The sequence below is a fragment of the Panthera leo genome, chromosome B1, assembly GCF_018350215.1.
Source record: "Panthera leo isolate Ple1 chromosome B1, P.leo_Ple1_pat1.1, whole genome shotgun sequence".
Classification (NCBI taxonomy): domain Eukaryota; kingdom Metazoa; phylum Chordata; class Mammalia; order Carnivora; family Felidae; genus Panthera; species Panthera leo.
Genome location: NC_056682.1, coordinates 82,565,653 through 82,637,741, shown reverse-complemented (window position 1 = coordinate 82,637,741; position 72,089 = coordinate 82,565,653). Strand labels below are relative to the sequence as shown.

The 72,089-nt window shown below is 37.9% G+C and overlaps 1 protein-coding gene across 3 annotated transcripts; it reads right to left on the bottom strand.

Annotated features, from left to right (window-relative positions):
• Window positions 1-12,906: 12,906 nt before the first annotated feature.
• On the bottom strand, window positions 12,907-49,350 carry GYPA (glycophorin A (MNS blood group)). Of its 3 annotated transcripts, XM_042933915.1 has the most exons (7): window positions 49,160-49,350; window positions 45,780-45,863; window positions 25,629-25,667; window positions 22,588-22,623; window positions 20,896-20,981; window positions 18,486-18,561; window positions 12,907-14,276 (listed from the first exon to the last, which is right to left on the bottom strand). In XM_042933915.1, the coding sequence occupies exons 1-7, from the start codon at window positions 49,200-49,202 to the stop codon at window positions 14,269-14,271; spliced, it is 372 nt and encodes a 123-aa protein (XP_042789849.1). In that variant the 5' UTR covers window positions 49,203-49,350; the 3' UTR covers window positions 12,907-14,268. The 3 variants fall into 3 exon arrangements, 1 of the variants encoding a protein (XP_042789849.1); XR_006201224.1 differs by lacking the exons at window positions 25,629-25,667; window positions 45,780-45,863; window positions 49,160-49,350 and adding an exon at window positions 23,451-23,505 and having other exon boundaries at window positions 12,910-14,276; XR_006201225.1 differs by lacking the exons at window positions 22,588-22,623; window positions 25,629-25,667; window positions 45,780-45,863; window positions 49,160-49,350 and adding an exon at window positions 24,119-24,250.
• Between the last annotated feature and the right edge of the window lie 22,739 nt (window positions 49,351-72,089).

Genomic DNA, 72,089 nt, shown 5'->3' with positions numbered 1-72,089 from the left:
AAAAGTTCGTTTTGAAAAGCAACACTGAATGTGTTAAATATTTTTAGGGGATGTGATCTGCTAATTGCTCTAACAAATTTTATACATCCTAGGGAAAGGTTTGAAACTTTCCCGTCAGTCATTCCACCACCTATTTATTGAGTGACGTCTTTCTTCTACTCACTAGTCTAGGTATATAGGGACCCCTACAGTCGTTGCTCTCAAGCAACTTAAATCCTGGTGCCTGTGGGGCTGTAAGTGGCTTATGACAAACAAGGAAGCCAATGTTATAAGATGTTGTGAGATATTCCCATTCTCTCATAATAGGTATCCATGACGAGAAAGACTGAGTACCACCTGATTCTAAAGAGAACCACTGAACTGCTGCTCACTTCTGGGGCCCAGCCACCTCACAGGAGTTTCTTAGACTTTACAGAATGACTTTCTACTGGCCAGGTTCATAGAAAGTGAGCAATGTGGAGGGAAGAAACTCATCAGGGATTCCTGGTCAGTGATCTGGTAGGGAACATATGGAGGAGGAAAGAAGGGTGCTTTCTATTCCCAGAATCTAAGTGGGGAAGGGAAAGGGACTCTGAAAGAAAAGCTTATAAAGTTTGAGGACGTCTGCAAGAAAATAGGAGAGACTGACATTTTGCTTACTGTTGGAAGGCTATGTGGGCAGCATTTTGCCAATATGGCCCTATTTCTATATGAGTAGGGGAGAGACACCTGAATGGAAAAACAGGGCTTAGAGAAGGGCAGCGCTTGAGCAGCTGAACTCCATCCATTTGGTGTGTACAGATGCCAGAATATCCAACAGATCTAGTGGAAAGTGGCCAAAGAATTATGTCACTGGCATCTGGCATAAAAGGACTGCCCCCTAAGCAAAGTGACATTAACAGTAAGAGCCTTGGGACAAGAAGTTGGGGATGGGAGTTGAGCCAGAATGGAAGAGGTAGAGCTGGTATAATCCTCATGTGATGTCAAAATCCTCTGAGATTCCCCATGCCTTTGAGAGATCCAGCTTTGTACTTTGACTCCCAGAGTCCACTGGTGGCCAGTTTGTGCAAGCCAGATTAGCAGCTACAACCATCAGGCAGAGAACCACAACCTGGAACAGTTAAGTACAATGAATTTTGTACTTCACATTTTGAAATTGAAATAGCTTTAATAACAAAAGAGACCAGAAAGTTTATTAAGTTTCCAAGACGTCTGGAAGTAATAGGAAATGTATATTCCATATAGCGTAAGTGAATAAAAGATTGAATATTTTGGGGCACCTGGGTGGCTCAGTCAGTTAAGCGTCTGACTTCAGCTCAGACCACGATCTCTGTCCATGAGCTTGAGCCCCATGTTGGGTTCTGTGCTGACAGCTCAGAGCCTGGAGCCTGCTTTGGATTCTGGGTCTCCCTCTCTCTTTGCACCTACCCCATTCTCTCTTTCACTCTCTATCTCTCAAAAATAAACATTAAAAAATTAAAAAAAAAAGATTGAATGTTTTTTTACCCAGGTGAATCGAGACTTACCAATAACCAGTTATACAAATAAAGAAGATAGTCCTAGGAACTGAGTGCTATGAAGAAAATAAAGGAAAAAAGTGAGATAGAATATAATGGAGGAAGGAGAGAGGCAGCTGCTTTACTTTGGGTAGGCAGGAGAGACCTATTTCATTCAACAAAATGTCATTGTTTTTCTGCCCACTCACTATTCCCAGCTTTGGGGATATAGTGGTAAACAAAGCAGACAAAAAGTAAAACCATCAATAACCTTTGAATGTGTGAGACAGGAATGATATGCAGGAGGCAACCAAGCAAAGATATGAGACAAAAAGGAGAAAAAGGTAGAACAAGAAAGGAAGAAGCATAGCGTGTTGGAGTTTCAGGAGAAATGGTCAGTGGCTGGGGCCTATGAATGAGGAAAGGGTTGAAGAGGGTAGGGGAGGGAGAGATAAGATCTGGCCTAAGGACGGTGAGATCCTTGAAGAGCATGCTGAAGAGTAAGGGTTTTGCTCTGGTACAATGGGAAGCCTAATGGAGATTTTTAAATAAGGGAAATAGTTTATGGGTTTAAAAAAAATTTTTTTAAATGTTTATTTATTTATTTTTGAGAGAGAGAGAGAGAGAGAGAGAGAAAGAGAGAGACAGAGCATGAGCAGGGGAAGAGCAGAGAGAGAGAGAGGGAGACACAGAATCTGAAACAGGCTCCAGGCTCTGAGCTGTCAGCACAGAACCCAACGCAGGGCTCGAACTCACGAACCATGAGACCATGACCTTAGCCAAAGCTGGACGCTCAACCGACTGAGCCACCCAGGTGTCCTGGGAAGTAGTTTATATTTTAATTTTTTAAGTTTTAGAAAAATTACTCGGATTGCTTTGTGGTAGAGGGATTTGTAGGAAACAAGAATAGAGTTAGGGAGATAAAATGTGGGCTGTCACTGTGTTCCAGACAATCTCATCTATTCTTTGTAGTAAGAATAAATGATGTTGGTCACTTTTCAATGCTCCCTTTTCTAAATTTCAAAATACTTAGGGATGGAGTTACTTTGATCTGAGAAAATTACAATATTCAGCACTTTTGTGCTTTAGTAGGCCTAGAAAGAATTGCATTGATTTAGGGCAAGTAAGACTTACATTAAACGGATTGCTTTTGATTTAAAGATATTATGTTTCATCGGAGAATGGAAATTATTTTCACATGGTTGGCAATATTTGAAATAATTACTCAACTTCGGTTGATAAATGGTCTAAAAATTATTTTATTAGCTTTCCTCAGAGCACATCTCATTACAAATAACACTACCCTCAGGAGAGAAGAGTCCATGAGAAGGGTCAAGGACATCCTGTGAGTAACATAAGTAGAGGCTGAAATAACATGTTTTAATATATGATGCACTGATAGCATTTGGCAAAAACATCTGGAAGAGACCCAAAATAAGACAACAATCCCAGTTAATAAGCTCCACTGAGTGATGTTCATCAACTGATAATGTGAACTCAGGCTGAACTCTAGTCATAAAACTTGGAAAGAGGGAGGTTTGAGAAATTGTATGTTCTTTATTGCGAAATGACTGGCCTGAGCATAAGATCAAATCTAGGAATGACTCTTAGGGTCATATAAGTTCAAGGCCAAGCTCAAATAAATAGAAAACACTCAGCACGTGCTGATCATCTCAAATTCCATTCCCAAACCCATCTATACTGAAGAACATTTTGGATACCCCCTGAAGGACTGAAATTCTTGTCTCTAATTTGAACTGAAGTCACAATTCTCTGTAAACCACAATTAAGCAGTCACTAGAACGTATTAGACAGGCAAGCAACACAGTCTAGGAACTCATAGATCTAGAGGACTGTTTTTATTATTTGTAAGTAAAACCCCATGTAGACTAATATAGTTTATCCATTAGAGAAGTGTGAGTTAGCAACTGTGTGGTCATGATTTTTTTTTTTAACTTCGAAAAAGTTAGTGATTTCTATTGCAGTTTTTCTTTAAAGACGTAATACAGCTTATTATAGAAAATTTGAAAGCTAGGCAAATGTAAAAAAAAACACCCTAAAATTAGCTATAATACCATTTCTAACCACACACATGCATGTGCTCGTGTGTGCACCTGTATACACACACACACACACACACACACACACACACACACACACAATGAGCTCTTACTATTGGACCCCTTTGTAATCTTTTTTTTTAATTTTTAAACATTTTTAAAGTTTATTTATTTTGAAAGAGAGCAAGCAGGAGAGGGGCAGAGAGAGAGAGGAGAGAGAGAGAAACCCAAGCAGGCTCCTCACTGTCAATGCAGAGCCTGACATGAGGCTTGAACCCACAAACTATGAGGTCATAACCTGAGCCAAAGTCAAGGGGCGGGTGTTTAACCAACTGAGACACCCAGGCACCCCCAGGTTGGTAATCTTTTAAACATGTAACAAACCACATTCCTTGTCATTAAATCTAACAGACCCAGTATAGTGTGACTGTTAAGTAATGTTCTGAGATTTCCAAAATACACTAGAACTTATACATTCTAAATTGTCACTTTGGGAGTTCATGGTATGCATTTAGGCAAACGATGCTGCTGAGCAACACAGATGTGCGACAGTCTTCTTATAGTCTATCAAGGGAAGGCATGTGACGTGTGGCCAGGGCCCTGCCATACCCTGTCTCTTAGGACAGGAGACATGAAACCTCAGACATCCCTTACCTTCACTCCTAGGGCAAGGCTGTCATGGTGCATCTGGTGTGAGTGATGGCGGGGGGAGGACTACATGTTGTGACATTAGACCCTTTGGTTTAAACTTTGGTTTAAACTTTGGTTTAAACTTTATGTCATACGCCTGAGGGGCTCATGCAGTCTGTCAGACATTTCTGCCCCAGGATCTGCCCTGTTCTTGAGATGACAGGTACTCTCCAGAGATCATCTGGATGTCTGGCCTTCTTCTGCATGTTTCTACCCTATGCTTGTCACTCTCTTTACTGTTAAACTCCAGGCAGGTGAACTATAATTGAGATCACTTCATACCAATGGAAGCCTAACAAAAACCGTGCCTTGGAGGCGAAGACTTGAATTAAACTCATTCCCTGCCCTCAAGCTGCTCACAGAATAATAAACTTGGCCTTTTGCTTCTTTTATTTATTAAAAAAATTTTTTTAATGTTTATTTATTTTTGACAGAGAGAGAGAGAAAGACAGAGCATGAGTGGGGGAGGGCCAGAAAGAGAGAGGGAGACAGAATCCGAAGCAAGCTCCAGGCTCTGAGCTGTCTGCACAGAGCCCAACACAGGGCTCGAACTCACAGTGTGTGAGATCATAACCTGAACTGAAGTCAGCTGCTCAACCGACTGAGCCACCCAGGCACCCCTGCTTGTTTTTAATCACAGTGCAGCTTTATCAGCAGGCACCTGGGGTACTTGAAAGTCTCAGTTTTTCTATTGCATTCCTTTCCCATCCCTTACATGTTATTTCATTTGTGCCCGGACAGCCACACAGTGAGAATACAGGCTGATGTCTTCCTCATGCTTCTGCACATTCTCTGCTCTTGGCTTTGTTCATACCTTCATATTTATCCTCCTGGGATGGGCTTAAAATTTTGAAAATAATAAATCATCAAGGTAATACATGTACATTTTTAAAAGTCAAATGTCTTTTCATGGGATTATAATAAAAATCATAACAGTTGATATTAATTGATCACTATTCTAAATGTTATATATATATATATATATATATATATATATATATATATATAAACTCATTCACTCCTCACTACAGCCCATTGAGAAGGTACTTCTGTTATTATCACCCTATTTTGCAAATAAGAGTAATGGGGCACAGAGAGGTTAAATAGCATTTTCAAGACCTCACAACTAGTACTGGTAGAACTTGGATTCAAACCCATGTGTCATGGCCATAAGAACTGTGTTTTTAACCACTATGCTATTCTGTAACAATTCTTTGTTCCAGCCTCTCCCCACTGCTCATTTTAGGCCCTAGAAACCAACACTCACACAGGTGGTCTTGTTATTCCCCAGGTAGCTTACTGTTTTTTGGAAAAAATTCTAATACACAAATCATGTTTCCTCTTCCTTTCTAATTTATCAGTTAACCCTTTAATTTCTTTTCCATTTTCCAGATCTTTACTGAAATATTCATCTGTTGTTATTATTATTTCTTCTGTTCTTTCCATTTTGCTTCTTATACCTTACTATTATTGTTAGATGATGTCTTAGAAAAGAGAAAATATATAGTCACATGTCCATTGTACCATCTTGAATGAAAAGTCTGCGTTTACATGACCTAGAGAAGTGGTATTTGTATTAGGATTCATAGGGTATAACTTGTGATCCACCCCCAGCCTGCTCTCCCAAACTTGACTTTGGGCTTACATATGCTTCTTATATATGCTTCATATTTCTCTGAGTCTGGTGTCTAACCCTTTCAGTCTTTCTTGAAACCTACAGCTGAACATGATCTTTCTCTCTCATCTCAATTCCTGGAACACTTGTGTTGTTTCTCTGGAGGCAAGATGTGCCTCATGATTTCTCTTTTATTACCATCATTCCTATGCATAATTTTATTTCCATGTTGCACAGAAGCTTCTTAGGAGTGGCTGCCAAACCCTTTTGTAGTGGAAAAACCTGGGCTTGAAATCAGGTGCAGTTCTATTCAAGCAATAATTACAAGAGTAAGAAATATTTAAATTTACAAATTCTCAATAGCTGAAGAAAAAAAGCATTTGATAGGATTCAATAACTGTTGCTGATGAAAAAAATATCCCCTAGCAATTAGGACGGAGCTTTCTTAAACTATAACGGTTGTAGACAAAAAACTTATATTATTCTTCATGGAGAAACTTCAGTTCAGACATATTCCCTTTAAGAAAAAGAGTGAGAAGGATGCCAACTATCACTGCTACTGTTTAACATATTACTGAAGATAGTGGCTAAAACAACAGGTCTTAGCTTCCATGACCTTTAGTTGTGGTTATGCAACTAAGTCTGGCCAATGGCATGTGAGTGAAGGTTACCACTTATACCACTTGCCAGTCTGGCCCAGAAAACCTCAAATGAGTGTCCTTCCCTTCTTTTTCCCTGCCACTAGGTGATTGGGAAGATGACTTTGCAGACCAAGAGGAACTATGAGCCTAGATCCCTGAATGACTTTATGGAACAGAAATCTCTTCCCTTCCCTTCCCAGATTCACACTGGACAGTTATGTGACCAAAATGACAAAATTTAATTGTGCTGAACCCTAAAATTTTCGCCTTGTTATAGCACTTAGCCTATCTAATACAGAAATAGAGATTCTACCACAACAAAAGCCTGAAATATATGTCATCGGCTTAGTATTTGGGTGTCAGGAGACAAAGATTTAGATATTACTTCCCCAAAGCAGACTATTCATGCTATGCTGAAGTAAGTAATCTGGTAAGCATTGTTTACAATAATTTGGAAGGGATACTGTGTGCCTTCTGCATCTATAGTTTAGGAGAGTGGTTAGAGCCCAAGTTTTAGGTTTGTTAATTGTTATTGCTTTTAACAATATTATAACAAAAAATGAGTTTAGTTAGGAAAGAATTGCCTGATTTTCAAGAAGAAATTAAGAATCTCAGAGTGTTGGGAAAAGCAAACGCTTCTGAGCTTAAAACACTAGGACAGATAAGACTGTCAAAGACTTAGAGGGAAAAGACATCAATGCTTCTCATTAACCAAAAGAACTCGGCCCTAGGGCTGAGATCACATCAAGAATATTGCTTTTCATCATAGCCCATTATTTAAGATGCCTCAAAGGAGCTGTCATTAAGTTAGAGTCAAGGATTAATTCCAGTCCACAAAGAAAGGAAAAGATGTAGAATTTTGTCTCAGAAATAACTTTGGGTGTAGTTACAGGCAAATGGAGCTGACTGAAAGCAAACTGACTAGAAGTCACTTAATTTTCTAGGGAATTTGTGTTGCCAGAGTTAAGTGTCAGCCTGGCTTGAAAAAGCTTTTGCCTGTTTCTCTAGCCAAACAACCCTAGCATCATTAGAAAACGTGTTACAAAATTTGTATACTCACAAGCTATACACAGGGCACACTGTTCAACACTCAGTTCAAATATGGCCATGGAATTTAATGACCAGGAAGAACTTACCAGGTACAAAACCAAATGTAAGTGCATTGCCATAGAGAATAACGGATCTTTCCATATCCTGGGCAGGAGTCTTCACAGTGTTGCCCATCAGATTCTCTCATTGCTATGGACAACTGACTGATAATGTGTTGCCAATTCATCTCTCTTTTTTGCAGATATCTTGGTTCCACCATTGTGTATTAGGTATAGCAGTAGGCAGAAAACTTGTCTTCTTAGTTTATTGACTGTCTGGCCATGAGAAAGTACATTGCAACCTGATGAGAAGACTGTACATCCTAAGACATCCTGGGCTTTGCTGTACATACAATAACAGAGGGAAAAAGAGAAGAGTGTGATACATGTGTGGGAATGAGGGTATACATGAGTATGTCATGACCAGAGGCCTGGGTTGTGGAAGGGACAGCCAGATGTCCAATAAAATCCATTCTACCTTTATTCCTGGACCCAGGGCTTGACTTTTCCCAGATCCCCTTGCAGTTAAGTGTGGCAATGTGACTGAATACTAGTTAATGGAATGTGAGTTGAGAAATGGTCATTCCCCATCCCTGTCCTTTTGGTTCTTGATTCATGGGAAGGACGGATGAAACCTCCCACATATGCTTCTACATACTATTTCCCTCTTCTGGAATAATGATGTCCAGGGAAACTTTGGAAACCATGTGTTGACAATGGCAAAGATGCCATCAGCTTAGATTCATGAACGACTATGCGAAGGATAATCTCTATTCCCCACTGACTTGGAATATTTCTGTATCTTTACCCGAACAAAAAACAAACTTTTTTATGTGTTAGCATCATTATATTTTGGGGCTTAAACTGCTCTAATTAAAGCCACAGGCAATCTGGTGGGTGAGATAATGTAGCAGTAATTTCAGACAGTGACAATACTCAAACTCAAATGGATGGCAACCTGAGTAGGCTTGGAATCACCATCACATCAGGCCCTGAGGATACAGAGAAGAGGGCTATCTGGTCAGCAGCCAGATGAAAGAGGTAGGATTCAAGTCCGTTTTTCAATTTGTGGAGGAATTGTGGGAAAAGCCCTTCTTAAGAATCCAAAATCAGTATCAGTCACTTGAAGAAACTACCAGGAAACACAGTACTGTTCTCATTTCCAAGTATGTCTTCAGAATACTTGAGGACAAAAAAAATACATGAACTCTTGGTCTGTCCCAGTTTTGATTTCAAGAAGTTACCAGACGCCTATGTAATAATGTATCATTGTGGTGGGCTCTATTCTGAGCACGGTGAAGGAGTTAGATGTGAAGATCCTCTGTATTGCCCTGGAAACTCTGCTGGTACACACTGGAGGTAAGAGAAGAGTAAAACACATGATACTGGAGGCAATACTATACAGCTGTATTAAGTAAGAATAAGGGAAGAAAGCTGGGAACGTGGAGCTCCCATATATTGGAAGCTTTGTGATAACCCTGAGGTAAGGAGATCAAAGCAAATAATTAAAGGTTGTTGTTGTTGTTTTTAATACTACACAGTTATCATTTCTTAGAGGGTTGAGTTTTGCTTTAGAAGTGAAAAGGAACTGTTATATGTCAGGGGAAACGGACAACATAACTCCTATGCGTTTTGTTCAAACGGTCCAGTAAGAGACGTGATGGCTTCTTTTGCTTTCTTTTTGGGTTTTCTTTATAAGGCCCCTGTGGGAACCATGGTCCCTGTTCCACTGCTGCATGGGGTGGCTAGCAGATAATCTGGAAATAAACACTATTCACTAGCAGACTTATTGGGAGGGGTGGGAAACAGATGCACGATTTTCTGTCCTCTGTTGTTGGGATGATACTCTGCTATGGCTTCCTTGGGTTTCTAAGAGGGAGAAGTAGCCTGATTCTTTCAAACAAGGATTTAAATGATGTAAAATTTGTTGAGCTCATGAATTATCATATACATACGTACTCCTAACATTGCGCCAAACTGATAGATGTCTGAATAGGAAAAAAAAAAAGTTTTTAAGACTATAGCATGTTACAAAAATGGGATCACGTTCCTTTTAAAGTGTACAGGCCAAGTTATTTTATTGATGAATTTTTCTGTTTTTCACTTTCTTTGAAACAGTTATCCTTCAAGTTTCAAGGACGAGTTTTGCAGAGTCACAGCACGTTTTGAGCACACCCAAAAATATGTTTCATGAGATATGAACCATGGTGCAATACCAAGGTATCGCTGGTGTCCAGGTTTAAAATAGAACTCTGGCTTAGAGATATTCAGCAGGATCCTGCAATGTTGGTTTCACTAGCGCTGCTTAACAACAAGGAAAAAGAAACTATTAAGTATCGCTGAACATTTTTTCCGAACTTATTAGTTTATGTACCTGTTTTTTTTTTTTTTTTTTTTTTAGGGGAAAACATACTGTCATCTACCTTTTCAAGAATAAACTAATACCTGTCTTAGGTCTTAGGTTTTGTGGTTTTGTGAAGATCACATTAAGCATTTCAAGCAGTTTGACATATGGCAAATGCTCAATAAATGTTATGTTAAGGTATCATTATCCATGAAGTTTGTGCTTCAAATAAATTTTATTTATTTATTTATTTATTTAACGTTTATTAATTTTTGAAAGACAGAATGTGAGTGGGGGAGGGACAGAGAAAGAGAGAGTCACACAATCCGAAGCAGGCTCCAGGCTCTGAGCTGTCAGCACAGAGCCTGATATGGGGCTCGAACCCACAAACTATGAGATCATGACCTGAGCTGAAGTTGGACACTTAACCCACTGAGCCACCCAGGTGTCCTGAAAATAAACTCAAATGGTAAAATATTTATTGAATGCATAATTGTACTACGGTGTTGTGGTAAGAAAAAAGAAAAAAAAATCAATCTTGTTTCTGCTAAGACATTACAGTCTAAGATATATAATGCCAATGTTCACATTTATGCAGGCAGGAAAGTGAAACAAATCATTGTTATAATCACAACCATGTCATTTAAGGAGAAGAGACAGTTTAGGAAGGTTTATGGATCTAGAAAGCACCTGGAATTAGAAAAGAGAATTCTCTTTTCAAAGAGAATATGTCAAAATGATCAAAACTTTCTGGGTTTAAAAGTCAATAGAATGAGTAATTCTGAAAAGAATGGCTATGCTTCTGTCAGTTTAATAGTCATTTAATATCTAAAAAATAGTGACTTCTTACTTTGAGGAAATTTTTTTCCTGGTAAATTGTATGCACTGTAACTGGCACTTAAGAGTTATGCAACACTTAACTTGTAGGGTGGTTCCATTATTAGCAATTAAGTACAAATGGTAAGAATATTTTTCATAATACCCTGAATCTCCATATGCTTTCCATCTAATTCTCTAAGAAAGGAAAGAAAGCAAGTCAGAATTATAAGAGGGGAAGGCTTTTTTTCCAATTACAAAACCTACGGTGAGTGAGTGTGACGGATATCTAAAACATGAGGAAAATTAGTTGATCACTACTTCCTTTTATCATTGAGATCCAGTTTTTCTAACTCTATTGTCTTCAAAACAAACCTACTTTTTCAATTTAATCCCAAGTAACACTTCAAAGCTATTTAGGAGAACTGAAATCGTAAAAGGCAACTGATTTCGTTTTATACATCTAATCAGTGAAAACACATATTGTAACATTCCAGTGACAAAAGATAAGAAATACTACCTTTCCTGTTTTTCACAACAAAAAAACTGAGATGGCAAAAAGAAACATAGGAACAGACTTTAAAAGGTACATATTTCCACAGGGCATTTAAAGCGGATTGTCTCTAGAACTCTATGATGCTTTGTGGGTAGCAAGTAAGGAAGACTTTGTCACAGGTGATGTTAATCAGAGCTGCCTTTTTATTGAGCACCTCCTTGGTGCTGAACACACCCTACATATCTCATTTCACACAAATGTCAAGGCATTTTTGCAAGGTAGTTATTCTTTTCTTTTTTTTTTTATGTTTATTTTTGAGAGAGAGTGCAAGCAGGGAGGGGCAGAGAGCGAGGGAGTCACAGAATCCGAAGCAGGATCCAGGCTCTGAGCTGTCAGCACAGAGCCCAATGCAGGACTCGAACCCATGAACCATGAGATTGTGACCTGAGCCAAAGTCAGACGCCCAACTGACCGAGCCACCCAGGTGCCCCTCAAGGCGGTTATTCTCATCCTCCCATTACAGGTAAGGAAACTGAAGTTATGTGAATAAACAAGCAAGGGTTCAAACTCTGGATCCAAAATTGATTCTCTTTCCATACCATGCCAGACTAAGCCTTTCTATCGCTATGAATAATGTCATTTTAAATATTAAGAAAAGCATCATGGAATAAGAGCACATTTTTTCAGGCCTCACAGGAGTTACAAAAATGAATTAAAGTCCCTGCTCCCGAGGGATCTCAGTTAAGTAGGGGATAGAATTTAGATCATAGTAAATGCAATGCAAGATGCACAGGTGCTGTGAGAATTCAGACCACATGTTTCACTCTAGAGACTGAAAGTGGGTTACCAGTTAGTTGCCAGTGCACATATTCTAGCTGAACAGAGCTGAGGGCATAAGCTTAGATAGATACCTGTTGACACAAGAACAGGTTCATGCATGATTTTGGGTAGAATTTTGTATTGATTTTTGCTTGGATGACATGTGGCTGTTAGGAGTTTCTTATGAGAAATGTGCTACATTTGATAAGACAAATTCTTAGAATAAACCAGAAGGCTCTTGCTCCACTACTGTATATGAATATCACTAAAATAGCCCTTACACCACAGCATTCCTCGGCTCCCCATGTTCTTCGCAAGTGTCTCACTTTTCTCCATTCTTTTCCCTTCGCATGGCCCCTCTGCTCACACCTACGTGGGCAAACACCCAGGCCTGGAGGATAGAATTTTCTAATCAGCATCACTCCCACCCCTGATTCTAGTCTCAATTTTAAGAAATTCAATATAAACCATTCATGTTGGCTTCCAAGGTAAGATTTCTTCACTATCATTATAGGATGGTTTAATTATAACAACATGAAGAGAGTAAAGGTAATTTCTTCCTACAAACATTAAATTGAAATGTGAAAAGTCCACAGATCAAAGTACAGAGAAATTAACTGGAAAAGTTCCAGGAGTTTAAAGCAATTCATACTTTCATTATTCTCCGAATTCTCTTGCTCTTGCTGAGATGGTACAGTCACTCTAGTCTCTTGTCTTTGATTCGTAAATTGCGTTAGCAACAAACCGAGTCTGTTCTCTCTTGGTTCAACATTTTATTTTTATTGAAAAAAGTACATTTAAAATTGCCTTCGTGCAAAAAAATGAATAAAAAAAATTGCCTTGGTGCTTGAGTCATTCATTTGATTAAATTAACCCAATAATACTGTTAAAACTACCTTAAAAAAATACACACTAACAGAAATATCCTATTCTTCTTTTCAGCTAAATGATCAATTTAACAAAGTAACACTCAGAAAAAATGTATATGTTAAGATTTAGATTTTGTAATTTATTTTAAAAAATGTAAGCTGCCAAGCCCAAATGTGTACATAATATTATTTACTTAACTATCACAATGAAAAGCCGTATGGATTTGTAGTAATTTGGAAATAGAATATCACAGGAGGGCACTTCTTTGTTTTTATATTGCTTTTTAAATTTTACTATAAATGAGTGAGAGCTGTGTAGTTACAAAGCCTTAGTCTCATGTCTAGAAATTTCCTTTGGATTATTTAAGCTAATTTCCAAAGCTTTATTAAGAAGAGAATGTAGGACTGGATGGATTAAAGAATTCAGTTGAGAACACAGTACAAATTATTAAAATATTCACCTGCTTGTCAAATTGGCACATCTTACTGAATTTATAGGGTTATTAACTCTGCAAGGTAAAGTCATTAATTCCTTTCTTTGCCAGGACACTGTGACCTCTTACATAAATAACTCTTCCAGTGGAACACAAAGCATCTGTCAGTGCCCTGAAAGAGTTAATGCTCGACTGTCAGACAAACTCTTTTAAATAGGTCATTTACACACATGCAGCTTCTTTTTAATATGGGAGAAACTTTTTGTGTTGTTTTATTATGAGAGAAGGAATGTGAATGTCATTTTATACATCTATATCTATGTTACATATAACTCATGTTTTTATGCATGTGTGTATGGAAGGCATCTCCAAACACAAGGTTTACTCATGTGACTAAAATATCATCATCATCATCATCAGTGTAATCCCCTATCTTGCAATGAGGGAAATATTAGGATTTCAGGTCCCTTAATATATGTAAAACAATGACAAGATGCAGAAGTTTGGAATGAGAACTTAGATTTCGTCTAGATGTGACAAGCCTTTCATTCGACAGCACGATCATTAAAGTATAATAAAATAGAATAAATCACTTGTAAATAACTGCGGATGAAGCCAACCAAAGTTTGGGGATCAGAATTCCAAATCAATTAATTATAAAAATAATGCTAACACACAAAAGCAAGCATGAAAGAAAATATTTGTTCTACATTTTGAAATAGACAACTAATGAATACAGACATTTTCCATCACTGAGTCACTGGACTCATTACAATGAAATTTTCATCCTGAAGTACGTACAGCTTAGGAAGGTATACACTATATTGTAGTGTGTAGTTCACACATTCATTTTTCACTTGACTGAAGTCTCGTGTCTTTGACTTCTTCCAAAATCTGGCTTGATGAGCAGATTCTCATGAATTACTCTTCTGTAGAAGGATTATAGAGGGGAAAAAAAGCAGTAGTATGGGACATAGTTATATTTAAGCACAATCGGAAATGAATACATAAAATATATTTTAGAATTCTACATTCTCACAGAGCTGTTCTTGAACATAATAATTAGGGAATGAAAGGAATTTTCTTTCAGATTAGCACTATTAGAATAATATGTAGAGAAAGACAGAATTTTTTAGAAAATCTATTCCAAAAGCCTTAGATAAGGCACAAACTTAATTACTCTGCTCCTAATTTCTACAGAGATGAGAAACTAACACAGAACTTGTGTAGGAGCCGAGTACAGTGGGAAGGCAGCAAATGATAAGTGAATTGAATTAACATATATGTCTTTGAATCTAAAGCAACCTCCCTAGTCTATAATCTCTCTTGAGAATAACTTTTTTCTTTGGACATAAACAAGAAGAAGTCTGTACAACAACTCATTGCTAGATTTCTCTCTGATACTACCACATGGGAAAAGGATTGGTCTCCTTCATCAAATCTGACCCTCCACCTTTCTTGGCTAGAAAGTTGGATTTATGTTACTGCTGGAGAGTGTGTTAAATGGATGAGAAGAGTTTTGCTCTTATTAAAACAGAGTGTTTTCCACAGTTTTCTTCTATTTGGGTATAATGGGAACTGTGTATCCCAAACATTTTCCCGTGAGAAATGAGCTGATGCAGTCACATGCGCCCACCACCATGGACAGCGAACTCCGACTCACTTATTCTCCTTCCCCATCAGGCATAAACAATGTGCAAATTCAAGGGGGGTAAAGCAGTTCATACTTTACACTCTAACATTTCTAGCTCTTGTTAAGAAGGCATTGTCACTCTACTGTCTCTTACTGCCTTTGACTTGTACATTTCTTTGTAGCAGGATTCTATGAAAACAGGACTAAAACATTTTTTAATAATTGTGTGTGTTTCCCAATGTTTCCTGTGAGATGGATCAGATTTTATAACCCATTTCACTGACTTACTAAGACACATTTAATAACCTCATTTGCACAAATAGGGGGAAATAAAAGAAGCCTGAAATTTGGCTCATCTGACTTGCCACTGGTTCTTTTCACTGTCTTTCCATATATTTGAGACATGAATTGAGAACCAAAGCATTAATCTTGCTAATATAGAAATGCACATAATTCCTTGAGTACAGCATATTCTGTCTTCTTCCATGCCTTTTGTCATATTGTCCTTCAGCCTGGAACTGCCTTATCTTGCCCTGGGTAATGTTCATCTCTCTTTTTTTTTTTTTTTTCTATTTTTTTATTTAAAAAAAATTTTTTTTAATGTTCATTTATTTTTGAGACAGAGAGAGACAGAGCATGAATGGGGGAGGGTCAGAGAGAGAGGGAGACACAGAATCCGAAGCAGGCTCCAGGCTCTGAGCCATCAGCCCAGAGCCTGACGCGGGGCTCAAACTCACGAACCGTGAGATCGTGACCTGAGCTGAAGTCGGATGCTCAACCGACTGAGCCACCCAGGCACCCCAAGTTCATCTCTCTTTTAAGATGGGCCCCAGGTGATTCTGTCTCCAGAAGCCTCTGCTACCTGCTCCAGTCTCTTTAGATGGTATTGCCCCTAATACCTTAACATTTGTTCACTGCAATGACCACCTTTCACTAGATTCTCAGCTTCTAAAGGGTAGAGACATTCACTGGTAAATCTAATTAAGTGTGGTGCCTAGCCCACAGTAAGCATTTGGTAAATATTTGTTACACTTAAACTAACAATGGTATTTTAATGTGCTTTGGTGGATTAAATTGTCCCAAACTTTTGCAGACTATTGTACAGAGAGACTCAATATTGTATAGGAAGAAATGGCAGAGGAAATGCTAAACACTAAATTGGTCACCAAAATACATCAGTAGTTAAAAGCATATAGCAATAGAGTAACAAACAAAATTAGGCTTTGGGTGGTAATTGCTCCATTTTAGAAATAGCATCGAAACATTTTTTTGAAACCATGCACAATGTAGATTAAAAAATACACATGTTAGTTCCACCTGCAAGTCTTATAACAAGGTAGCCTAAGTAAATTAAGTAAATCTGGCACATGACTGAAAACTTTAAGTATAGGCAGATTGGGTTTTATTAATCCTTTTAGCTGAGAACTTTGTATATGCCATTTTAAATTTTTTTTAATGTTTATTTATTTACTTTTGAAGGAGAGAGAGACAGAGCACAAATGGGGGAGACAGAGAGAGAGAGAGAAGGAGACACAGAATCCGAAGCAGGCTCCAGGCTCTGAACTGACAGCACAGAGCCTGATGCAGGACTTGAACTCATGAACCATGTGTGAGATCATGACCTGAGCTGAAGTTGGATGCTTAACCGACTGAGCCACCTAGGTGCCTCCTGTATATGCCATTTACTCTACATAGCATGACCTTCCTGGGACTAAGTAATTACGTGACAACCATGGTTAAGCTTTAAGAGCAATCCACAAGATAACCTGACAAGGCAAGTCCTGCTTATAGGTTATGTAGCTGGAGCGAATCTTTAAAACTTCCTTTCCTCACTCCAAAGTCTAGGAAACCTAGCAAGGCCTTTGAAGATAGGTGCTTGGTCCCAGGTTAAAACTAGAATCCAAAAATTTACAGGTCTTCAGTTCTGTCATAATTTTTTATAATTATGGAAAAACCCCAGTCAGTTTTGCAGAAGGCAGAGTCAGGTCCTCTTTGCTTGAGTCTTAAAGCCCATTTCACAGAGATTTGTTCTTGGTGGACATCTCCCAAAATAGACATCACTTGGGTTTATGCTTCAGGCAACATTTAATAGGAACTATGCACTTAATTCTAGAGGTTGTACAAGAGGCCATAATGAATAAAATAAATGAAATTGGCTTGGTATTTAAACCAATAGCTCAGGCTGCAAGCACTCCTCAACTCTTATGAATTAATTGCTCTCATGCTGGTATAGACACTCCAGCATTGTTACAGTTTATATTTTTTTCTGTAAGGGAGCATTAATATTTGGATGTTTTAAAATGTACAAATCTCCCACTTTTTAAAGTTGGCAATGAATGCTCTTTTAAAAAACCACTGTGTGAGTTAATACTGTTCTATGTAGGGGTACCTGGGTGGCTCAGTCAATTTAGCATTTGACTCTTGATTTCGGCTCAGGTCGTGATCTCAGGGTCTTGGGGTCAAGCCCTGCATGGGGCTCTGGGCTGAACATGGAACCTGCTAAAGATTCTCTCTCCCTCTGCCCCTCTCTCCGGCTCAGGTGATATCTCTCTCTTAAAAAAAAAAAATTACTGTTCTTTGTGAAAAAAATTGACCTGCAGTTTTCCACATGTTGTGTATCTACATAGCACCTGCAAGTGGAAAAACAGGGGGCCACGTGACTAGCCAGTTGTGTAGAGGAGGTCATTTGGCCATGAGGCCTACATTACTTATTAGAGCTAACAGGCATGAGCATTTACTATGGCCAAGAACTGTTCTCAATGCTTTACTTGTTATAGCTCATTTAATCCTCATAAAATTCCATGAGGTCGACATTATCATTATGTCATTATTAAATTATCTCCACATTAACTACCATTATCTCCATATTAGTAGCTTCTTCATGGTTACGTAGTTAGTAAGTGTTGGGAGTATGGATTCAAACCCACGTCTGGCTGCAGATCAGGGGTTATTAAATTGTATCCTCTATAGGGCCTCCTAGATATAACTTTGCAGTTTGTAAAATGAAAAGTATACAAAAGATCTTAAATTTTGCTTTTAGTTACAGTATTTGTTTTATCTTGTTTTTAAAAATGTTATTTATTTATTTTGAGAAAGAGAGAGAGAGCACAAGTGGAAGTGGGGGAGGGTCAAAGAGAGAGGGAGAGAGAGAGAATCCCAAGCAGGCTTCCCACCAGCAGTGCAGAGCCCAACTCGGGCCTCCACCTGAGCAACCGTGAGATTACGACCTGAGCTGAAATCAAAAGTCAGACGCTTAGCCAACTGAGCCACCCAGGTGCCCCTGTTTTACCTTTTTTTTTTTTTAAAGATACTTTGTGCCTAAGGGATAATTTCATTATGCTGAAGACAAATGTTCACATAAAAAAATCTTACAGAAGTAGCATCGATAAAATAGAATACAAATGAATCTTACTTGGGCATACCTTTCCCAAATCAGAAGTAACTAATTTTTTTTTTTTTTTTCCCTCACCAAAACGCAAAAGGCATTAAGAATATTAGCACCAACCTGGATTTCTTGTTTCTATAGAACTTTCAGGATCTGCCTCCTCTGGTTGTGCAGTTTGCAGGGGAGATGGAGTTTTCTATGAATAAAAACCAGATAAATATTAATGTCACAATTTTCTAAAGTTAAGACCTTATAAAGAAAATGCCTCAAGTTAAAAATATTTTGGGGGGTGGGGCTCCTGGGTAGCTCAATCGGTTAAGCTCCTGACTTTGGCTCAGGTCATGAACTCGATGTCCATGAGTTCGAGCCTCATGTAGGGCTCTGCGTCGGGCTCTGTGCTGACAGCTCAGAGCCTGGAGCCTGCTTTGGATTCTGTGTCTCCCTCTCTCTCTGCCCCTCCTCTGCTTGCGCTTCTCTTTCTCTCTCAAAAATAAATAAACGTTAAAAAAATTTTTTTAAATATTTTTTGGGGCTGAAGTTTGTTTCCTTTTGATTAATATGTGCTTTGTAGAGGTTATTTTTGGAAGAATTTATGGTTTCATAGATATCTACAAACTTCGATTTCAATTTGTATTTGTCTGTCTAAATAGTATTTGATGTTTCCATAGGTGAATTATTACCCCAAACATTGACTCTCATATTTCCATGCTGTAATGAAAAGCTAAAATGGACATTTTTTTAAAAAAAGAGGTAAGGGAGCCCCTGGGTGGCTTAGTTGTTGAGGGTCAGACTCTTAATTTTGTCCCAGGTCATGATCCCAGGGTCGTGGGATCCAGCCCTGCATCGGGCTCTGCACAGAGTGTGGAGCTTGCTTGAGATTCTCATTCTCTCTCTCTCAGATTAAAAACAAAAAAGAAGTAAGGTCTCTTAGCATATTGGACATGATCCAATTTTTCTATATACAAATAGAATATTTTCTCTGAATTTTGCCAACTAAGTATTTTATTGATTGTTTTTAGGTTTTAGATCGCCAGCCAAGAGAGAAGACAACTCATTTTGCCATATATGCCCAAATACAAGGAGATGATTTTCTCCCAATATTTATCCTGCAGACAAGAGGAGTCATCTTGCATTCAAGTCTCTACAAAATTTCTCACATTACAACAGGCACTCTCAATTACTTTTATTAAGACAAGATACATTTACATGGAGTGTTTATAATCCATCATAGGTTTGGATCATTACAGAAGTCACCTAATAGAAGTCGTTAAAAAAGAAAAAGGCAGGGGTGCCTGGGTGGCCCAGTCAGTTAAGTGTCCAACTTGGCTCAGGTCATGAGCTTGCCGTTTGTGGGTTTGAGCCCTGCGTCTGGCTCTATGCTGACAGCTCAGAGCCTGGAGCTTCAGATTCTGTGTCTCCTGCTCTTCTCTCTGCCCTTCTCCTGCTCACACTTTGGCTCTCTCACTCTCACAGAGAAAATAAATAAATAAATAAACATTAGAAAAAAAAGAAAAAAAGAAAAACGCAAAGGAACTTAATGTGAATTTACTATCAGTCTTGTTACACCCCTGTCATAGCAATGTTGTAACCCTTCTAAATAAGCCTTTTTAAAAAATATATATAGTGGTTATGGTGTGGAGATCACAAAGAGAGATCAAGAGCAGAGGATGAATGAGAACTCAACCGTACCATTCTTTTGTGACTAGGTCTTTAATGATCTAGGATCACAGTTCTAATTATAGCAGCATAGACACACACAAATGTATCTTAAACATCTTAAATAGAAGGGGCCCCTGGGTGGCTCAGTCCTTTGGGCAGCTGACTTCTGCTCAGGTCATGATCTCATGGCTCGTGAATTCAAGCCCCGAGTCGGGCTCTGTGCTGACAGCTCAGAGCCTGGAGCCTGCTTCAGATTTTGTGTCTCCCTCTCTCTCTACCACTTCCCTGCTCACACTCTGTCTTTCTCTGTCTCAAAGGTAAATAAACATTAAAAAAATTTTTTTTAACATCTTAAATAGAAAGTTATAGTAAAGGTTATGTGCTTTGGAATGCTGTATCATATGGACATAAAGTTAGCTTTTGTGATGAAGAAAAGAAAGTCACTCATGCTGGAAAACACATAGATGGAGTTTGAAAAATTTGTATAAAGAAATATGACAATGCCTCTCACCTCAAAAAAAAAAAAAAAGAAATATGACAATGAAAACCAGCAAAAGTGTTAAACATATGTAAATATATCATGTTATTTTAAATATTTTGCACACACAAGTTAAAGTATATACTACAATTAGAAATTTGACTCTTTCATCTCTACGCATCAAAGTATATTAAATCAAGTGAGACAAAACTTTATAAAATTTTTCATTGGGAAATGGAGGATAGTTTTATATTTCAGCTTCCTCTATAGGGCAAATGCAAAAGAAAAAAAAAGTGTCCAGTTGAAAAAGATGGAATGAAATTTTGTGTCTCTTTGACTTGAATTGCACTCAGAGGAAGCGCACTTATAGCAAAATTAAAAACTGAATCTCACCTTTGTTAGTTGTTTAATACAGAAGGCAATTGAGAGGATAGTTCCGATGATACCAACCATTACTGCATACACAATCCCTGTTATCTCTATGGGAGAAAAAGAGAGCAGAAAATTGCAGAAATATGCAATAAGCTACCACAAAGCAACTGAAAAATAAAGCAGGTAAAATCATGGTAGTATTACTTTGTGTTTTTACAGAAAATTTATTAATATACTTTTAAGTATATTTTACATTTTAGAAAATTAGGTTTCCACAGTAACCATGTGGGAGACTGGAACTTTGAGTGCTAAAGTCTTTGTCCAAGGTCACACATCTAATGACAACCAAGACTCAAGAGTTCCAACTCACCTCCATTTTTCTACAGGACCTCACAGGCATAATTATGGATAAGAGCTATGTGGACATTCTACCTTGATATGGAAAAAACCCACAAACTCTTTCACAGTTTCAAAGTTATGAGAGAAAACAATGTCTAAACTATACTATATGCTAATATAATATATCATGTGCACACTGATTAGTATATTTCTAATGTAATAGACAAACTATATGACATTGTAAATATACTAAAAATATTTTTCAAATCTTTTACTTGTTGAGAATGAAACACAATTGAAGTTACAGTTTCTTGCGTATTCATTCATATTTAAACTGCTTTCAAATGAGGTAAATAGAACTGAAGGCAAGACATAGAAGTAAAATGGCATATCTATTTGGCTAATTTATACTTAAAAGACTTATTATTGATTGAAAAAAAGGTAAAAGTGTTTTTTCCTGTCCCTGGTGTTGTCCAGCTTCCTGTCTATTTAGCTTTAATTCATGAATAGGGATTCGGTTCTACTATCCATTTTTCTTGTGCAAAGTATGGATACAGGCCAAGTGTGAAGGGAGGCTGAGAAATGCAGAATAGTAAAGGAGCACATGAATCAACTAAAGCCAGGTCCACAGCAGCACCTAAGAAGTGGGGGTGACGGTCCTCCAGTCATAGAGGGTTGGGAAGATAACCCCAAAGTGGTAGCGTAGGCCCCAAAATAAATCAGGATTGAGATATAAATGGTCTATGTTTATTCTTGATGTGGTGCCAATTAATCAGATGATTTTAAGCTCCTTGCTTGCTTTACAAGTAGGAAACAAGGAAGTTCAATTGTTTTATAAGCTCTTATGAGACTTTGCTCAAGTACCCATGGTTGGTTAGAAGGCTAAAATATCTAAATTAAAAGAAAAATTAATATCAGATTATGTATTGCTAGTTCCAAAATGTTTAGGAAAATAAGAAATGCATATTTTAATTTTAAAAAGAGCATATGCTGTTTGCCTTTATAGTTTTGTATGATGAGAGTTAACAACATATGCTCTTCTGATTTAAAAATTGATGCTTTTTGGGGCACCTGGGTGGCTCAGTTGGTTGAGTGTCTGACTTCAGCTTAGGTCATGATAGCATGGTTCATGAATTTGAGCCCTGCATTGGGCTTGCTGCTTTCAGCATGGAGCCTGCTTTGGATCCTCTGTCCTCCTCTCTCTCTGCCCCTCCCCTCCTCATGTTCTTTTTCTCAAAAACGAATAAACATTTATTTTAAAAAATTGATGCTTTTTATTTTCTTAGGCAATCGCAACTAGTAATGTGTCTAGTTGATCTTAAATCAATAGTTTAAGATGAAATTATTATTATTCTACACCAACTGTTAACATACCTCCCGCAGAAAAAATGTGTTCAAGTAGTCCGTCTCCTAAAAAAAGAAAATTTCAAAATAAAGTCAGAATACATAGAGTGTGTCTTTACAATTCCATATTGGAATTAGATTGTTGAGTGGGTTTCTTTTTATTAACTGTGTTTTGCAGCCACTGTTAAATTTTTTAAAATTGTTTTTAATGTTTACTATTTTTGAGAGAGAGAGAGTGTGAGCAGAGGAGGGGCAGAGATAGAGGGAGACACAGAATCTGAAGCAGACTCCAGGCTCTGAGCTGTCAGCACAGAGCCTGATCCAGGGCTCGAATTCACGAACTGCCAGATTGTGACCTGAGCTGAAGTCCAACGCTTAACCGACTGAGCCACCCAGGGGCCCTGCTACTATTCAATCTGAAGCAGTTAGCTAGTAAAATTTATGAAGTAATGTGTCAATATTAACAGTAGTAATTTCAGTATCTACTTTCAAGCACTTATCGACTTATATCAAAAGCAGTGCATTTTCAAAAATATGTATGTAAAAATGGTGAGGAAAAAGGAGACACAGTGAGCCATTGCCCCACACGAACTGTAGCTCATCCCCAAGAGAGGTCATGTTGCTATGAGTTTTCCAGATTTATACCACGGTCACCATCTGGATCCAAATCCTTACTGTGTCTCATTTGAGCTTTTATCAACGGTTGCACCGGATTCCCTATCTGCAGAAGTTTCTAGTGATGTTGCCTTAATGCACCACCAGAGTTAACCTGATCAGTCCACATCTTACATTTCTTTCTCTGCTGTCTCCAATGCCACTTTAAATCATGAAGCCATATGACTACTACAGCCTTACAATTTTCTTGAATTTAGTTGTTACAAATAACATTATACCTTATTGTGTCACATACTCAGGGACTTGGTTATATTTGATCATTCCTTAGAAGGTATGTTTAAAGGTTATTTGGGGCTTGTCTTCTCTTTCTTCATGATAGTTGGTAGTTGTGGTTGGTGTATGAGCTCTGGAGCAAAACAAATGGGGTTTCAGTCATAAGAATCTCTTTTACTAGTTGTGTGACCTTGGACAAGTTACTTAATTTCTTTGTGCTTTAATAATTTCTTGGGCAAAGGAAGATCATAACACCTGTCTCTCTGGATTCTGCAAAGATGAAATTCTGGATGTCTGCAAAGATAAAATTAGATAATGCATGGGAACACTTACAATCCCCCACCATGCTAGCCATTATTTTTAGGATTCAGGGCATATAGCACTGGGTGTCTATATTTGACCTTTAAATGCTTTCCGGTTTGACACCATTATGTTGGCTTCACATTGAAGTCACTTTGAAAATTAGATTGTCTCACTGAATGCAGAAGCCTAATAATTAGTTCCAAGCACTTAGCCTAATTTTCCTCTCCTGGTCTCTGTTCTTAAAATCTGCTGCTTGCATTTATCTCAGTGTTATTTTCTCAATGTTTCGATTAGCTAATGATCCTGCGGCCACTCTTAAGTTTTTTCTGAGCCTTAAAAAAAAATCTAGAGTATCTTGCCTAAATCCCACCTGCAAAAGACACTTTCCCTTTCTGCATTCAGCCAGCTCTTGTGAAGTCATCTTCTTTTTCCTAGAAAAATAACTGGAGGGGTGTCTGGGTGGCTCAGTCAGTTAAACATCCAACTCTTGATCGTAAGATCGAGCCCTGGGTCAGGTTCCGTGCTGAGAGTGGAGCCTGCAAAAAAGAGAACAGAATGGAAGGGAAGGGAAGGGAAGGGAAGGGAAGGGAAGGGAAGGGAAGGGGAGGGGAGAGGAGAGGAGAGGAGAGGAGAGAAGGAAAGAAAGGGAAAGAAAAAAGAAAATAGAAAAGAAAAGAAAAGAAAAGAAAAGAAAAAAATAACCAGACATAGTGAATGCCACCTGACTACCCTTTTCTCAGCACTCAGCCTGGCATAAGAGTTCTCATTTACTAGGCAATTATGCTATGTCAGGCTTGGGATGAAGTAATTTTGCCTACATTTTCTTATTTGATCTTTAGAGAAATACTGTAAGATGAATGTTATGGGCCTATTTTAAAATTCAGGGGACAGAAACCCCTTAGGGAAATTCACTCAGGGTCAACAGCTGGGACAGCTGAACACTGCTTGGTTTGACCACAGACCATCCTCACCACTGCACCGTGAGATCCCTTTTACCTGTGTGCACCATTTTGTGGTCGCATTCAGCATTTATTCACTCTGATAGATTGTTTTAATTTTTTTTATCCCACAGTAGTATTTCTGGGAGGTATTCCAGAAGTGAGAACTCCTCTGGAATAGGGATTGCATCTACTTAGCTTCTGTTTCTCAGTGTTTGTCACAGTTTTGCCACAGTGACAAGTCTAATTAGATAGAGTTGCGTCAGAACAATGACTCCAAAGTAACTATTTTAAAATATGAACAAAGCCTGTTTTTTCGTTGTCTCTTCTTTGTTTTTGTTTGTTTCTTAAATTCCACCTATGAGTAAAATTATATGGTACTTGTTTTTCTCTGGCTGACTTATTTCACTTAGCCTTATACCTTCTAAATCCACTCATGTTGTTGTAAATGTCAAGATTTCACTCTTTTTTACGGCTGAGTAATATTTCATTGTGTATGTATACTACAACTTCTTTATCCATTCACCTATGGATGGACACTGGTTGCTTCCATTTCTTGGATGTTGTAATTAATGCTGCAATAAACATAGGGGTGCACATATATTTTCAAATTAGTGTTTTGATTTTCTTTGGGTAAATATTCAGTAGTGGAATTGCTGGATCATATGGTATTTTGATTTCTATTTTTTTGAGGAAGCTCTATGCCGTTTTTCACAGTGGCAACACCAGCTTGCATTTCCACAAACAGTGAAATAGGTGAAAGGATAAGAGTACACTTCTTGTGATCAGTAATCACTTCTTGTGATTAGTTTCAGACCTGAAACTAATATCCTACTATATGTTAATTACACCTGAATTAAAAAAAATTAATGAACAAACTTTGTTCCCCATCTGAGAGATACTGGTGTATAGTAACTAAAAATTCTTGTCTTATTTTCTTACCATGAATGCTGAACGGTAAGGCCTCTGTGGTAACCACATCTGTATAAAACAGAACTTAAGAAAAAGATCAGAAATAAGGTAACTGAGTGGACTCCAGAACATATCATAAAATAAAAATTTATTCCATGTCTCTCCCAGTGGCAGCTCTGGAATTTCTACATCAGGGCTTTACAGCTGAGGAAAATGTATCTTTATTTCCTCATGTGTGAAATGATAAAACCTGCCTCAAAATATTATAAGGACTAAATTAGTTTAGTGTGTGTGTGTGTGTGTGTGTGTGTGTGTGTGTACACGCATTAACAGAGTACTTGGCACATAATGAGCTTTAAATACATGTTGGTTATTATTGTTATTATTCTTATAAAGGGGGGAAAGACTGGAAGCTGTTTTTGCACAGTATTTTCCATAACTTTGAAAAATTGTTGAAAGGGGGAGAATCGTGATGATTACATAGGATGAAAGTTCTGCCTCATGCCTCCCTGTCTCCACCTCCTTGGTCCAATTCTACTTTCCTGGTAAAAATTAAAACAAAGGCATGACCGAATTCAGTTTTCTTCTTGTTGATAGAGGGTGAGTCAATTCTTTTTTCTCTTTCAAAAGTAGCATTTCAGAGTTGTAATAGAATTGTAGGAAATGCTGGCTCCAGTCTGAGGTGACTGGCTGAGGATGTGGATAACCAAGTGATGTAATAAATTCTAGGCCATGGTTATTCTTTAGAATAAACATAAGCACGCAAATATATTCTCATATATCCTTTTAAAATCTCATGAAATGCATTATAAATTGTTTTTTAACATTAAACAATTATACTTTTAAACTTTATAAATGTAAAATTATGAATTGTTTTATCAAGTTTGATAAATTAAATAGGATTTTTTATTGCAAAAATAATCTAGGTTCAATGAAGAAAAGTTGGGAAATGTGAGGAAAGCAAGAACAATATAAAAATCATCCATTATCAAACCACCTAGAGATGGGCACTTTAAACATTTTGGTATATAGCCATTTGAACTTTTAGCTACTGCATCTAAATATAGGATCGTTGTGTTTTAAGTATGTATAAATATGTACATAGTGTTTAAAATATTATACCACAGACATGCACCATATGCCACAGATTATTCTTCTATGACAAGATTTTTAATGGCTGTATAGAATTCCATTGTATGAATGTACCATTGTTCAGTCATCAATCACTGACTTTGAGCATTTCTGTTATTTATGCTTATGAGACTTATAAATCATTCTTAGATAAATATCAGTGAACTAAACTCTGTGGATGTATCTCTGCTTATACCTTTGAAACATTCTAGTGAGAGAAATGGGGCCCAACCACAATGAAGAGTGAGTGGAAAAGTGCCTCCAGACGTTCCCCAGAGAGAGTGTCACTTTGGCGCTTCAGCTAAATGCTCAAGGTTTCCTCGGGAATCTACAAAGAATTGAAAATGTCTGACATTTCTGGTCAGTCTACTCAAGGTCAGAGTACCAAGACCTCCCTCTTCCTACCAGCTGCCAGCTAATCCTTACCCCCAAATTGTGCAGGCAGGAAACATTATCCCCAAACTGTTTTCTGCAATGTTTTCCCCTCTTTTATAAATCCTATTTTCACCATGTTCTTCAACTTGGTCCAACCACCTGATTCATCACATGTATTTAAAAAAACTGCTGTACAGATTCACTACATATGATAAATGAAATACACCTCTAAGTTAATCTTCAACACTCAGGTGTGATGACTTAAAAGATAATATAAGAAAAAACATTTTTAAACAATAACCTGGTGATGGTATTTGAAGTTCCAGCAAATATTAAGATCAAAATTATGGAAAGAAATATTTTTATTGAGGATCAATGAAAGTGTGTAAAAATTATAAAAAAGGATAACTAATGAACGAACTTATCTATAGCTCTTAGTTAATGTTACATCTCCTTTATACCCTTCAGTTCAGTATAATTATTTACATGTAGGGCATTAATTTATAATTGCTTTAGGATACCAAATAGATTCTTTTGAGATGTAAAACTTGTTTCCAGGGCTGCTAGTTCCCAGGGCTAGCTCATTTTGAATTCCCTCAGCATTAGAAGAGTGCTTTGTACATAATAGGTATTCAGTGAAATACTAATAGTTATACAGTTTTTGGCCAATTTCTTATAGAGAAACAACTAGGTGAGTTTCCAGATTGCATCTAAAATGAACATAACAAGGAAGTAAATAAGCCCTACTCAAAGTGGCAGGTACAGAATGAGTGCAAGAATATTTGAAAAACACACATTCACAGAAGACCAACAAAATACTTTAAACATTTCAATAACATTCACATATTTTAAGCCCAAGAAAAAAAATCTAAAAGTGAGAAAGAAAACAAACCACACCCAAATTTTTAAGGGTTAAAAGTGTTAAAATGCTAAAAACTTTAACTGAAGCCAGTGGGGAGTTTTCACTGTGAGCACAAATATGCCCCTCCTCCAGGCTTCCTAAGTCTTCCACAGGACATCAGGGACTGCAGGAGTCTGGGGCCAGTGAGGGAGGTGTGCTCAGTCTAAGGGCCGCGGACCCCCTCCTCTTTATGCACACCTATAAGGCCTTGTGTGATCCAGCCACCCCCCCCCCCCTTTTCTCCACACCTCATTGCTTGCCCCCAACCTTCTCTCTTCAGGTGCAAGCCACACTAAGACGCCTCTTGGTTCCTGAAATGTCCTGTACTCTTTCGATGCCCACACCTTTGTGCTTCCTCTTCCCTTTGCCAGAAATATCCCTTCCCAGCCTCATCTTGCCTAGCTATCTGCTTTTCAGGTCTCAGTTTAATACCATTTCCTTTTGGAGGTCCTTTCTTATTTTCCCTACCTAGACCACAAACTCTACCAACTCTCCAGGGTTTGGCATGGTGTGGTAGAGTCCCAGTGAAACGTTATGATTGACTATTTGTAATCCAAATCTGTCTTACCAGGGCCTTCATGGTTACAGGGAACCTTGGGTATTCATTCATTTATACATTAATTTACAAAAGTGTTTTAGCATGTTTACAAAGAACACAACAAACAAACCAACAAACGAATAATTCACGGTCTTCACAGCAAGGAAATTCCAGTTTAGTAAAGAAACCCAAAGATTTAACCCATGTATAATAAGGTGTCTTAAGGTGGCGGGGAAGTGGGGGCACAAAGGAGACTATGGTCAATTCTCTGGGAAGGAGCAGAAGGTGGAAAGGAACACCTCCATGAGGTGTTCTCCTCTTGAGAGAACTCTAGGATTTCGACTGTGTGGCTATTTAGGTATAGAGTCAGTAGTGTCAGCAGTGTGTTGGAATTTGATACTATTAAGGGAACTGCAAGTATCTATGCAACTGCAGCACAAGATGTGAAGAGACCAATGCAGCAAACAAGGGAAACAGCTGAAGAGGTAGTGAAGTGCGATGTGGTGTGGGCTGTGGTAGGGAATTTGGACTATATCCTTAAAGCAGTGGAAAGACCATAAAGGGTTTGAACCAAATTTTCATTTGGGGAAGACCACTGTCAATAGCAGGCTGGATGATGTGGGAAAAAAGCATGCCCAGAACTCATCTTAAGAGTATCCCACCTTGTGTTCAGTAGTGGCCAAGATAAGCAGTCCCCTGGGAACCCAGCCACACCTCCTCACAGAGCTTCCTTATCACTACTTTGCATTGCTTTTGGTGGAGAAGGCCTGTAGTCTAAAGGCTTAAAGGAGGAGAAAATTACAGCAACTTGTAAAAAAATATGGCAAAGACCCAACAATAGTATCTAACATTTCTTAAAACTGGTACATTAGTGCTCTGAATTTTAAACAAAGTCAGAGGAGGAGAAAAAAGTATTTTAAATGTATAAACAAAGTACATGTAACTTTTAAAAAATTTTTGATATTGAAATGAGAAGATGCTTAGGGAAAGAGACCTCATCAAAATAAGTCTTGAACTTTATCAAAACCATTTTAATTCTCTAGCAAATAGACTTTTTTTCTTTTCCAACAGCTATTTCTCAGAGGAAAGGAGAGTTTAGTGGAAATTTTGTTCCGAAGAAGTAGAAGCTGAAGCCCAAAGCTCCAAGTTGTAGTCAGAGCTCAGGAATATCTAACATCAAAGGCAATACATTGTTTAGAGGAACAAAGTCCTTGAGGCAATTTCCAAAAATTGCATATACTTTATTCAAGTCCCAATTGTGAATGTTGTGTTTTACTTGCACCCTTACAAAACCTGAATGGTGGCCAAATTGATATGAGGCTAAAATTTTCCAGTTATGTTCTTAGAAATACCTGCTTTAATTCTCCAGATTTAGTTGTTTTGATGCAATTTCTTACCACAGTCACCTAAAGTCACCAACACAGTAAGTAAATACTTACAGTAAATAAATAAACAAATGTCTTAAGAGCAACTTAATAAAAAATGCTTTTAAACTTCTTTTGCTCAATAATCAAATATCTGGAGCTGATCTATAAAATGATCTTTGTCATGGTTTTCCTTCCATTTTCAGAAAGAAAAACAGATAATCTTGTAAATATTTCAATAGAAGTTAATACTTGTGCTTGCTCAGCAGTATGAAGAGGACTCAGATATCTGTTGCTAAAATACATAGTTTGCAAAAAAAAAAAAATGTCAGCTTGAAAGAAAAATAGCTCTACTTACTCACATAAATTTTTATATTTTCTAGTACTTAGTTAAAAGATAGATTCACATGGGACAAATTGAATAATTTTATCAAACACTTCAAATTAAATACACTAGCCCCTGGTTGAAAAATGTCACCTAGGAGAAACAAAAGAAGTATCTCTTTGTACATTCCCAGGTGCTTAAGCTACTTTCAAAATTCAAGGTAAGGAAACCAAAATCCATAATATATACCCGTAACAACCATTGGGAGTATTTTGATGTTTACATTTGACAGCAATAGCTCTCCAGTCTATCTCGCTCTCCCACGTTCCTTGGCCCTAATCAGCTAATGGACATCTGAGGACACATGCAGTTATGCAAAGCAGCAAAATTTCTGTGAATAAGGGGATACACAGGGCTTTTTACAATAGAATCTTCAGTTAGATTGATTAGGTAGAAAGCATCCAAGCAAATCTGCAACCATTGAACAACAGATGTGGTTTGCCTAAAACTCTTAGGGATGGGCTTATGAGAAAGGCCTCTCTCTCTCTCTCTCTCTTTTTCTCTTGTGCTCTGGGCCCCCAGATTTCTGTAAATAAATTGGCTTTCAACAAATCTGATTGCATCATTCGCTAATGAAAGGTCAATTTAAATACTGTCCTTTTTAACTCAGAAGGTACTTTTACATTTTATATTACAAGGTCTCTTGGAACAACAATCCAACTTCTTTACACATAAGAAATTTGATATCATAAAAATTAAATGATAAGCTCAGTTTAACACAGCTGGGAAGGAATAGAACCAAGACCTAATTCTGCTGGTTCCAATAATGTTTCCATTTCCAGATCTGTGACTGGTCAAAATCTTGTCAGCAAGATTTCTTGGATGTATTAGCATATTAGCTGGTGAACATTAGGGTGCATTGTACACACACACACAAAAGACAATTAAATTCTGGGATCTTAGGGCCAAGGAGTTTTAAAATAGTCATGTATTATTCATTTTGACTTTTTCACACCAATTTATTGTACTAATTACATTACATCTCTTAGCCCTCAGTGTCCTCTTGCTATAGCCTCTTGCTACAACCATTACTGTTCTAGTAATTTTGACACGAGGGTCATTTTTTAAATCTGTTCAATTTTCCTAGGAAGAGCACAGCCAGACTATTCCTGAAAAATCCCACTGCCATATATATGTGTACATATATTGAATATATATATATTGAATATATATATTGAATATATATATTGAATATATATATATAGAATATATATTGAATATATATAGAATATATATATATTGAATATATGTATATTCTATATATTGAATATATATAGAATATATATATAGAACATATATATAGAATATATATAGAATATATATATGTAGAATATATATATATTGAATATATATGTAGAATATATATATATTAAATATATATGTAGAATATATATATATTGAATATATATATATAGAATATATATATATTGAATATATATGTAGAATATATATATATTGAATATATATATATATAGAATATATATATTGAATATATATATAGAATATATATATATTCAATATATATATAGTATATATATATATAGAATATATATGTTCAATATATATATATATAGTATATATATATATATATATATATACTATATATATATATGAGGTATTATGGAAGGTGTGTCAGCATTTGGCTACCCAACATTACACATTTCCTTAGTTCCTCTAAAAAGTATACTCTGCAGTCCTTACCCCATGCTTACTTACAATGACTCGCTGGTCGAAACTGGAAGGATGGGAAGAACTTTAGGTAGAAATGTGGAAAAGGAGGAATGAAGGTAAAGAAATAGCATGAGCTAAAATGTGAAGACAAGGACATTGCAGTGTGCATTTGTGTGGAGACCAGGAGACAGGTGGCAGGCAAAGGCTGGCAAACTTCTCAGATTGACAAGAATTTAAAGTTTAAGTAGAAAATTAGTGCAAAACAAAACACAAGGGTAGCTTCAGCAAGGCCTCAAATTCCTCATTTAAAATTTTGTTTCAGTCCCCAAATACTGAAATGGCATTTGCTATGGCACTTTGTACAAAGTACATTACAGAGACTGGAACTGAATCACATAGTTTTAGGTTCTGGAAGGGTGTAATGAATGAATTAATATACCACCCAGAATATTAAAGATTCCAAATTTTCATGACTGTATCATCTCACACTTATAATATCTGAATTGTTCCAGAACATTCACCTCCTTTCTTTCTTACCCTCACAGCTCTGCCCTCACAGTTGTGCACTAAAACAGACTGAGACATCTGTATATTGAGGCAGGGAACATGAGAAGGTCCCTGTCACTATTCCCAGGGTACCAAGAAGGAGGGGCAACTTGTGGGCCCAGGACACATTTAGGGATACAATGGGGAATAGAGGTCCAGTCTCCTAACACCATCCTCTGTGCTCTATCCACCAAATCACACGGCTCTCCCAAATAGTTGACATTCTAACATGAAATGTTATTAGAAGGAATAAAAATAAAGTGCAATATTGGACAAATAGCCTACAAGTTTGCTTTATGCCAAAACTTCCAGTAGCCGAGCTCCTGTCATGATGTGATAAAGTCAGCTCTTACAGCTGTTGGTTTGGGTTTGGTTCCCTCCTGACTTACAGTTGATAGAAGTCTTATCTTAAGAGAGCAAACTCTTACAAGGACACATCCTGCATATGAAATGCCTTAAATAGTTTCCAACTCAGAAAACTAAATTTTCTAAGTGCTATAGGTTTGTTTGTTTGTTTGTTTGTTTTTTTGGCACTGGATGACCATGAATGTTGGTTGATACATTTATTTGTGGAAGTTTTACATAGCTAATCTGTGGTAAAATAGTGACAAAAACTCACATCTGCTGACTTCCAACCCAGTGTCTTTTCTGCCAGGCCCTATTATTTTATACAGAATGAATGTATAAATAGGGATCTTGCCTGCCCCCCCCCCCCAAAAAAAAATGTTTGGAGAAAGCTTTGGCTGTTAAGCAATAATATACTCAATTTTGCTCTTGAAACAAAGGATTGACAAACTCAATCTGGGTCAAGTTGTCATTCATTTTTCTTTTTTGGAAGGGTTTTAGTAAGCCAAAATAGCCAGTTACAATTCAGAAAAAATGAGCCTGCTAAAGAACAGAGTGGTTGTTGTGATAATATTTGAGCCTAGTGTTTTGAATAGCTCTCAATATTCTGTTTGAACTTTCTGATCCTTAGCTCTTAAGGAAGGGAACAGCCTGTTAACTGGTGCATTTAGCAGGTGAGGTGTCAAACGCAATGACCCAGCTTCTGTTCGTCTATAGAGTGACATGCTCTGGCAGTTCCCTTGAAGCGAGGTAGTCACACTTCTGCCTTTCCTTAACTTGACAGAATAATAGCTCCTCATTGAGTCTGACTTGAAGCTGCTGTGGACTAGAATGACAACAGCTTCCCGCAGGAACCTTGAACTTTATAGCCTGGTTCTGTACTACCCAGCTGCTGGCCATTTTCGTTGGTTCAAATCATTGTTGAGGCAGCAGGGTTAGAGAGATAAATCAGCCTATAATCTCGGCCACTGTATGTTCTTCAGCCCAGACAGAAGGAAAGCAAGGGATGTTCATCTACATTGTCCCAGTGAGAAAAGAGGTCAGAGTTCCAGTCCAGTCCAAGCTTTGCCACTCACTGGCTGAGGATCTGAGTAAGTCACTAAACTTATCTGAGCCTCAGTTTCTTGCTTCTAATATGAGAGTAATGGAACAGATATCCTGTAAAGAATGTCACTACTCCAGAATCATGGAAATTTATATGGCTGAGATAATAATATTCATATTTAACACATTATGTATTCATTACATGCTGGGTATCCTCTCTTGCCACCTTCAAAACCTGAGAGCATATTATTATACATTAACCATTATTTGTAGAGGAGAAAAACAAAGATCAGAAACATTGCCTAACTTGCCTAAGAGATTCAGTTGATAAATGGCAGAGCTGGGTTTTAAATTCAGATCTATTTGACTGCAGAGCTGTCTCCAAAGGTCTACTATGATCTATGCAGAATAAAAAGAATGAGAGCTCCAAGTAAGTTGCTTTGAGAGATTAAATGCTCAACAAATTATGTAACTACTCTCAAACAAGTCTTCACTTATGGCAAAGTAGGGCTAAGTGAAAAGATACAAAAATAATAACTCACCTTGTGTGTAACCTGAGGTGGGAGGGGGGTACCTCTAACACAGAAGGGCAGGGTGACATGTAGTGTCACAGCCATGTTATGGAAAGACAGATGTTTCTGGTTAGTAACAATTTGTTAGCTGAAACCTCCCTTTTTTTGAGGCAAGCATCTTTCAATCCACTTACTATGCCTATCCCAAATCCTCAGAACAAAAGAGGATCACGTACTTTAGGTGTGCCAGCTTTATTTAAAATATTGGCATTTTGGCAGCTGAACTTCCTGCACACATTAGGTTTGAACTTAAGGAGTTAGGCTGGATGAGAAAAATTCTAATTAAAAGTGAAGGGGCGCCTGGGTGGCTCAGTCAGTTAAGCTTCCGACTCTTGATTTTGACTCAGGTCATGATCTCAACGATTGTGAGATGAAGCCCTGCATCGGGTGTGGAGCCTGCTTGGGAGCCACTTTCCTTCTGCCCCTCCCCCAATGGTGCACTTGCTTGGCAAAATGAAAAAAAAAAAAAAGAAAGAAAATCTTATCCCAAGGTTCTCACACCACTGATACTTTCTGCCACTGGTTGAACAATGACAAATAGCAACAATAGAAACTAGATCAACATTCTCAATCCTGACTGCATATTAGAACAATCTGTGGTGCACAGGCATGAGATTCCAGTGTGCTGCCAGTGGCGAGAGTCATTGCTCCAGACTAAATCCATATGTAGAAGCTTCATTTTCCAGGGCTTTGAGAGCTACTCTTAAATTTTCTGAGGTTCTTATGGCACCCTTATCTAGAGCTTGAACAAATTCAGAAGACAATTGGATAGTAGCCTGATTTGCTTGAGAAATACTAACATTCACAATTTTCCATATTACATGATGGTACTTCTTGTGGTTTTGTCTTAGAAAAGCCCCTCTTCCCCTGCAGTTGATTTAACTACATGCAGTTTGCAAGGGTAAGCTCCTGAGTGTGTGAAGCAGACGACAGGTGGAATGGCTCTACTGGGAAGGTGGGCAGTAAGCCTGGAGCCTCACACCCTGTGCCCACTGCCAGCTAGAGGCAGCTCCAAGGAGCTCTGCGAGAACTTAGCTAAGAAATCCTCAGTCTCAAACTGACTTTTCAAATTGCAGAATGAAATCCCTTGTGCAGGAGTTGGCAGACTTTCTGTAAAGGGACAAAGAATAAATATCTGAGGTTTTGTGGGCCACATGTTGGTCTCTGTTACAGCTCTTGTCATTACAGTGCAAAAGTAGCTATAGGCAACGTGTAAGCCAAAGCATAAATAAATAAGTATGGCTTTGTTCCAATAATTATTGATAGACACTAACATTTTATTGATTTTATAGATTTTATTAATTTTTTTTAACTTTCATTTATTATTGAGAGGCAGAGAGAGACAGAGCATGAGCAGGGGAAGGCCAGAGAAAGGGGGAGACGCAGAATCCGAAGCAGGCTCCAGGCTCTGAGCTGTCAGCACAGAACTCGACATGGGGCTCGAACCTATGGACCATGAGATCATGACCTGACCTGAAGTCGTTCGCTTAACAGACTGAGCCACCCAGGCACCCCGATAGACACTAACATTTTAATTTTACATAATATTCACATGTCACAAAGTATTATTATTCTTCTGATTTTTTAAAGCACTTAAAAAAGTAAAAGGCATTGTTAACTTGCAAGCTATCCAAGACCAGTGGTGGTCAGGGTTTGGCTCCCAGGCTGTAGTTTGCTGGCTCCTGCATTACTGTATTTAGAATCTCTGGCTATGGAACTCAGTTGTCAGTATCTTATAGAGACAGTCCCTCAGATAATTCCAACATGTAGTCAAGGTAGTGAATTCCTTCATTAATGGGCCTTGAAATCAATTCACTGTGTCATTACTGGCATTAAAATAGTAAATTGTACAAAATAGAAGAGACTGCATCACACATAATAAGGACACTTATTATTTTGTGGAATTTTGTTTCATATATGTTTATATACTTGTGCACAATGACTTACAGTATACATTCACTACGTCCTAATCACATGTGAATGTGTCCTAACGTTGATATACCTTGCTGTACCCTACCTGAAGACCTGGCCTCCGGAGGGGCTGAGGGAATTGACATCCCATGACACAACTGAAATCCATTCAAGGCACCCATGAGCTGTTGCCGAGTTGGCTCCACCCTAGAACAATCTTATCCAGCTTTTATAGGGTCCCTAAAAGCAGTTACAGTTTCTAAGTGTACTGCATCATTAAACTGATTTAAGAGTTCTGAGAGAGAATTCTTAAGAACATAAAGTTAACCACTGGGATAATTACAAATAGGTTATATACATTCAAAACAGGAGGAGGATAAAAGCAAACTGACCATAGTGTGTATGTCAAAACAGCAGAAATAAATCATTAAAAAAATAAAAGTGTGGAATAAAGGCAACAAAAGATACTACATGTCACTTGTGAGCCCATAAATGTACATAAATTGAATTTCCATATTAAAATACAAAGACCTTTAGATTGAGTCAAAATAGGAAAAAAGGCCCCAACAAATGTATGCTAGATCACAAGGAGCACAAACAAAACTAAAGAATGCAAAATGTGTAAAAAAAAAAAAGTGCGAAGGTATGTTAGACAAATAAAAATAAATAAAAACAGGAATCAAAAATTTAAGATTAGACAAAGTAGAATTAAAGGCAAAGACACTTGCAAAGACATGGAGGATTAATTTATACTGTTAAAGGATCTATTACACAATGATTCTTAGGTAAATATGGGCCATTATATCCCCAAAACAGAGCAACAAGAAATATAAAGCAAAAGAAGAAACTGACAGAATTACAATGGTTGTGGAACAATTTTAACAGTGATAGATCAATGAAGCAAAAACAAAACAAAACGAAATACTGACAGGACCTGAAAAATATCTGACTTGCAATCACAAGTGATTGATGTTGACTTTTCTGGAGTAATAAATCAATGAGAATAAACTTTACGGTGTGTCCCTACATTCCTATAGACTCATTTTGAAGTGACGTTGCTGAATTGCCTGACAAGATGGCTTTGAGATCTGTACGTGACAGAATAGCTCAGAGGACACCAAGAGGCATATTTGTGCAGTGTCTCTCCTAGCAAGATGCAATTTCACTGCCATGGTTCATCTTTCCAGTTGGCTTTAATAGATGGACTATACTCACTTTTCGTACTTTAGGATTATTTTCTTTCATTTGATTTTTAAGTGCAATCATGACTAAGAAATAAGTGGTAATCATCAAAGGTATGATCCTTAGATTAAAAGGTACCTAGCCCAGATTAAAAGGAGCAAAAGGCTAACATCATAGTCCCCCAATTGGGGTTCATTAAGTGCAGCAGCAGAAGACAGACCATCAGCTTTCATTATAGGCTCCACTTTAGTGAAAGCATAAGCAGAACACTGACAATGTTGCAAGTCAGAAGAGCCAAGCCTGAAACAAGCCCATATGACAAACGAGGTAGTTTAATGTATTGATTAAGTGCATAGATTCTAGAGCCAGCCTTTGTGGGTTCAAACTAATTTCCCTACTAGTTGAGGCCTTGGGCAGGTTGGGTAATTTCTCGGTACCCTTGTTTCATCTTTTGTAAAATGGGGATAATAATTGTTGCTTACCTTATAAATTACTGACTTAGTAAAATGAGTTAAAATATGTGTAAATTTTTGCACAAATAGAAAAGCTGTTCTTAAAATTCCTATGGAATTTCTAGAACCACAAATAACCAAATTAATCTTGAAAAAGAACAAAGGTGGAGGACTTACACTTCAAAATTTCAAAACTTATTACAAAGCAACAGTAATCTAAACAGTGTGCTGCTAAACTTCATACTCAACACACCTCTGGAGGCAAGGGAAACAAAAGTAAAAATGAACTACTGGGACCTCATCAAAATAAAAAGCTTCTGCACAACAAAGGAAACAATCAGCAAAACTAAAGGCAACTGACAGAATGGGAGAAGATATTTGCAAATGACATATCAGATAAAGGGTTAGTATCCAAAATCTATAAAGAACTTATCAAACTCAACACCAAAAAAACAAAGAATCCAGTGAAGAAATGGGCAAAAGACATGAATAGACACTTCTCCAAAGAAGACATCCAGATGGCCAACTGACATATGAAAAAATGCTCAATGTCACTCATCATCAGGGAAATGCAAATCAAAACCACCATGAGATACCACCTCACACCCGTCAGAATGGCTAACATTAGCAACTCAGGCAACAACAGATGTTGGCGAGGATGCAGAGAAAGAGGATCTCTTTTGCATTGTTGGTGGGAATACAAGCTGGTGAAGCCACTCTGGAAAACAGTATGGAGGTTCCTCAAAAAACTAAAAATAGAACTACCCTACCACCCAGCAATTGCACTACTAGGCATTTATCCACAGGATACAGGTGTGCTGTTTCGAAGGGACACGTGCACCCCCATGTTTATAGCAGCACTATCAACAGTAGCCAAAGTATGGAAAGAGCCCAAATGTCCATCGATGGATGAATGGATAAAGAAGACGTGGTATATATATACAATGGAGTATTACTCGGCAATCAAAAAGAATGAAATCTTGCCATTTGCAACCACATGGATGGAACTGGAGAGTATTATGCTAAGTGAAATTAGTCACTCAGAGAAAGACAAAAATCATACGACTTCGCTCATATGATGGCTTTAAGAGACAAAACAAATGAACATAAGGGAAGGGAAACAAAAATAATATAAAAACAGGGAGGGGGACAAAACAGAAGAGACTCATAAATATGGAGAACAAACTGAGGGTTCCTGGAGGGGTTGGGGGAGGGGGGATGGGCTAAATGGGTAAGGGGCATCAAGGATTCTACTCCTGAAATTATTGCTGCACTGTATGCTAACTAATTTGGATGTAAATTTTAAAAAATAAAAAATAAAATTAAAAAATAAATAAATAAAAAATAAACTCTGAGGACCAAAAAAAAACCAAAAAAAACCCCAAAAAAACAAAACAACAACAACAACAACAAAAATCCCACAACAAAACAAAACAAAACAAAACAAAACAAAACAAAACAAAAAAACAATGTGCTGCTGCTCAAAGAATCAAAGGAATAGAATTGGGAGTCTAGAAATAAACCCACATTTTTATTAATCAATTTTCAACAAGGGTTCCAAGACCATTAAATAGTGAAAGAACAGTCTCTTCAACAAATTGTGCGAGACAACTAGTATCCTAATGCAAAAGAATGAAGTTGGATTCTTATCTCACATCATCTAAAAATATCAGATCAAAAAAAGGACCAAAGACATAAATATGAGTTAAAATTATAAAACCCTTAGAAGGAAACATGGGAGTAAATCTTTATGTTCTTGGATTTGCAGTGGTTTTCTTTTGCAATATAGGACACCTAAGGCACATGCAACAAAATTTTAAAAAATAGGTAAATTGGACTTCATCAAAATTATAAACTTTTTGTGTTATCAAAGGATGTTCTCAAGAGAGTAAAAACATGATCCACAGGATGGGAGAAAATATTTACAAATCATCTATCTGATAAGGGTCTTGTATACAGAGTATATAAAGAACTGTTATAATGTAACAAAACCACAAACAACCCAATTTAAAAATGGGCAAAGAATTGAGTAGACATTTCTCCAAAGAAGATACACAAATGGCCAACAACCACATGAAAAGATGCTCAACACCATTAGTCACTAAGGAAATGGAAATCAAAACCACAATGAAATATGACTTCACACCTACTAGAAAATAACAAGTGTTGCTGAAGATGTGGAGATATTGGAATCTCATACACTCCTGGAGGGGCTGTAAAATAGTGAAGCTTCTGTGGAAAAAGTATGGCATTTTCTCAATAAGTTATACATAACATACCATATGACTCAGAATTTCTACCCCTAGATACACTCAAAAGAGAATTGAAAACAGGTGTTAAAAAAAAAAAACTTGTACAAGAATTTTTATAACAACACTATTTCCAAAAGCCAAAAATGTACACAAGACCAGTCTATCAACCGATGAATGAATAAATAAGATGTGGTACATCCATGCAATAGAATATTATTCATTCATAAAATAGAATAAAATACTAACACTTGCTACATGCTAAGTGAATGAAGCCAGACATAAAGACCATGTATTTACGATTACATGTATATGAAATATTCAGAACAGGGAAACAGAAACAGAAAGCAAATTAGCTGTTGCCAAGGCTGGTGGGGGTGGGAGGTGGGGAATAAGAGTTTAATGCATTTGGTACTTCCTTTTAAGCTTATGAAAACGTTCTGAAACTAGATAACAGCTACAGGAGTACAGCATTGTGAATGTATTAAATACCACCACTGCGTTGCACATTTAAAAATGGTTAAAATGGTGAATTTTATTACATGTATGTCTCCACACACAAAAAATTAAATATATGTACCTGGCTTAGAGTAGTGCTTGGCAGTAGGTAAATGCTCTATGAATGCTGGCTATTAATCTTCGGAATGTAACTGTATACAGAACCTAATCTATACTATACCCATCTAGAGATGGATGTACCAAAGTTGATTAGCTATACATAGAATTTTGTACACTAAAAATAAATATGGCACCTTCTTTTCTGGTGCTTACATATAATAATTTGTATACAAAGAAACTCTTAACAAAAATCCCCAAATAGAGAGGCACCTGGGTGGCTCAGTCGGTTAAGCATCTGACTTCGGCTCAGGTCATGATCTCGCAGTTTGTGACTTTGATCCCCACGTCAGGCTCTGTGCTGACAGCTCAGAGCCTGGAGCCTGCTTTAGATTATATGTCTTCCTCTCTCTCTGGCACCCTCCCCTGCTCATACTCTGTCTCTCTCTCTCTCTCTCAAAAATAAAGATTAAAAAAAAATTAAAAAAAATCCTCTACTATAATTGGAAGAGATGATTCTCCTTCAAAATATCTCTCACTTAAAACTTGTACATAGTGATTAATGAATTATTTTTAAATAAAATGGGCAAAAATTCTTTCACTTTTTGATAGCAAATGCATGTGTATTCACAAAGGTATTTCAAAAAAAATTATATATGACAAATGTAGGTAAAATGATCCTAAGACAAATATTAAATTCAGCACGATATTAAAAGAATACAATAGCCAAGTGATTAATACTAGGATGTGAGGTATAGGGCAATGTGATAATATCCATTGATATAATTCATCATTCAACATATTGAAGAATAAAAATACTGTGAAATAAATAGAAACTAATAAGATGAACAGACATTCTTAAAGAAAACCAAACAAAAGTTTAAAAAGTATTTCTGTTATGTTAGGTATAACAGATACTTTCTTTCTTGTGACAACTGTCAGGAAATTTATTATTTTACCATTAAGCTATGGAAGTCAACTTTCAAAGTTTCAACAATGATGCATAAAAGCCATTTTATAGAATTTAAGATCTTTTCTTTCTCTTGATTAAAGCTCTTTGTTTAACGCTAGCAAGAAATTTCTTAACATAAGGATTATTTGCTGAAAGCCGCAGACATCATAATTAATGGTGAGACATTCATATTATAGACAGTCTCAAGACAAGGATGACTATCACGACCATTGTACAGCATTAACTAACATAAATAACATTTAGAAGTTCTAACAAATGCAATATCATAAGAAAAGCAGCTATGAACATTTATTTCAAGTGAAGAAGAAACAAAATTTCACTTTTATAAGGAATATGATTCTTAATTTTGGAAATTGAAGAGAGTCAACTATTTTAACCAAATAAGGTTAGCCATGTCACTTATAAAATGAACGTATACAAAGTGATAAATTCATCTTAGGCCATTGATAAACAATTTGAAAATGTAATGAAATATATTTTAGTTAAAACAATAAAAGGACATGTAAAATATCTCTTCAAAAGGAAATACATAAAATTTATCTAAAGTTTTTTTCAGAATTTTTTTCCGAATTTTTTTCAAACTCTTCAGAGGACATGAGATAGGGCCCAGTGAAAAAACATGATATATTCCCAATTCAAAGATTTACTATTACAAAATGTTTTATTTGCTCTGAGCCAATTTATTCATTTAATTCTATCATTCATTCCGTTCTAGCCAAATAACCCTGGGAATATTTTTATGTTGCACAAGGGATAACTTTCCCAAATGATTCTGAAACTCATCTGGAGGAATAAACTAAAACTTCTAGCTTCCAGTCAAGGCAAACTAGCTTCTTGCAGATCAAGCCTCCTGTCCACAACAAGTAGAAAAGCTGAGCAAATTTAACACATCTAGAGAGGGCATCAGAGCCTACCAAGACAGCAGGCTCTGAAGGTGGAGAGGAAGTACAGAGAGGTGAGCTTGCCATTGGCTTTCCCCTGAAGACATTTGTCTATTTTCAAGTGAGACCTGAGAGGCCCTGAAACTTGTGAGAGATTTTAATGGTCTCACAGAACTAGGGGTTCAGGGCCCACTGAGGAGGAGTGGGAGTCGTGACAAACTCAACACGTGTAAAAAAATTTTTTTTAAGTTTATTTATTCAAGTACTCTCCATACCCAACATGGCACTCAAAACTCACGACCCTGAGATCAAGAGCCATATGCCCTACCAACTGAGCCAGCCAGGTACCTCTTATTCTAAAAAAAACTTTTTAAAATAAACGCCATGAGATTTTTAAGTTGGGGCCCCCAAAGTGCTATTCCCTAGAAGTGCGTGTGGGTGGGGGGGGGGGGGACAGAAAGTGAGCTTTCAAAAAGATGGATTGCTAGTTGCAACTCAGTTGCTCAGTTGCTGAGTGGATTAAGATGTTTCTTCTCAGTAACTGCCCACTGGAAGCCAAGATCTGACCTGGCACTGGTTTGCCTCACCTCACTCACCTCACCTCAGACCTGACTCTGATGGATCCCAGCTACGTTTAAAATTCTGACATGTTATTCATGATTGATTTTTTGAATTAATTTTGAGTTTTTAAAAAATACTTTATGAAAGTATTTATCTTGATGACTAAGGTTTTGGTGCCCCCTTAAATTTGGTCCTGAGGTGAGTACCTCACTTGTCCCATTCTAATCTTCAGTCCCGAGTCCTACACTTGAAATTAGTGAATTTCACTGCATGCAAATTATAACTTGGTAAAGCTGTTAAACACACACACACACACACACACACAGAGAGAGAGAGAGAGAGAGAGAAATGGTTTGTTTTCATTAGCAATCAAGGAAATAAAAGTCAAAACATAAATACGCCATATTTTTCACTTAACCTTAATTTCAGATACAGATTTCTGGGACACAATTTGGGAAGAAGGTACTGAGACAAGATGCTTTCAAAATTTACTGATGGGTATATACTTCGGCATAACTTTTGGGGAAGCAAATTTAGCAATATTCATCAAAATCTTTAAAAAGTACATATTCTGACACAGAAAGATGAATCTACAAGTATGTCCATCATAGTGTTGTTTAGGTATTAAGGAAGGCACTTGTGATGAACACTGAGTGTTGTATGTAAGTGATGAATCACTAAATTCTACTCCTGAAACCAATATTACCCTATATGTTAACTAATTACAGTTTAAATAAAAACTTGAAACAAACAAACAAAAACAGACTGTAAAGTAGAAACAACCTAAATATTTGAAACATGGCATAGGTTAAACAAACCATAGTTAGGCATCAGATGTAATATTGTGGAGCCGTTAAAATGTTTTGTAAGTGTACTCACTAATATGGAATAGATGCTTTTTAAGTGAGGAAAAGTCAGATTTCAGAATATTATATACAGTAATTTAAAAAAAATTTTTTAACATTTATTTATTTTTGAGAGACAGAAAGAGACAGAGAGCTAGCAGGGGAGGAACAGAGAGAGAGGGAGACACAGAATCTGAAGCAGGCTCCAGGCTCTGAGCTGTCAGCAAAGAGCCCGACGCGGGGCTCAAACCCATGAACCGTGAGATCATGACCTCAGCCGAAGTCAGTTGCTTAACTAACTGAGCCACCCAGGAGCCCCTACAGTAATTTTTGAAGTACATATTTATAAACATGCCTAGAAAAAAACATCTGGAATATTTGTACCAAAATATCAACAGTGCTTATTTCTGGATAGCAGATCAGGAATGATGCTCTCCTCTCTTGAGGAAGGAAGTAGAATATGTTGGGTAAGGCTGAGGGTTCTATGGTCAAACCTCCTGGATTTGTATCCAGCTTTCCTGCTCACTGACTGCTCACTTGCTCCTCAGGCAAGTTTTTAAAACATTCTGAACCTCTTTTTTTCATCTGCACGATGGGAATAATACCTATTCCATAGAGTTATTGTCAGAATAAAATAACTGAGGCTTAAAATAATAGAGGGCCTAAAATAATAGAGGGCTTAGCATAGTGCCTGATATACAGAAAGTGTTCAGTTTGAACTAATACTTTTCTCATTTTTCTTGAAAGAATACATGAAAAGTTAAATATATGCCATGACCCTTGTTCCCTCTTTATATATGGTTTTTGTAAAGGTGACAGTTCATTGTCTCTATCACTGGATAATTGCTTAAGTTTAACACTTCTGTCAGTTATGTCGGTTTCTTGGAACGAAACCCAGGCCTTTTGCTTGTATCTTTAAAGCAAATTGCTAAATTTGAGTCTGATTCCAAAATATCAGAGGAGATGAAGCTTTAGCTGAGATGATGTCAGGAATCTCCTCCAGCACCTTTGCTCTGGCAGTTGGTATGATGCCTGGGGACAGAGAGAAGAATGTATGGTATTTTATGATTTGGGGCCTACAATGGTTTTAGAGTCATTTAATTTTCTGAGACAGACATGGGCCTGGCTCCCATGATGTTACAGAGTCTCTTAGTGAACAGTGTCCCAAGGTTCTATGCACCTGACACTTTTCTGATACTCTTAGCTGCTGGAGTATGGCTGTTGGCGGCTTGGAGTTATGTATCACAATAGAGTTGTGTGTCATAACAGATATGTATGAGCTGTGTATTGTAACAGATGTGGACAAGTTGTGTATATACATAACAGAAACAAGCCCTATTAAAAATTGAAAATGGGAAAATTAGTAATGATGGTGTATCTCCTCTGTTTACTGACAATTCTTGCTTTTTTCTCTATCAGATTCCTGAAATAAGAGTCAGCAGACATTCTAACCAAGTTTATTTGAGTAACCACAATGAAATGCATCTGCCAGTATCTTGGTTTTCCTGTTCATATTTGTCGGCATTGCTTAATGACAGAGGCCTCTTAGAAAGCAAAGATTATTTGTTCAGTTTACCTTTTACATTTTTTTTACCTTTTCCTAATTATGTTTTTTTTTTTTACCTTTTCCTAATTAAATATGCAGAAATGATGATAATGGCTGGAAATCTATTACCCATCTGCTTTTGTTGGTAACTTACGTGGTGATTGAACAGTCGTGGCCCTTACTGGTGATTCGTGAGTCACTGAGACACTTTCAGTAGCTAGTTGAGAGGAACTATAGCCTATAAAGACAATTTGAGGAAATTACTTAAAATGTGCTTCCCCAAAAGGTTCATAGATGTTTTCAATAATCTTCTAGAAACCAAAGTAAAAAGAAATCCATCACAGGAATGCTAAATCTGGTTTACCAATTTAAAATTAGTGGGTGTCAGTCTTGAGGTACTCTTTTTTCCCTTCTTTGAGGGATCCTTCCCCAGGCATTCATAGTGAGGTGTCTAAAAACCCAATTTTACCCCAAGATCATGAGATTTATAGGTTTGGGAACAAGGCTACAGGTCATCTCAGGCTGACCTTTGGGAACTCATAGAAGTTAAGCGATGGAAGGGATTTTAGATACTATCTATTCTGTGTTTTATTCAATAGGGACAAGGAAACTGATGCCCATGAGGATGAATGGATTTTCCACAGTGAAACTAGTCTGCTGCAAAATTCTGGTCATTTCTTATTTCTGCAACTATTATTTATTGAGTGCTTACTATGTGCCTAGCAATGTATGGGATGCATAAATAAAGACACAGGTTTTACTAGTAAGAAATTCAAGTAGTCCCTGAAACCCAGCTCAGAACTCTTCCCTACAACATTTACATGGACAGAAAGGCTCTCTTTTTGGATTGCTGAGAAAACGGAGATCCCTGTTTCTTTACTTACTCCTTCTAAGCATGTGCTTTTCAAACTGATGTACCTGCTGACATATGGAATAAGATGTCCAGGGTATCATGGTCTACCTACACGGAGCTCTCATTTTGCCTAAACAAATAAAAACAAATATTCTTTCCTTCCTTCTTCTCCCTCCCTTCCCCTTTTTCTCCCTCCCTTTACTTGCTTCCTTGCTGATTCACCCGATATCCTACGACATGTCAAGAGCTGTGCGAGATTCTGGAGATACACTAACGAATAAAACCTGTGATAACACCTGTTCCTTGGGATCTTCCAATTAAATCAGTAAATTATGGCCTAGAATGCAAATTTTGCACAAATTTTAAAGTAAAACCAGGAAACTGAGGGTTTACTTTAGAGGGTCCTGGTTTATGAATTTCCTGGTTGAAGTGTTACAATAGTGCATTCTCAAATTCCTTCTTAGTGTCCGAATCTGATTTTCAAATAAAAGCATTGAACACACTCTTGTCCAGTGTCAGAAATGTTGCCTTTGTCCTTCCCCCAGCTTTTGTGAGGTCAGCTTCTTCCAGTCATTCACCTCCCTTCATAAATGTCACTTACTCCAAGAAAAATTTCCTGCTACCCTTTTGTAAATCAGCCTTCTGCATTATGTTTATCACCTTTCCCGGCTTAATTTTATTGGTGTTCTTTATCATCGTTCTTATGTTAGTGATTTACTTATTCAGTTTATGGCTGGTGCTCCCTCTCACTGCCCTGACTGTGTGCTCCACAGGAGCTCACTGCTCCTACTGGCGTGGCCTCCGTGTCCAGCACCTGACACACAAGCGCCAAACGAACAAATGAGTAAATGAATTCAGGGATTGGGAATCAAATAATTTCAAGAGAACTTACTCTCCATTTGGAAAATGTCATCTGATAAATTTAGAATTAGGAATAGTGGCTTTACCCTCAAGATCTCCAGGGAAAGAAATATCATATTTTCTTTATTTTTTCCCCTAGCCAAAGATGTTTAAACCACTTTCCAGGTTCTCTACTTAAACTAATGAGTAAGGGGGTGGTCAAACACCTTTCCATTATTCCATTATTCCAGAGAATGTCTTTGGATGGTTTCAGAAAACGCAAAGATGATGGCAGCATTTGCAATGAAGGCCGCGGGGGGCCTTTGGGGTCGCATGGCCTTGATGACCTCTCATGAACTGTCATTGAAGACCTTAGTACACTATCCACTTGAGCAGTTGTAGACATGAAGCATTTATTTCTTCTCCAGGAACCCTTTCCAAATATCCCCCACCCCCCGCCACAAAAAACTGGGTAATGTATCTAGTTCGATTGAGTAGGCCTTCTTTGCCCTCTGAACAGCACAGTACCTCTTTTCTTTTCTGTGTAATAGCTCTAGAAGTATTGGAATATATTTAAATAATATACTACATCCCTTCTGCTTGTTTTCTTTTCTTCAAGCTAAATGTTTTCATATTTTGCTACTTAAAAAAAAAGAGAGTAATTTTGTTAGTCTCCTGTTTTCCTGTAATTGTCCCATTTTCCCTGACTTCTCAGAAATCATCCTCACACACCCAGATTTGTTCCCTAGTCAGTAATTACTATCATATTATTTATTTACTAATATCATTTACTAATTTACTATTGAAATTTATTATTTCATTAGTAGGAGGCAGGTACCAACACTGTAGGCATTTTACAGATGAAGACAGGGAGGTGAAAAGAGGATAATTTGCCTTAATGTCCCCCAGCCTTTCAGATGTCAAACCAGGTTTGAGCTTAGTGCTGTCTCTTCCTCATCCTTATGCTTTAACCATTACACTTTTTTATTGGCTAATATATCTTAGAAAATGCTGGCTCCCTTCTCTATCTCCTAGAGAGTGTCCAGTAGATCCTTAGTATGTGCTCCAATTTGAGTTAGAGCCACGTCTGAGGGCTCCATACATTTCAAGTAACTGCCTGTTCCTTATCTATGTATTTCCAACACGTAGACAATGCATTTGAGAAGACATTAACCATCACATTCTCGAAAAAGGCCCCAGATATTGCTGATTTAATACAACTTAGTAATACTCCACATTATTTCTTTATCTTAATGAATTGATTTTGATTTCTCCCCAAACCACCTAACACTTAAGCCAATAAGCTGCTTTTTCTTCTTCCTCCATCATACCTCAGTAAAAGACCAAAGAATGGGAAACAGCTCCCCCACGGATGCAGACTTCATGCTTGTAGCTTGTACTTTTTTGGCGGGTGAAGGAGATTATAATTTTTCACAAAACGTTTTGAAAACTGAGGATCACATATCCACCATCACTTTCACTAATGACCGTTTAATTTAGAAGTTAACCTCATTAAGCACAAATAAGGCAATAAATTTATTCACACAGAGACATTTCTCATTATATTTGGTACAATTCTTTTCACTGTGGCGAGGCTTTGAACTGAAGCATGCTACTGGAAAATTGTGATCCAGCCACAATTACAGAACTCCTTAACCCAATTCCCTCCACCTTACCAGCTGAGTCCCAATAGAAATCCATCCACCAGACTGGGCTCTGAGATACTACTCATTTATTTATTCATTTAAGTAAGATAGAACTAAAATCAGGTAGTTTACATTTTAACCTAGAATCTGATATCCACTATAACAGCATCATGCTACAAAAAGAAATGTACTTACCTGAGAGTAGTAATACAGTTAGTATTATTGTTTTTTCATACATCCTGAGATCATGAGCTGGCTCTCAAAAGTCAGTACCAGAAAACCACCAAAGACAACTGGAGTGCAGTCTGTGGCCCCAGCTGGGACTCTGTTATCTTTCCGACACACCTTTCTGAGGCATCAGTTGATAGGCCTGGGAGGCATTTTAAATTATGCAAATTAGTGAAACATCTGTCAATAAAGATACATGGATAGCGGCTTCACCGATTAAAGCGTTAAGTAAAATCTTCACTTCAGGGAACTGGCTGTTACATGTTAAGTCTACTTTGCATAAATTAAGTGGGCGTTGCAAGGCAGTGGTCTCCAGAAGCTGCCCGTTTGAACGAAGAGGAATTGGACCTTGATGGCCTGAGACTGGGGCCCTGAGCAAGGCTGGGGTAGCTATCAGGGAGCTAGAGACCTTCTCGGTTTTCATGTAGGTGTTCTCCTGGGCCAGGACGACAATGACTTCTTACACGTGAAATAAATGTATTTGAGAGGTTGCCTTACCACTGAGTGCTCTGGGGTTTGAAAGAACTCTCCAACTCACGACAAGCCACACAGCGATATGAAAGTACATGAAACACAGGAAAATTTGAATTCAAAACAGCATTTCAATTCAACAGCTAGTGCCCACATGGCTGCGGTCAGTGAATCATCTCTCTCCAAAATATGCCTCACTAAGTAAGCATGAGTGAATGCCAAGGCAATAAATGCAAACGCTCAAAACCAAAAATAGACAACCCAAAAATCTTGTTGTAAAGCAGGTTAAAATGTGGGTTATGGAAGGCTGAGGCATATCCATTTTAAAGGGAGGCATAAAAAAACAATCATATGAATTAAATCTGAAACAGCTCAAAGAAGGTGATCTCCTTTCTGTGAGAGCCGTGAATATCTTTCCTGTTTGACCCAGAAAATCAATTTGCTATGTCAGCAATTTGTCAAATAAATTATATGTACATTTTTACCCAAAATGTGGTTAAGAAACTATTTAGGAAACTAGTGGTTTGCAGCCTCAGGATATGGCGCCACAGACAAAAAAGTAATCATTTACTGGGGAAAATATGGAGATAAATGTTAGCTAACATCCCAGAGAGGGGTTCTGAGGGGATAGAGAAGGCACTGAGATGCAGACCTGAGGGGGAACTAAGACTGAGGGACACAGAGGGGTCTCTGAGAGACAGCTCAAGAATGTGAAAGCCCCAGAATCCTGAAGCCCCTCTGAAGCCTGTGCCAATTCATGCAAAAACAATTACAGCAAAATTTACAAATCATTAAATGTAACCAATATTCAGTAAATGAATAACTTGCTTAATTTAGTATTTGCTATGGCTGGATATCAGATTGGGTTGCAGAAATTGTTTTCAACAGATACTCAAATAAAGGAGATTTATTTTGGATATTATTATGATCAATAAAGATTATGTCACATGATTTCATATTTTTAAGGAAAGAACAATTATCATGAGCCTTAAAAATGCTATTGCCCTTTGAAAATAGGTAAACAAGGGGCTCAGTCGGTTGAGCGTCCAACTTCTGCTCAGGTCATGATATCACAGTTCATGGGTTTGAGCACTGCATCTGGCTCTGTGCTGACAGCTCAGAGCCTGGAGCCTGCTTCAGATTCTGTCTCTCTCTCTCTCTCTCTCTCTGCCTGTCCCGCACTCATGCTCTATCTCTCAAAAATGCATAAACATTAAAAAAAAAGAAAATAGGTAAATAAATTAGTCACTATCCTCACAATGGATTACTATGCAGCTATTAAAATCATGTTTTCAAAAAATAAAATCAAATAATATTTTCAAAAACAGTTGATATGGAGACTCAGGATAAAAAAAGTAAGCAGAAAATGGCAAGATCCAAAAATGCATATACAAAAATAAAATCCTGTTTGATTCTTTTTTTTTTTTTTCTTCTGTGCTTATTACCTCTGTTTGGAACACACTTACTGTCTTCTTACATGATCTACTTCTATTATGCTTAGGATCTCAATTTCAGAGTACTTCCTCCGGGAAGGTTTCCCTAACTTCCTGTCTGCATCAGGGGCCCCGGTTCTGTACACATATTGCACTCTGCTCTTCTCTTATCATAGGACTTAACATATTGCACTGCAGTCATCTTTGTGTCCTCACTGGACTATGAATTCTAAGTGTGCATGCCCTGCCTGTGACTATCTTATTTACCACTGAGTGCTTGGGGCACAGTTGACAATAAAGATTTGTCAAATCAATCAATAAATAAATATTGCACTGCAGAGAAAAGAAATTTCTTTCAGGCAATCTTGAGGAACAGAGGTGGATCTATCATCTATCTATTATCTATCTATCCATCTATCTATCTGTCTATCATCTGTCTCCTAAATTATATCTTAGTTTCAGGCTACTCCCAGCATGGAAGTCTCTTTCTAAGGCAGAAGGAGAAAAGGAAAATCAGTCTAAAATCCAGCCTTCATACCTTCTTCCACCTGGACTGTTTGGCCGTTGAGAACACTTTTCTTCATGTGACCTCCTACTTTCCTAGCGGATCACTTCATTAACCACTCTCAGAACTCCTATAGCACTTAGGCTAGTTCATTTGTTTTCCTGCATGGTCCTTTTCATTATATTTGTAAGTCTTATCTCCCTTGTTCTACCTTCAGCATCTGGCAGAATACCCTACAGAGGCTGAAGGGCAGTCAGTAAATTGTCATCAGTGCTGGCCACCAGATGACATAGGTAGTCACCTACATGAACATGAAGCCACAGGAAAGAAATGGGTGCTTTGCTCTCCGTCACTTGGAAGGACTAGTTAGCTCTTAATAATGTGGGGAGTGGGAATTGACCTTGGGTCAAGTATGGGTTTGTAGCTTCCTTCAGGCAGATATGTTGACACTAGCTTAGTTTGATCAAAGACAGGCAAAACCTGTAAGGGTCTCAGTGTAGAAACTGGAGGTCAGACCCAGCATTACTTACACGCAGGGTGCGCGGAAGACTGTACAGTGACCTCTAGTGGCATGTCTATGTAATGGAAGGAAAAATGTGAGATCTCGAGATGCAACGGAAAAAATATACATCAGATTAATACTTCTCCCTTGCACGCATTTCCACAATCTTCTTAACATTCTTACTGAAACACATATTCAGAATCACCATGAAACCCTACTTGTAAGATACATCATGCAAAAGGGTCAGACAAATTTACATATCTTTTGAGAATTTTGAGTCTATGCCTAAAGTAAAAAAACAAATACTTTTAAGACATTTAATCACACATAGAAACCTTATCTCAATTTCTTGCTACTGGATGTCTTTAGGCTATTTTTTTCTTGAGTGTCACTGGCCCAGACGAAGGATGAAGTATAATTTGGCGAAGTAGGAAAGTCAATCTGGATCTATCAACTTAGCTTGAACTTGTTTCATTCACCATGGGGGATTATCCTTTTTTGCCAATTACTTATGTCCCAACTATTTCAGGATCACACTGTCCTGATTCACAATGATTTCATGCTAGTCTGATCTGCCTGTGGAGAAGTCTACTTTTTATGTTCTGCATGGAGAACTGAAGAGGAGGGGAGGGACAGGAAAGTTGAGAAAGAGTGGCTTCAACTGCAGGCCTCCTTAGGAGCCTGTTGGCTTGAGGAAACTTAAACCACTCTGCTTTGCCAGAGTGGTTTCACTTCTTTCCTCGACCTTCTTTTGTTACCTTACCATTGCAAAATTAAAATAAATACAAATTTAGACCAATCTGGTGTTCAAAATCACCCAATTAGGGAGGCAGAACAGATACACGTTTTCCCTGCCATCGGAAAGTAGAGCGTTCTCATAAAACTTTTCATAGGCTAAAATGGCATTAAGCAAAGAAGCAGTTACTATCTATATGGAAACATACCTGAGCGTTTCCAGAACCGCGCCCCTCCAAAAACCTCCCTTAGGCTTTTCTAATACCTTAGGACACATCTTGTTAACGGATGCACAAAATAAATAGAGATAAAGCACAGGTGCTCACGGGTGCAGTTCAAGGCTGGGGTGGCTGTGTGTGGGAGATGCTGAGAGGAGTTCCAGCGGAAGGAGCTGGGCTGGGCTGCTCTCCTTGCTCTCCCTGCTCAGGCTGCCTCCACTGCTGTCAGCTGTCCGACAAACACTGGATGCTATTTTCACTTTTTGTCTTTTTCCCTAAAAGCGAGAATCCTCTTCGGATTTCTTTCGGTTACTGAAAACAGGCTCTTATGTAGGTAGGTCTTTCGTGAAAACAAAGTGGCACAACAAGAAAATTTCAAAAAGTGAGGGATACCTGTATTATTCTTATTCTACACATGAGAAAATTGAGGGGTAGAGAAGAGATTGCAAATGTATTCCTTAATTTGATTTGGCGCTAGGTGTCTTTCCAAATATATTGATTTAGTTGTCAATATTTAGAAGGTGTTATATTTTAATTAAAATCAGGAGGGGATTTATTATTTTTTCTTCTTTTGGAATGAAGAGAAGGTATGTATTGTTCATATTAGGCATTTATTAGGAGGGGATTTAATTAAAAATCTGGCCCCTCTTAAACATCGGGAAGATTTGCCAAGAGTGAGCTTGCATCCCTGCCCGGTGAGGATCCACCGGAGCCGAGGGAGGATTGGCTGTCCCTTAGGACAGATGGGCTTTCTTGAGTTAGCCAAGTCCTTCACCTGATGCTTGTAGCCGTCAGCTTAGACTACCTGATAATCTGGAAAAACCTCAAGGCCTCAGTGTCTTCAGCAGCATCGGCTCATTTCCCGATCCTGTTACATTTTGTCTGTGGAAGGACTAGGGCTTCCAGGATCCGGACTGAAGGAACAACCCCATTTCAAATATGCTGTTCTTGGTGCAGAGGGACAAGAAAAATGGTCAAATGGAGCAATGGCTTTTAACGCTTCTGCTCAGACTTGGTACATGCCATTTTTGCTCACATTTTATTGGCCAAAGTGAATCACAGGCCAAGCTGACCTCAGTGGGGCAAGGAAGTATACTTCCTCTAAAGGGAGGTCCTGAAAGTCATATGGCAATGGTGAAGTTATATAAAACACGGGAAGAGCAGCAAATAATTGTGAACAATAATTGGCCATATCCATCTATACTCTCTGCCTAGCTCCTTTCTGCATTTGGGTTTGTAAATCCAATTTAGATAGTTAGGATACCTATTTAAGGCCTTTTAGAGTTGAGATGTAACCCAGGTCCCCATTCCCTTTCTTTACATCCATAAGGTGATATTTTGTGTGTTGGAGGTGTGCTCAGTAACACCCAAGAAGTCAGAAACTCTCATAGACATGAGTAGGCGTGAACAAGTGCTCTGCGTTGTCTCGAATTCCATTGAGCTATCCTATTGGAATCAAGTACCAGGCATGGTCTCTCCATGGATGATTAACAGGTCCAGTTTGTTCTGCATCCATTCAGTCATTCAACAAATGATTAGTGAATACCTACCAGGCACTGTGTCAAGTATCAGAGATACAACCTTCAGTAACTCAGCTTCCTCTTCAGGAACTTACAGATCACCTGCGGGGACAAACAAGAAGGGAACTGCACTATGGAGTGCCAGGGATGTATAATAGTGAGAAAAGAGCCCATGGGAGCACAGAGAGAGGCTCTGAACTCAAAAGGAAGGGGATTAAGGTGTACAAATATCCAGTTATAAAGTAAGCAAGTCACAGAGATGAAAAGTACAGCTTAGGAAATATAGTCAATAATATGGTAATAATGTATGGTGACATGGTGACTACACTTGTCATGGTGAGTACTGAGTAATGTACTGAGTTGTACACCTGAATATCAATATGTTGTACACCTGAAACTAATATAGCACTGTATGTCAATTATCCTTCAATTATAAAATTTTTAAAGGGAGTCTCCTAATTCAGACATAGGGTTCTGGAAAGATTTTCCAGAGCAAGCAAATAGACATAGAGGATGAATAAGCAGGTCAAGGGAGAAGAAAGCACATTTCAGGCAGAGAAAACAGCATAAATGATGGTCTGGTATTGAGAGACAGCATGGTAGTGGTTTGTAAAACTGAAATTCTGAGGATACGCATGCAAATGTGCATGTTTGTGCTTTGCAGTGTCTAGGTTGTCAGTTCATTCTGCCCTTTACCTTTGTGTGCATGAATTTGGCCCTCGTTCTCTACATAAAAAAATACTGCAAGGAGGGTATCAGCAAGATAAAGGACAAATATATAGAATTTCTGGTTTTTTATTGAGATGAAACATACAAATTTTTAGTGTGCAATTTGATGGATCAGTTATATATATATACACGCATACATACGTGTGTGTGTGTGTGTGTGTGTGTGTGTGTGAAACCACCTCTCAGGTGGTGAAACAGAACATTTCCAACATTCCCAGTGATTTATCTTACTCCTTCCAGTCAACAGACATCCTGCTGCACTTAGGTAACCACTGCTGACTTCTAACACCATTGATTAGTTTTGTCTTTTCTTGAATTTCATATAAATTGGATTACCTGTTATGAACTCTTTCATGTCTGGATTTTTCCCTGCTTATCATAAAATCCAAAAGACTTATTCAGGTTGCTTTTTCATGGATAAGGAGATCTTTCTTTTACATTACTGTGACTATTCAACTGACTCTGCTCTCCTTACTGAAAAGATCATCTGTTTCCATCTTATTGTCCCTTTATTGAGGGTAATGTGTGTTTTTGTCTCCTGGCTGCTTTTAAGATTTTTCTTTTGTCTTAGATTTTTTAGGATTTTGGTTATGATATGTCTGCATATAATTGAGAGAAGGGGAATCTGGGCTTCTTAAGTTTGTGAACTGATATTTTTAGCAGTTTTGGAAAATCTTGACCATTATCCCTTCAAATATTTTCAAATATTGTCTTTCAGTTTCCTCTCTGCCATTTCAATTATGGATACATTAAACTTTTTAACTATTACTCACCTTATATATTTTTTAATATATATTACTGTGCTTTAGTTTGGATATTATTTAGTGACCTTTAATAATCCTGTCATCTGCTGTATCTTGTCTGCTGTTAAACCTATATCACGAGTTCTTTGATTCTGACACTGCATTTTTAATTCAGAATGCACATTTGATTCTCTTTATACATTCCAATTCACAGTTAAAATTTTACTTATTTTCTTTTTTCTGTGTACCTTTTACTTTGATTTCTTGAACATAACTAATCATAGATATTCTAATGTTCTTGTCTGCTGACTCCAAAATCTGAACAGCTGCAGTTCAGCTTTTATTTTATTTATTTATTTGCATTATGGCAAAATATGTATAACATAAAATTTACCATTAATTTTTTTTAACGTTTATTTATTTTTGAGAGAGAGACACACACACACACACACAGAGTGCAAGCAGGGGAGGGGCAGAGAGAGACAGAGACACAGAATCAGAAGCAAGCTCCAGGCTCTGAGCTGTCAGCACAAAGCCCGATGTGGGGCTCAAACTCACGAACTGTGACATCATGACCTTAGCCAAAGTCGAATGTCGGATGCTTGACTGACTGAACCACCCAGGTGCCCCCCATTTTAACAACTTTTAAGCTGCCATTTGAAAGGCATACTTAAGTGCATTCACATTGTTGTACCACCATCAGATTTTATTTTAAAAATCATAATTTTTGCTACATTTTCCTACCTTTTTTGCATGCCTAATAATTTTATTTTACTTTAAAAATTTTTTTTAACGTTTATTTATTTTTGAGACAGAGACAGAACATGAACGGGGGAGGGGCAGAGAGAGAGGGAGACACAGAATTGGAAGCAGCCTCCAGGCTCTGAGCCATCAGCACAGAGCCCAACGCGGGTCTCAGACTCACGGACCGCAAGATCGTGACCTGAGCTGAAGTCGGACGCTCAACCGACTGAGCCACCCAGGAGCCCCAATAATTTTATTTTTAATGTAGGATATGGACCTTAGCTTTCTAGCTTCCCATCCATATAGTTGCAGTGAAGATGCTCTGAGGAAGAAACTCATTATGGTTTGTTGCAGGCTTCCCCCCTGCCAGGATTTTGTTCTGTTTTTCCAATTTAGCTCACAGACTACTATGCCATTCTAGAATTCAGCAAGTTTCCTGCAGGAGAAACAGGCTTTGTGGTTGGCCTCTAGTTGTCAATCTGTTATGCCAGCCCTGATTAACCATCAAAAGCTCTGACAGTTCCCCTCCGACCCCATAGTGTCTTGCTTACAACCTATTAATGTCCCCATGGAAGAAATCGACAAACAGGCAAATTCCCCCAAGGAAAGAAAAGATTCCCTCAGTGTGACTATGTAACTCCCGATTACCTCTCATATCTGCACATGACTATGATGCCAATAACAGAATTTTCCTGATGATGTTCTCATCATTTTCCCCAATAGGCCAAATTTGGAGGAGTAGCCAGATCACATGTTTCAAATGTCAATGAGCAAATATCCGGGAGCATTTTTAGTGGTAGACTTCTAATATTTTAAAAACTTAAAACCGAACCCAAAGAACCTGCTGGTATTTTATAAAATTCTGGGATTATTCATCCCTATATCTCTCTTTTTGTCTTTCTTGGCTGCACTCTTGGGGGTCAGAGGAGAGAAACTGGGGGACTTGCTGTATTAATAAATATAGGTGAGCTTCTATAGATCCAGACAGTAAGCCAAGCCCAAAATAATACATTTATTTTCAAGTCGTAATACCAAAGGATACCTATTACACTGTTACTCTCTTGACTTTGTCTGACAAATCCATGGCATTAATGAAAAATTATTGAATACTAACCAAGGATCAGGCATTATACTAATTACTTGTTGTAGGTAATATATTAATCCTCATCATGATTCTATGAATTAATGACCATTCCCCTAGCATGTGATAGAGACAGGATTTGAATCTAAGCAGTCTGTCACCAAATCCCACCCAGGTTTATATTCTGTAAACTATACTTCCTTCTCTTATACTAGACTATGTAATGAAGTGTCAACTAGCACAGTCTGGAAGGACAGGGGCAGATCAAATGTTAAAATCAGGACATTGTCCTCTATTTGCACGCAGGGGTAGGTAAAGAAGCTTTAAATAGAGACTTCTCTGTGCCCGGAGACAGGTACATACTGTTCAGAGGAGTGAACCTGACTCCTTATGGCTGGAGAATAGAGAGTGAGAGCTGAGAATGGCAGGAGGTATGGCTGAAGACTGTGGACAGTGAGATCATAAACCCTATCAGGACTTGGAGTTTCATACCATGGACAATTGGTAAGTCATGGCAGGCTGTGCAGCAGCATGGTGCCATACTGTCCCCAGGATGGGGAACAGATGCTAGGGAGGTAACTCTGCTGACAAGGAGAGCAAAAATGCTTTAGCAGAAATTGAAGCACCGGGGCACCTAGGTGGCTCAGTCTGTTGAGCTCCCAGCTCTTTGTTTCAGTTCAGGTCATGATCTCATGGTTCATGAGATCGAGCCCTGCATTGGGCTCTGCACTGACAGTGTGTATTCAGATTCTCTCTCTCTCTCTCTCTCTGCCCCTCCCTTGCTCTCTCTCTCTCTCTCTCTCTCTCTCTCTCCCACCTCTGTCTCACAATAAATAAACTTAAAAAAAAGAAATTGAAGTACATAAAAGTCAGGTGTTTGAGGCAACTGTTGAGGAGTTAGTTGAATTGATTCAACAACTATTTCAAACTTAATATTGAATGGTCTTGTGTTTGACTGGATAAGGACAATGAGAGGCAGACCACAAGTTGCTTCCAAGCTTCCCAGCTTGCATGACTGGGTAAAGTGTGGTCCCACTTAAAGAGAGGAGATTCTGCAAGCAAACCAGCTCTGTGAAGGAAGATCATGAGTTTCATTTGGGATACGTTGAATTTGAGATTTCTCTAGAAGATCCTAGCGGAGAGGACAAGTAGGAAGTGGATGACTTAATCTGGCACTCAGAAGAGGAATCTGGACTGGAGACAGAGGTGCAGAATTGTCAGCCTATACACAGAGAGAAGGGAGCCACTGCTGGGCAGGGGACAAGGGGAAGTTTGTACTGTCTTTAGACTGAGTGCACAGAATGTCTCTAAACCTACCCTTGGGAACTGGAGACATGAAGGTGGACTAAGCCATATCGTTTCAAGGAGATTCCAGGTTCCTGTAACGTCCAGCTGAAACCTTATTAAAGATATTAAAGACATTTTTTTTTACCAGAATTCACCCCTTTCTTGGGGTACCTTTCTATCCTTCAGAGGTGGGCAGATGACATATATCTTATTATGTGACCATTAATTTTGACCACAGTTGATTAGTTCACACATGGACACCTGATCCAACTTGAGCCCATCTGATTCCCTTCTGGAGTCTGGAGAATATTTTATTGAGAAGCACAGAAGACTGGAAGTTAGAGGTTAAGCTGTATTAATGATGGAGTTCTCGGGTGATTATCAACAAAAATTTCCTGAGCTTCATTGAACTGCCTGGGTTCCCACCCTTTCTGACGCCTGGAGTCTATGAGGTAGCCCATGTCCTTGCAATAAATCCTCTCATCCTAGGAAGCTATTTTGGAGTGGGTTTGAGATACTTGTAACCAAGAGAGTCTTAATGAGGGCAGGCCTTCATATGTCTAATTAGGGAATCATTACCAGAATGAAGCAAAGCTGAGGCTGAGCTGAACCGGCAGGGACCAAAAGAGGCGGCTTCACAAGCTTCCACGACAGGAGTGAAGACTGAAGTCATTGCAGATCATTTGGCTTCAAATGACTAAAGGGCCCTTTTATGCATGGCTAATCCTGTGGGACGTTTAGCACAATCCAAATATGCCCCCTGAGTCCTGCCACGACACTCCGGTAAGTGAGATGTGAGCCTGCACTGTCTCTTCCAGACAAACCCTGCTGGGTTTTTTTTTTTTTTTTTTTTTTTTTTTTTTTTTTTTTTTTTTTTAACTATCTGTCTAGTGTAGAAGGGATTCAATTACCCTTTAGCCTTAAAAATATGCCAAAGGATGGTGCTGGCCTTCTGTGGCTTGGAGCAAACTCATATTGCACAAATCTGTTTCTCATTTATGTGGTTCAGCCAAAGAGCCAGGGCTGTGTTTTTCCTTCATAGAATGGGGCAGTCCAGAAGGCCGGCATCCTTTTTATTCAGACATTCTATTCAGATCCTGAACATAGGAGGGAAGGAGAAGAAATTACCGGAAAATTTGCATGTCTATCTTTATAGGACTAAAGTTCTCAGAATAAGAGATGATAGGAGAAGCCATTTTCAAATACATAGTTAATTACTATGTTACTAGACTCATGTTCTATTAGCTGGTATGATTTAATAAACGAGTCATATGGTAGTGTTTCTAACACACTGCCTTCAATATAAAACTTGTGACTACTCCTAGATATAGTTTAAAGGAATATACAAGAAAATACTATGCCATTAGAAAGAAAACAAGATTGTGGTAATGTGATCCTTCAATAGCTTCGGTAGTGGTTTAAGGATTTATCTGTTTAAATTTTATACATTATAATGATTCTGCAAAATGCCGTAGCTAATAAAAAATTAGAACCTACAAATAACTTAAAAGGCACAAGACTGTCAATGAGACACATAATGGACATCATTACTTATCTGGGGAGAACGTTAAAGTACACAATAAATGTCTCACTATGATGCTATGTACCATTCAGTAAAGAAAAATTACTTTGGCTGCATATAGTCTGCCTTGGGTGAGCAAGGTTCAGGAACTACATGTGTATGTATATTTCACAGGGTTTTTGAGTGGAGGGACTCAAACACAGAATGTTGTTTGAGCTGGTTTTTCCTAACCAGGCCCAGGAGAAACTGTCCTTTATACTTTTTTCCTGGACCCCCTCAGCTACTCTTTTTAGTTTTTTGTTTTTTTTTTTTCATTTTTACTTTTTGGCTTCCATCACTAGCCAGCATTGATTTACACTAGAAGGCACAAACAGTCAGAGAGAAGTAGCCTGAAATTCAGAATCTGAAGCAGTGCCACGCCTGGGGACCAGGACGTTCAGATACAGCAGGTCTTCTAATCAAAGCATCAGCATCTTTGTGGCATTTGCATCTTCGTGTGGAGAGAAGGTTGAGAAGCCAGCCCAGGAGGCCCTAGTCTCTGTGGAGGTCCTGTTTCTGCTTTTGTTATTCGATCTTGGGGGAAAAAGCCAACATGGCTATTTGTAATTAGCGGGAGGCCAGCAGTGCCTGGAGAGCATGGCTTGAAAGCAAGGGCACATTGGCTGGCCCCTGGTACACGTCCTTCAACACCACCAAATGATGCTCCTACCACCAGTAGGAGAACCAGTATATATACGTTGCTCCGAAGCAGTGTCTCGCAATCTTTTTAGGTCATGCCACTCATCCCTTCTATCCTTCCTCCATTTTAATCAATGCAGGAGATTTTATTGATTTTTACTTTCTGTAATTGTTTTTGAGAGACAAGAGTATATGAACATGGGTTTTAAAAATGACCCAGTCCTGTCATATTCTAATACATCCTCCTGGGAGGGAAGGGCATACGTAGAGTGGTTGCTGAACATAGTACATCTCTTTGACAGGGTAAACTCATAAAGCAGTGTAGCCAGGAAATTTAATTTATACTTTCAGAAAGTATTTCAGAATGTGCTACCCTTACCCAGATAATTGTGAAAACAGATGTCCAGAATTTCTCTTCTCCCTGCTTCTGCTTCTGTTGCAAACTTTACCTGGGCATTATTTATCTTATGAAGAGGCAACAAGGAGAACTGTGTATTTACCCTGTGAGCGCAGAAACCATTAAAAAAAATTAAGCCGTTAGCATCAACATTCCATGTGTAGCCTTCGGTTGATAGCTAGTAAATAAATACCTTATGTAAGATGAGAGGTTTTCGCTGATGTGGGAATCATCGGTCTATATGTGTTTACAAAACAGAGTTCCTCAGAACCTGGTAACTCTCTGCATATTCCTTTTTTCAAGTGGCATAAGCTTGCACTAAGGAACAAGTGCTATTATGCAGTTCACATAGCAGCATTCTTGATTATTCTTGGTTCCCTCTTCAGCCCTAGGCCTCTCCCGGCATGCTTATATGGTAGCTGTGTAAGAAGACTGCCAGGGAGCTTCCAATTTACCACATGTTTCCTTTGGATGGCACTTTAATTGTGTAGGTGACTGTTTCTTTCTTAGAATTATCTGGCAGTTTGATACTATGTATTGAAAACCGTTCCCTGTTGCACATTTTTTGGAACCAGAAATGTCAGTTCTAAGACTTTATTTTGATGCTAAAGTGCTGGCAGAGTTCAGAGAACTAGCTTCGAGGATAGGAGAAAAAGAATTCAAAACCACCTAAACAGCTGATAGTGCAGAAATGTTTAAATAAATTACTATGAAATATTAAGTGGGCAGTAAAAACAAATTGTCATAGGAGGGTATTTAATGGCAGGGAAAGATATTCACAATATACTGTTAAAAATATAAGTTGCCAAACAAATGTCTTGTGTGATCCTTTGTGGAAAATTACCTACTTGTGTACGTTGCTAAGGTTCCTAGCATATAAATGCATAGAAACAAGATTGAAAAGAATATAATCTCAAATAATGAGATTTTTCCTTCCTTGGTGCTTTTGAGGTATTCTACTGTGAGAATAAATTGCTGTGTGCTAATGAGAAAGATTACACAGTTAAATTCTTTAAAGAGTGGTTACAAAAATCACAAAACAAATATATGATTTCTGATTTTGGAAGATCCCTCTTTTCTGGAAAGAAAAAAAAAAAAAAACCTGGTAAGTTTGTTCTCTGTTTTGATCACTAGAGGTCACCAAAGTCATAAAGATTATTAGTAATAGTTTTTTTTTCTTTCCGTTTTGATTTTGAGTCACAGAGGGATGTTTCTGGCCTCTCCTGTTATGCAGTTTTTGAAGCATTTACTGGAAGACCTCTTGCCGCTTAGTCTTAAGGAGAGTAAACTGTTTGGACTAGTTTTTTCTAACATTAAATATTCCCTGAAACAGAGAGACATCTATCTATGGGACTATTCAAAACAGATGGGTGTTTCTGTAGAATGTGATTTATTTCCTCCTCTGATACCAAAGGGCCTATTGGCTGATACCTGCTGAATGTGAGTTCTGAGCAATGTTGTTGAGACAGAACCACAGAACACCCAGCAGCAGCACACATCGTTTCAAATGAAACAGCATGGACCATTTCAAGGAAAAAACGTCGTACCTTTACTGGTAACATGTGTGGCATACGAGGGCTTCAATGAAGCAGAACATTCAAGAACACCCATCGCACCTTTTGAATTACAGACCACACCACCTTTTCGCATGTTAATGATTCTGCCTTTTTTGAATCCAACAGAAGCCCAAATCACCAGACCCTAAAATTAAGGAGAACCAAGGAAGGTTTAAAAGCTAGAATGGAATCCTGCAAGCATTCAAAGAAACTGTCTCATTCACCAAAGGGTGCAGCAAGAGGCAGAAGATGCAGTCGCTAATTTCAGTGTTGTTAGCGTGTTCCCATAACTCATATTTAACAGCGAGGTTTCTGTAATTAAACAAGATGCAGCATGTGGAAGCTGTATATTTGTCAGGAGTTATAAACAGTGGACAAAATGCAATAGGTGAGAAATGGCTCACATTTTCAATGTCTGTCACCCACAGCTCAGTTACCTGGTCATGTTGATGAGTCTGTTTGAATCAGTCTCCCAGAGAAACGAAGCAAACTGTTCTTTTCTATAAGAACTCCCAGTGCTCAGATACCTGACGTATCCAAGGTTAAGGCTTTGGTACAACCATAAACTAAGAGACTTCAAGCCAATATCAACGTGATACATTTTGCATTGGAGCTTGTTCCTTATTCAGCGGACCTCATTTGCCTTTGATCTTGGTTAACTTTGAAGTATCCAAGGTTCCCACTTTCCATAAGTGTTTTTTTTTTTCTTTTAAGTTAAATCAGACAGTCAGGCAAGGGAACTCTAAACCTTAAAAGAAGTGAAAGCAACTAGACACAGTCAGTTATATATTTTCACCACTTTGTTTAAAGTAGCACATCGCTGTACTTAAAACACTTCACATCACTGAATTATTTATTAAGTTGTAAATAAAAGTCACATTTTCCACTGTATCTTCAGAGACACATTGGAAAGAAAACATGTTGTTGGGAACCTGTTGTAGCTTTCATGTGAAAATGTAGTTAAATGCAAAACTATAGAGAGTAGTTAATGATGTCTCAAAAACCATTACCATGAAATAGCTGTTAACTTAAAGGAAATATTTATATAGGAATTCTAATATTTCAGATCTTATATCTGAAAGCTGGCTCCTTTACGGAATTTCACAGACTATGTATTCTAAAGTCTACTAGACATCCAGGTTTGCATTTGTATTTATAAAGTGATTCAGACCCATATCTCAAACACTCATTCATTTTATTTTACTCTTATGTTTCAGATTTATGGGACTATTTTTTCTTACTATGATAATGGCAATTTTATTTAATAATGAGGTACATATATAAATCACACATATATACATGCATGTGTGTGTGTATGAATCTATCATTGGGCACAAAAGTAGACTCAGTTATGTATTGTTTACAAAGTTTGTCTGAGAAGGTATTAAGAGAGGACATTTCTTTTTAGAGAGATTTTAAAATTCAGCCCACCCAGGTATCATTTATCTCTTCTGTGATAACTCACTCACCTAGTCATTCTCCTTTGTCTAAGTCTGCAAAGTGGAACTTTCCTCTATTAAAGAAAACCAACAAATTTATGTTATCCCAGATCATTAGCAGTGTCCTGGGGGTAGTTTGCGTTACTATTTTGGTGCTTTTCCAGCAAGGAGCAAAAAGTGCAAGTTATCATTCAGGTCATCTGGAAGGGCTAAATTCTCTTTTGGCTAAGCCTGATCCTGTCAAAATACAAGCTAAATATAGTTATTGGACATGTGATCTGAACAGTGATGCACATAAGAGCTTGGCACAATTGAATTACCCATGGGCTTGACGAACATTTGAGAGTGAAATCAGCTCTTCATATATCTGGAGACAAGAGGTCTAATTCCTAAAGCAGCTCTTTACCTTCCCATGAACAGCTGGAGGAAAACCAGAAAGGAATCTATTCACCTGCCTATAATTAGGAAGTTTAGGGAAAAAACTTTGAAGAAGGGAATTTATAGATACAATCGTGGTGCAGATAAAAATGTGTAAACCTCTCTACTCATTTTTGCTACCCAATGAGATGTATGGTAAATGCTGAGGCTTCCATGGCTTTGACTGTGTTCTTTGGGATGAGTCCGGGACCCACTTTAGCAGGCTGGATCCACCTTAGCAGGCTGTCCAAATAGCATAGGACCAGGCACTGGATTTTAGGTCTCAGGACTCTCAGCTTGAATCCTAATGCTCTGGGTTACTAGACATGTTCTTTAACTTCTTCAAATATCAGTTTATCTGTAAAATGGAAAAAAATACATGCCTTGGAGGACTGTAGTGATGATTCAGGGAGAATCTAAATGTAAAGCACTAACATAATGTCTAGCTTGTATTAAATGTTTAATAAAAGTTTGTTTCCTTCCACAGAAAGTTGTTGTAGGATTAAATAACCTAATATTTGTAAAAGTGCTTTGTAAACTACAAAATGCCATCAAATATAGGTCATTATTAATGTTCTTTTTAAGCTGTATTTTATATGCACTTGGTTCTTTTGGAGAACTTTAGGCAATATATATACGGCCTGGAACTCACATAGGAATTCTAACAGATAAGCCAAAACCAAATTTTAGAGAGTCTACATTTCCTCCCAGTAAAAATCGTACGATGATTTAATAAAGACTAACTTTATTATTTGGAATGACAATCATCTTTCTTCTGAACATCACAATGCTTCAAAGATAAGTAAGAAAATACATAGGGGGAGCGATGGGGAAGGTAAAAGAAAGAACAAAAAGAATGAAAACAAGAGCAGCAGAACAATCTACCCTGTTGATGATTGAATGTGGCCTATGCTCCTAATTACTTTAAAGAGTTGAAAACCATTTTGTAAACATTTATTTATTTATTTTGAAAGAGAAAGAGAGAGAGAGGGAGAGGGAGAGGGAGAGGGAGTGGATGAGCAGGGGAGGGGCAGAGAGAGAGGGAGAGAATCCCAAGCAGGCTCCATGCTGTCAGCACAGAGCCCAATGCAGGGCTCGAACCCATGAACCAGGGGATCATGACCTGAGCTGAAATCAAGAATTGATGCTCAACCAACTGAGCCACCCAGGTGCTCCAGAGTGCAAAACCATTTTATAATGTAGTTTATTTTGAAAGAAACATCTACTTTGACACCTACAAGTATACAAATATCACCAAAAAGGTCTGGAAAAGGTTGAAGTTATACTTTTAAGGAGCAGGAGGCTATTCTTGAAGTTCCCACTTGCATATAGGAAAAGTTTAAATTGTGTAGATGAAATCATTAAGTCCGTCCTGGCAAAAGCTGATGCCACTTGAGGATGAGACCCAGAGAATTTAGTGCCCTGGGAAATATGTTATTGTGTACCCCTGAGGGGACACTAAAAATACAAGTGGAGTGTGTAAGTCACCAGAGCACCAGAGCACAGCTTATATATAGACTTCTCTCCTCTGAGCAGGAAGCAATTGGAATTCGTTAAATCCAGGTTAATTCTCTGTGGGGATGTTTCTTCATAAATCAAGGTCCTAATGTACAGTGACTTGTTCAAAGTCTTAGAAGATATCTTAGAAGAATCAAGGTCATAAGTCAATCTGGTATGGAATTACCAGGCAATGAGTCACAAGAGAAGAAATAGCATCAAGGCTGAGAGAACTTGCTTTGGTGTTAAACTAGCCTGTTCCTGCCCCTTACTTTGTGACTTTGGTCAACTTGCTCAAACTACAAGTTTCAATTTCTTCATCTAGAAGATGAAGATAATGATGATACATTGCAGCATTGGCTTGCAGATTAAATGAGAAAGTGTATGTAAAACTTTTAGCATCGTGTCCAATAAATAATAAGTAGCTATTACTATGAATAATAGTATTAATAAAATACAAAAATACTGCATCATGAGGATAGGGGTCTTCAACCAAGGGCCTTTTGTGGAAATATGTTAGGAATGCAGGGGCTGTCCTGAAGAATGTTCTGTGCTAATTTTAACTGATAGTGAAAAATGACTGCTTAGATAACAAGTACCAAACAAAATGGGAATCATATTCTAATATGTTCTTTAAACGTCTCTTCAAATAATAGTGACATTAAACTAAGTAGAAACAGCCTCAACCTAGAAGATGCATCTCTTGAACTGTGGAAATTGTCTTTGTGCCCAGAGAATTGAAAACATACTATTTGCTTTTAACTTTGGCTAAAATCAGGCATCATTTAAAAATATTTTTGATTATGGGTGAAGGGCATTAAGGAGGACACTTGTTAAGATGAGCACGGTGTTATATGTAAGTGATGAATCACTAAATTCTATTCCTGAATTCATTATTACACTATATGTTAACTCACTTGGACTTAAATTTACAAATATATATATTTTTAATTTTATTATATACTAATCAACTAGAGGAGCTATGCTAAAAATGCCATATTCCTATAGATATCTATAAAATACATTTAAACACATACTTGACTGATATTTAGTGTTTTTGGTAACCTCAGCCAACAAAATTGATGGCCCAAAATTAAAATGGGAAATTTACCAGATAATCCAAAGCCACATTTAAGAGCGCTTCCATTTTTTTTCCAAAGAAAAACTGCATAATTAGCAAAATTAACTTTACTATTTGGAACAACTACCATCTTTTTTCCCTCTGAATACCAAAATGCTCCGGAGTAGGTAACTGTTGAAAGATATGGAGAAAATGATGCATCATCTTCACTGTTATTTTTCCTCATTGTCTACACTTTATTCTGGGGCTGCCTGAATTTACTTCCAGTCCCACAGCCTGTGCCAAGTCTATTGTGAAATCTACCTGGAAGGGTGAGGGGATTTCCTAAAGGAAGGCCAAACAAAATCTCAACTAAGGTGAATGTTTTGAGAGAGGTAGAAGAAAGAATGATTTTTCCCTCGGGGCAGATTTTGTTCTGACGATGCCAAGATTTGCATCTGCAATCCCCAAATCCTCTTGGATGGTTTGTTGACATGGTCATTGAAAGCCATGTCTTGCCAGAATGGGTAGGTATAATTTGTCCAGGTGTTTGTTTGTCTCATGAAAACAGTTATAGTCATTGTCCATAAAATATTAGCATTTCAGTGTTCACTAATGCAGTCATAGAAGATAAAAGTAAGTCGTTACAGCTGAATAAAATCAAACTATCATTAGTGTTTCCAAGAGTAACAAATCCATTATGGCAACAGAGAGTCATGGGTAAGAGAAGATTGAAAATCGAGATGGGGAACAGTCTGGGAGATTGAACAAGATTTGCACTAAGGCAGTAGGATTGGGGCTGGAAAGGAGAGGGGAGTGTAAAGATCAGAGGTAGAGTGCTTGTATGGGGTGAGATGGAAAAGTCTTAAGATGACTCTCAGGTTTCTGGATTGATAGACTGCAAGAGTGCTGGAGCTAGGCCCTGGGATGAAAAAAGAGAGAGAGAGAGAGAGAGAGAACAAGTATGGAGGGAAAGCAAATATGTTTGCAATGGATAATTGAATCACCAGATATAACCAATAAGCAAATGGATATTAAGGTCTAATTCTTTAGAAGAGCATTTAAAATAAAAGGCAATCCAATATAGAGCAGTGTACATCAAGAACATTCAGTGCTGTAACAGATACAGTTTGCTCATGGCACAGACTTACCATCCGTGAGTCAAAATTTAAATTCACTAGTACAATAAATTTGGAGAACTATAAATATATATATATTTCAAAAGCCTTGAAAATATTAATATTTTTATTTAATAATTTTACCTCTAAGAGTCTGTTCTAAGGAACTAACCACAGATATAGACAATGTGCAAAAAAAAAAAAAAGATATATACTGCAATCAAGTCAAGATCAACCTGAAAACCCAGTAATAAGGTAGCAAAGTAAATCATGATAAATCTATAAGACAGAATCTTAGGCAACCACTAAAAATAGTTTTCTTGAATAATCTTTAAAAATGTGGATGCATTAGTTTTCTTTTGCTACATGACAAATTACACCAAAACATTATTATCTTAAAACAACAAACATGTATTATCTCACCCAGTTTCTCAGCACTGGGAATCTGGTAGTGGCTTATCTGGTGCTTCTGGCTCAGGGTGCCTCATAAGATTTAAGCTGGGCTCTTGGCCAGGGCTGTAGTCTTCTTAAGGCTTGACTGGACCTGGAGAAGCCATTTCCAAGCTCATGCACGTGGTTATTAGAGGCTTTCTGGCTTTTGGCTGGAGGCTTGAGTGGGAGCTGTCATAAGACTGCTTCCCCCTAGAGGGTGTGTGTGTGTGTGTGTGGGGGGGGGGTGGATGGATGGGAAAAAAAGTACACACAGAGAGAGACAGAGACACAGGGACAAGGGGGTGTGGAAGAACATGCGATCGTGATCAATACGAAAGCCAAAATCATATATAACCTAATCACAGAAGTGACAGCATGTTACTTCTGTCATATATATGCTATTGATCACACATACCAATCCTAGTACAATATAAGAGGGGGCTATGCAAAAGTGTGAATACTGGTAGGTAGAGATCATTGAGAGACATCTTGGAGACTGACTACACAGTAGGCTAATGCTGATGATAAAGTATTAACTGAGCAAAATAAAGCATTATAAAGAGACCTCAATAATGCAGAGAAAGAAGACAATGTAATGATATCAGAATATTAACTATGTATATCTCTGCTGTAGGACTACAATGGTTTGTTTTATTTTCCTTTGTATAGCCTTTGATATTTCACAGAATTTTTATAATTAGCATGTATTTTATTTATTGTATTCTTTTTAAAAAATGTTTAATATTTATTTATTTTCGGGAGACAGAGAGACAGTGCAAGCAGGGGAGGGAGAGAGAGAGATACAGTATCCGAAGCAGGCTCCAGTCTCCGAGCTGTAAGCACAGAGCCTGCTGACACAGGGCTTGAACCAACGAAGCACAGGATCATGACCTGGGCTGAGGTCAGACGCTCAACTGACTGAGCCACCCAGGCGCCCCATATGATATTCTTTATAAATGCCAAAAGAATGCAGAAAATACACTGAGCTTTAGTATTAATTATTTTTGCATTGACTCAAAGATGTTCCAGTAAAACTCAAGTAATTTACCAAAAAATATACTGAAGTATTCTAATTTTCGTTCAATTAGTTAAGCTGAAGATCAAGAGATTATACTTTTGATTTCTTTTTGAATAGCTCCATATAGTTGCTAAAGTATTTTGCAGAAATTGCAGTGTAATAACTAGGGTCCTTGGTTGATGACTGTTAAGATGCTTTTGCTTTTCAGTTTGCCCACTTTATCAAAGGTACTATATGCTTAGGCTAGACGATCTCTAAGGCAACTTCTAATTCTAAAATTCATTGATTTTTAGCAGATATTTATTAAATACTTTGTAAGTACAAGGCACAGTGCTTTCTTAGTCAACTGTACTACAGTCCAAGATTCATGAGGAATTTGAAGGTGTTTTTGGAAAGAAAAGTTGGTGCAAATGTTTATTTTTTACTTACACCATGAAATCTAGGCCCTGCCCCAACACATCAGAGGGTGGCATTTGGATATATAAAAAGCAATACAGAAGTTTTCTGCAGCATTTACAGAGTTTCAGTAGCTTGCTACATGAAGTGGGGCATATTTGTGGACTTAATTTAGTCCTGAGAAGTGTCTGCGGATACCCCAACAAATGTCTTTCCTGGTGTTTTAATGTTTACTGGTATTTCCTTCTGCAGGATATCCGCTCTGCTTGTCTTCCCGCATGAGAGAGTGCAGATGTTCCTGAAAGCATCTTTGCAGGATTTACTTGAAGCAAGATGCTGAGAAGCAGCAGAACTTGAAGGGAGCTGTCAGGGCGAGTGAGAGGAAGGCAGCTGGGCAGGGTTTTCCAGGCTACAAGAGCATAACCTGTTCTCTAGGAAACAGCTTTACTTTTTTATGAGAATGAGCGCTTGCTGTTACAGAGACCAGAAATGTTCCAGCACTCTTTCAAATTTTTGAAATCCAAATAACCCCATTTTTTTGGATACTATTGGATATTCTGTTTGTCTCACAGAGATCCTGAGATCGCAGTTTGGTGTGTTTCAATTGGTGTGTGTTTTTAAAAATGAAATTGCTAAGTGATTTCTCAGTGTCTGAGATATACAAGACCTGAAGATAGGACAGGTAGGTATAAGGACAGTGGAAGACCTGATTGGACTCCAAGCAAGTAAAATAAATGAGTGATTGTAAACTCTAGTCAAAAGGACTCTATAGGGACGCTTGGGTCGCTCAGTCAGTTGAGCATCCTACTCTTGATTTTGGCTCAGGTCATGATCTCATGGTCATGGGATCGAGCCCTGTGTTAGGCTCTGTGCTGAGTGTGGAGCCTGCTTAAGATTCTCTCTCTCCTCCTCCTCCTCCTCCTCCTCCTCCTCCTCCTCCTCCTCTGCTCCTCTCTCCCACTAGCGTGTATACTCTCTCTCTAAAATAAAAAATTAAAAAAAAATTTTAAAAGAACCCTGTAAACAGATCTCAAGGTGCTACTTGTATGATACAGCCACCACCAGTCTGAAAGGGGATTACAACCAGAACTCTAGGGTGTAGGTGACTACAAGGGCATATAAGTAAATATTTAATGACCTGAGGCGTATTGCACTCTTGAGAGTGACTAGATGCTTCTCTGAAGATGGGAAGCATTGAGTGTTTCCCCAGGTAGCTGAAGACTTACTGGAGAGGGAGGAATGCTTTGATGATATTACTATCAAATGACTGAAGTCAAAGAGACAAATTCAGAAGTACATGTACACATGGTGATGATACATACATTCTGAAAGAATGGAGACTATGCTCTCAAAATGACATGTAAAGCAATGCACACACAGTAATTCAGACTATAGTTTG

Coding starts and splice junctions, on each gene's coding strand:
- GYPA (XM_042933915.1), bottom strand. CDS start 49,202: ATGTATGAAAAAACAATAATACTAACTGTATTACTACTCTCAG. Junction 25,668..45,779: donor CACGACTGTTCAATCACCAC/GTAAGTTACCAA, acceptor TGTTTTATACAG/ATGTGGTTACCACAGAGGCC. Junction 18,562..20,895: donor GTATTAAACAACTAACAAAG/GTGAGATTCAGT, acceptor TTTTATTCATAG/AAAACTCCATCTCCCCTGCA.